This window comes from Henckelia pumila, chromosome 2 (assembly GCF_033568475.1).
Source record: "Henckelia pumila isolate YLH828 chromosome 2, ASM3356847v2, whole genome shotgun sequence".
In the NCBI taxonomy this organism is placed as follows: domain Eukaryota; kingdom Viridiplantae; phylum Streptophyta; class Magnoliopsida; order Lamiales; family Gesneriaceae; genus Henckelia; species Henckelia pumila.
In genome coordinates, this window is record NC_133121.1 from 153,251,614 (window position 1) to 153,323,702 (window position 72,089).

Consider the following 72,089-nt stretch of genomic DNA (forward strand, 5'->3'; position numbering starts at 1 on the left):
CGTTGTACTAAATACAAAGAATACGATGTTTCATGTGCAGCATAAATTATGGACAACCGAGAGACATAATGGAAATGAAATCGCATCGAATGAAATATTTCGGTTTCTGCTCTTAGCTTTCATGGTTGATATTTGACGACGAAGCTCGATCGGCAAAGTACCGAGGATTAGATATATGCATATATATGAATTAAACACACGCAAATTGGATAAGAGAAATACACGTACAAATTAAAAAGATGGAGATACGTAGGATATTTACTCAATCCAATCTTTTAAATCACTCCAATTTCATCAATTTGCTTTGAAAAAATATTCATCATGTTTTATCATAAAAAAAATAGTATGTGTTCTACATGAATAACTCAGTTTTATTTTACTGAAGTAATATAATAAAGGTTATTATGAAACCCATAATTTAGATAGATTCAATGTCTACTAATTTTACACATATGTATGTTTATATTTATGAAAAAAAAAAATAAAGTAATATTACAACAAGACTTATCTAAAAAAAGTAGTAAACATCTGATGATGCATTTAAAATTTCACCGATATATTTATTTTTCGTTTTTATTTAATTTATTGATTGATGTCTGCTCCTGACTTTATATTTCCAATGTCGCTAGATTGTACATATAAAAACTAATTTTAACTAGCACAATCGAATATGTGATGCTTGTGTTTAATATAAACTAGCACTTGATCACGCATAATGAGGGTGCAAAATTAACATTATTTTTATATAAAAGAATTAAATATATTTAAAAATTATTTAAAATATCAGTTCAAAAATAATTACTTGGAATAAATTGTAAAACATCTCCTTAATAATAGGATGTGATGGAAACAGATTTGTTAGCAAAAGATAATATAGTGAAACCATGTTTGATGTTTATAAGTTTCATAAGATGAAAGATATTTTAGGGAACCCAAAATTATACCATGAGTCAATTGTGCTTGTATAGGAATTATGATGCTCATGTATTATTCATTGTAATTTAAATAAATAGTAAGATAATATATATTATCGATCATTGTTGGTTACAATAACACATAACCAATAAAATAAAATTATATTAATTGCTTTGATAGTTTGTGTGTGTGTATTTATATTAGGGAGAACAGAATAAAATTAAAAAAGTTATATATATCATGTTACCAAACAATGTTTTGATAGAAAACTGGGAAAGAAGAAATAGTACTTCAAGATATATATTTAGAAATATAAAAGATGATAAAATTGTTTTTTCATAGTTAAAAGAAAAGGTAAATATCATGATATTATCATATCATGATGTTTATCATATACACATCACGATATATATGTAAACATTTATAAAAGCGAATAAATAATATATATATATATATATATATATATTATATATTTAAGTTTTGATACAGTAAATTTCGATTTAGTTTGCTTTCAATCCTATTTTACATGAGTGACAACGTGGAACAGAAAAATGCTAACGAGACATTGAAAAATATTGATGTGGAATCAGAAATTAATCACTTGTCCAAAGTCACGTTCGTAATTAATTAGACAAAGATAGACAAAAATCAAAAGTTAGTCTATAAAAACCAAACTATGAAAACTTATATAGTAGACCAAAACCTAAATTTGGAGAAGTTAATGATTAAAACAAAAATTCTCTAAGATTAATTTACTTTCATTTTCATAAAGTATGGTAAGTGTTATAAATTAAAATATTTAAATAAAAAAATATTAGATTAGTTGATCTTCAGAAGAAGAATTTTCATCGCTGATGACAAATGAGAAATGTGAATTTACTCAATTGTCTTTTGACGCTCAAAAGACCTCTCACCTTCCTCTATTTACTGAATAGTCACCACTCACCACATGTTTCCCTTCTTGTTCACCACCGCTTTGATCGGTCATATTGGTAATTAGAATTAGTTAATTATTCATTAATATGAATTCATATTGTATTGTATCTCGGTTCCATTGGTTTTTTTTTCCTGTTGGATCGTGGAAGGAGACCCACTGCATCCACCGTATATAAAAGATTGATCTCGAAGGGGCACCCGCTCTTGTCGCTGGTTTTGTTACGAGGTGGTTCTCTTTTGTATGCGTTCTTTGCTTCACTCGTTATTTGTCGTGGGTTTCGTCGTTCTATAATGATGATGTTTTTTTGTTTTTCGTAGGAATACCAAAAGTGATGTGTTTGTTGGCGCTCATGTTGTGTTTACTTCTGGTGTTGCTATTCTTCAATTTTTATTTTATTTTTATTTCCTGATAGTCAATTTTAAATTTCCCGACTAACGAATGCTATTTTTTTGTGTTTTTTTCTTTTAATCATTGTAGAACATGAACATGTTCGGCAGTATCTTGGTTTGGGTTTAGCTCAATGTAAGTTTCGAACTTGCTCTTGTTTGTGATATGATGATTGTATTGTGTTTCTTGTGTACTCTATTTAATTTATTGTGTATCTTGTGACGTGTAAGTTTTGTTCGTTGGCCAATTCGATCCAGGCACAATCTATTAAATAATTGTGTAAAATTCCCAGTTTCGAATTGAAACGAACCAAACTCGAAGGAATTTTTTTTAAAAATATTACATATATATAACCATACATATATGCATCTATACTTAAAAATATATTTTCATAAAATTTAATACATAATAAAAAGCGATTTCATGTCAAAACTTAAATACTCGAACACATTATAAATCCATGCGTAAATATTCAATAACGTAAAATGCGGAAAATAGTTTGATACAATCCCATAATCATTGAAACATAAAAGCGCGAAGGTCACGGGTGTGCTAGCTTGCCACGAATGCTCAGAGGTCCTCGCCGCTAGTCGGAACCACAACATCCTGACTTACATCATACTCACCTGCACACCATTTAGATCTAGTGAGCCTAAAGGCCCAACATGCTCTACCTTTAATAACAAGTACTACTAAATAAAATCACATGCAAGCACATAACGTATATAAAAATAACCTGAGGATTCTAATGCATGCATGATCGTAAAATCATATGCATAAACTGCGTCGTAATCTAAATCATAACATAATACGTAACATAATACATAACATAAGCATTGGCATGTCATAAACATAAAAATTATTTTTCTGTGGGTCATATCAGTGAAGTGTAACCTAATTCGATTGATCAATCTAAATCCATCGTACGTGGTGGCGGCCTGTGGGGTGTACCCCTAACGCCCTATGCCACTTCACCCAACCTTTGGGGATCCATAGGCTCATAATCTTAAGTGAAAGGTCATCGGGCCCGGTATCCCGACCTTCAGTCCCGTGTTTGTCACAAATCACTTCAACTTCCCAAAAATATTTTTTTTACATGTCCGTTATCTCATCATAAAATACATGCATTAATCATGAACTTAAAAATATCATTTTCTTAAAATTTTGCCCGTAAATATATATTTAATTTATTTTTCATAATAAAAATCATACTTATATCAAAATATACATATACATCTATTAAATATATATTTACGGACTATATTGTTTGCCAATGGCTAGTTCGAGTTGTTGCCCTTAACTAAAGCCCATAAACTTAGACTGGCTCATTAACATTTATACTGGCCCAAAAATACTTAGACTAGTTCAATCACACTTAAAATAACCCAGATCAGACTTAGATTGGCCCAATAGTACTTAGCCCGACTTAGAATTTAGCTCAACCAAATAAATTAAACAACTTAGACTCATTAACGAATTTAGCCCAATTAATAAATTAAGCCCCCAATAACTATCTTAAGCCCAATAAGCTTGACTCAATAACTAAATCAATTCATGCAAGCCCAAATAACATTTTAGCTCAAATAAATAACTCAAGCCCAATAAACATCTTAGATCCAATAAATAAAGTAAGTCCAATAAACATCTTAGGCTCAATAACAAAATTGACCCAATGAATAAACTAGACACTTAGACTCTTAAATAAATTACCCGGCCCAAAATAAAATAATCCAGAATCAAACCATAACATATGACCCTAATACACTTTACCCGACCTGGACAACCCACTCGCCCGAGCCCTGCCTGAGCTGCCCGCTAGATAGACCACCCTTACAACCATCCAACTGTTCACCTAGCCGACACTAGTTCAAGACATCTTAAACCAACACCCAAGGGACCTAATCCAACCATCAACCATTGAACAACAACTAAGACCTAGCCATGGCAGAAAAATCATCCACAATACATAAAAACGTGAATAATGCATGAGTTAAAATTTGAGCTATTATATTTACATACAAATGCAACAACACAATTTACTAACCAAAACAGTCAATATACTGATCTAAACGGTGTGAGCAACGAAGGTTATAACATGTCTTTGAATTTAAAACGCACGAAAAACTTATATGGTTGCGGTTGCGCATATCGAGGCTCGAAAATCTCATAATTATCCAATTCTGGAAGCTCAAATTCCTAAACTGCTGATTTCTGCCTCTAATTATTCTCAAATAGTTTTCAATCTGCAAAAAACCACATAACGGTCAAAAGTCAACCCTGGTCGACACTGGTCAAACTTTGACCAAAAATTACCAAAGTTTATTGCGTTCTCACCGCTTCACGGTTTTGAATCTCGAATCAAAACTTGGATATTTGGATCTATCACATCGAACCGATCAAAAATGGTTAACATGTCAAAACTCGCCGAAAAATTGGGGAAGACAGCAGCGTGGCGGCGACGGCAACGGCGATCTGCAAATCAACTCCAAAATTTATGAAATTTGGCAGGGTTGTATAGCTCAACGAAAAGATTCTAACGGACTAGGCCACGGCTGGAATGGACCACCGTGGCGGCCAGAATTCGCAAAAAACAGGCGGCGGTGGCGTGAGCTTCCCGAGCTCCGATCTGCACCATTCGCGATGGAAAAATGTACTAAAAGCTTAGGAATTGTTCTACACATCACCTACTACCATCTAGCATCTCAAAAACCAACCCAATCGAGCAAAAATCCGATCAAAATGCGCGAGGAAGATGAAGAACAAAGGCAGCCACGATTTTGCTTCGATCCGACCTAAACGGACGTCAAAACTCACGATTCTTCATATGGTTGTGACCGCCTCGACGAGAGCTACAAGATGGGAGGGTCAATCGACGGCGAAGGGCGGCGGCCCGCGGCCGGTGACGGGAGAGGCGTGAATAGGGGTTAGGGTTTAGTGTGTGTTTTAGGGGTTTAGTGCGTGAGAGAGAGTTTACCACTTAATATTATAAAAATTGGTCCTAAAATGACCCGGTCTGATCCATTTCAATGCTCTTGTGTTATTTTACTCCAATATGTAATTTAACACATTTTTACAATTATCTGAAATAGCGAACTTTGACCTGGCAACTAGACCAGTTAATTTCCAATAAATAAATTGAGTCAATCTTAGGCTTTGACCAGTCACCCAAACTGATAAATTTCTACAATTAAATTATCTGGCATAGATAATTATTTTAATTTCGATATCTCAATAATTATCTCAAAAATGCCAATATTACCAGATATCCAGAAATAGTCAAACTCATTGACTAATTGACACGTGTATTTTATAAATACACTTTGTAACTCAGTTGACCATAATAATTATTTTATCCACTCAATAATTATTTTAATTGCCAATTAATTCGGTAATAAATTTTGGGATGTTACAACTCTCCCCTCCTTAAATGGAATTTCGTCCTCGAAATTGAAGTACGTACCGATAAGATCTGGATAACACGTCCGCATATCGGCCTTAGCCTCCCAGGTTGCCTCCTCCTACCCAAACGCATCATGCCCTTCATGGGCGCAATCCTCACAAACACATGGTCTCCAACAGAGAACTCGAGTTCTCGTAGTCGTCGATCAGCATAACTCTTCTAACGAGTCTGTGAGGTTCTCAATCTATCTCGAATCCAAACCACGACGTCTGCAGTCTGCTGAACTAACTCGAACCCTAAGAGAATCTTCTTGCCAACAACGTCTCAATGAACGGGAGATCCACACCTTCTCCCGTATAGAGTTTCACATAGAACCATACCTATAAACTTCTGATAACTGATGTTATAAGTTAACTCCACTAAAGGTAGTCTCGACTCCCAAGAGTTCTGAAATTAATCAAACAGGCTCTCAACAAATCCTCGATAATCTGAATAACCCGCACTACTGTCCATTTGTCTGGGGATAAAAATCAGTACTGATCAATAACTTTCCCCAAAGCTACATATAAACTCTTCTGATGATCAAATAAGATCAAGACATATCTATTCGAATCGACTGCGAATCTGCTTAAAAATTCTAACTCAAAATACTACAATCCTTGATTTCAATAGTCTCACGATTCTTACTGGTATTCGCCAAACACTAAATTCTAATGGTGCTATCAATCACTATCAGTTACGAGCCAAAACAATGTCAAGACGACGTTCAGTATAACTCAGCTCAATTAAATCGAAGAGACATGGCTTAGAACAATATCAAAATACAATAATCTGAAAGAAAAATTTGCAAAAAGGAAACAACTCATTTGCAGTCTAATACAAGGGTGAACGAATCAACTCAAGGCTCCATGAACAAGGGATACGAGCCAATCAATCAATATCAAATCAGGTAATCACTGTCAACGGGTAGGAAACCATGCCCATCATTAAGAAAAATCAAAAAAATCAGGGCTGCCAGCGTGGCCTTACTTACAAGAAAATTCGCACACACTTATCGAAAAAGAAACAAAGTCCCAAGGCATAATCTGATGTCAACAAAATAGAATCGAGATCACAATGTAATAGAATAATCATACTCACCCAAAACCATATACATGCCCAGAATTAGAATTCAAGTTTTTCAAGAAATAAGAATTTCCGAAATTTATAATCGAAATATCAATCGATGCCAAATTGACTGAATATTCAATGATCAATGTCATGCGAATCAAGAAATGCATGAACTACAAGAAAGATTTAATATTTTCAGAAAAAATCGATAAGATGGCTCAAGTAACTAACTTTTTTGCTATCCCAAAAGCACTTTTTCAATTCCCCACAAAATCAACTAAGCATCAGTCAACACTGAACTCACCCTCCTATCTGGTGGAATTCGAGCTACATCCTCCGAGAAGACGTCTGAAAAGTCGTGTACAATGTCCACACCCTCAACAAAACTAGTAGGCGGCTCTGCCACCGCAACCACACTAGCAAGAAATCTTTGGCAACCCCTACATAATAACTTCTTCTCACGTACACAAGAGATGACGTGCGGCACGCTGCTGCTCCGGGCTGCATAGGAGATAATTAGATCTTCACTCGTAGAATTCAATGCTACAGTCTTCTTTCAAAAGTAAATCAAAGCTTCACTGACGGTCAACCAGTCCATACCTAAGATGAGATCAAATCCTAACATCGACATCACAACCAGTGCGGCTATAACCTCATGCCCCTGAAACTCCAACTCTAATCCCCTGAGAACCCTGGTGGTATAAAGTACCTCACCAGATGGTATGATAATATCCTACCCAGTACTAGACACCTCGATTATATTTCCTACCTACTAAATGAACGACTGAGAGATACAGGTAATGCATAGCTCCAGAATCTAACAACGCAATGCTAATTTTTACCCCGTGATAAGAGAAGTACCAGGGTCTGCCTTATCAGCCTGCATCACAAACAAGTGTCCAGAGGTCTGCCTCTTCCTGAGACAGTTCTTCGAAAAATTGTCCCGACTCCTTGTCATGGTAGCACTTGCCTGAGTTGACCAAACACCATCCAACATAAGACCTCTAACACTGCCTGCAGAAAGGTACCCTTCAAAAGCTAGGGGCAACTACCCCTATCACTGTTGTCTCTACCGGCCCTGCGGCCTCTACTACTGCTGACGCGGTCCAGGAGAATCTGATCCCTTAGACGATCCAAGATAAAGCTTATTTGCTGAAAAACTGTCCTCTAGATGACTGTTGAAACTGCCTCTTCCTCTGGAAGTCAGCTTGCATCTCCTTCAATCCCTTTTAAAAATGGGCACACTCAATTAACCGCTACCTTGTTCTTCGTCTCGTCTGCCATGGAAACATATGCTTGATGTTGGACCTCAAGTTCCCAGTGAAATGTCGCAGCGTGTCTCCATTGTAGCAACCGTGGGCACGAAGTGACACTCCCGCTCGAACTGCCTCACAAACTCAGCCAAAGTCCTGTCTCCCTATCAAAGACTCATGATGTCACTAATCAGCTGGCCTCACACATCTTTCGTGAAGTACTACTCAAAGAAATCCATCTTGATATTCTTCCACGCCATCCTAGCCAGGTCAATATAAGTCATTGCGCCCTCCCACCAAAGTGCTGTCACATCCTCCAGCATGTAGATTGCGCATCTGACCCGATCGGCATCCTGGATCCCAATGTAGGCAAAGATCGTCTCTGACACTTGAATCCACTACTCTGCTACAAGTAGTTCACTGGTCCACGCAAACTCCTTTGGTCTATGCTTGCAGAGCCTTTCGACGATGTTCTCCTCATGCGTCCTCCTATGCTGCCCAGCCTGATTCTCAAGTAACCTCATGGTACCAGATAACATGTGTAACGACCCACTATATCAAGACGGGTCTTTTCAGCGTGCTTATGTCCTCACTCACACGCACCCTGAGAAACTTTCCAGGGGGTCACCCATCCTATAATTTCCCCAAGTCAAGCACGCTTAACTTTGGAGTTCTTATATGATGAGCTCCCGAAAAGAAGATGCACCTTCTTGATATGAATAGTACATATGAAATATTTTAAGCCCTCCTCAACCATGCAGTCCCATACCTACACAGTCTCAGAATCCCTCTCATTTCGGCACGAGATCGGTTCATTCATGTCTCCCTCCGCTTAGAAGCCTACCAGGATCCGCTCATTGTCCGTGCAACCTCTTGGCACCGGTGATCACTCTCTGCCTCTTTAGGCCCGGGCGTCACATGCCCACCAGTTTCCACTTGGTTCGTCCCCGAACCATACCGTACTAAGAGAGGTCGGCTTTGATACCATTTGTAACGACCCACTATATCAAGACGGGTCTTTTCAGCGTGCTTATGTCCTCACTCACACGCACCCTGAGAAACTTCCCAGGGGGTCACCCATCCTATTATTTCCCCAAGTCAAGCACGCTTAACTTTGGAGTTCTTATATGATGAGCTCCCGAAAAGAAGATGCACCTTCTTGATATGAATAGTACATATGAAATATTTTAAACCCTCCTCAACCATGTAGTCCCATACCTACACAGTCTCAGAATCCCTCTCATTCCGGCACGAGATCGGTTCATTCATGTCTTCCTCCACCTAGAAGCCTACCAGGAGCCGCTCATTGTCCTTGCAATCTCTTGGCACCGGCGATCACTCCCTGCCTCTTCAGCCCCGGGCGTCACAACATGTCCATGTTGGCCCTCTCAAAAGCTGTGAGTGGTAAAGCTGCAAGTGAACGTAGAGGCAAAGGTGGATCCTGATTACTTGCATCGCAAACTACACGACTCGGAGGCATACTGTAATTCCCAACAATCCCTCACGCAACCGTATTAACTAAGAAACAAAAATTCAGTGAAAAATCTAACTCATGGGTCCCATTCTTAGAGCATAATTAAAACCATTTAAAACTCCTGTGCTGACAGTGCGACTTCTGAGCTCCATGTAGCAGGCTAGACAACCCTCCAAGGACCTTGCTCTGATACCAAATAAAACGAACCAAACTCGAAGGAATTTTTTTTTTTAAATATTACATATATATGCCCATACATATATGCATCTATACTTAAAAATAGATTTTCATAAAATTTAATACATAATAAAAAGCGATTTCATGTCAAAACTTAAATACTCGAACACATTATAAATCCATGCGTAAATATTCAATAACGTAAAATGCGGAAAATTGTTTAATACAATCCCATAATCATTGAAACATAAAAGCGCGAAGGTCACGGGTGTGCTAGCTTGCCACGAATGCTCAGAGATCCTCACCACTAGTCAGGACCACAACATCCTGACTAACATCATACTCACCTGCACACCATTAATATCTAGTGATCTTAAAGGCCCAGCATGCTCTACCTTCAATAACGAGTACTACTAAATAAAACCACATGCAAGCACATAACGTATTTAAAAATAACCTGAGGATTCTAATGCATGCATGATCGTAAAATCGTATGCATAAACTGCGTCATAATCTAAATCATAACATAATACGTAACATAATACATAACATAAGCATTGGCATGTCATAAACATAAAAATTATTTTCCTGTGGGTCATATCAGTGAAGTGTAACCTAATTTGATTGATCTAAATCCATTATACGTGGTGACGGCCTGTGGGGTGTACCCTTAACGCCCTATGTCACTTCACCCAACCTTTGGGGATCCATAGGCTCATAATCGTAAGTGGAAAGGTCATCGGGCCCGGTATCCCGACCTCCAGTCCCGTGTTTGTCACAAATCACTTCAACTTCCCAAAAATATTTTCTGTACATACTCGTTATCTCATCATAAAATACATGCATGAATCATGAACTTAGAAATATCATTTTCTTAAAATTTTGCCCGTAAATATATATTTAATTTATTTTTCATAATAAAAATCATACTTATATCAAAATATACATATACATCTATTAAATATATATTTACGGACTATTTTGTTTGTCACTGGCTAGTTCGAGTTGTCGCCCCTTAACTAAAGCCCATAAACTTAGACTGGCTCATTAACATTTATACTGGCCCAAAAATACTTAGACTAAATCAATCACACTTAAAATGATCCAGATCAGACTTAGATTGGCTCAATAGTACTTAGCCCGACTTAGAATTTAGCTCAACCAAATAAATTAAACAACTTAGGCTCATTAACAAATTTAGCTCAATTAATAAATTAATCCCCCAATAACTATCTTAAGCCCAATAAGCTTGACTCAATAACTAAATCAATTCATGCAAGCCCAAATAACATTTTAGCTCAAATAAACAACTCAAGCCCAATAAACATCTTAGACCCAATAAATAAATTAAGTCCAATAAACATGTTAGGCCCAATAACAAAATTGACCCAATGAATAAACTAGACACTTAGACTCTTAAATAAATTACCGGGCCCAAAATAAAATAATCCGGAACCAAACCATAACATATGACCCTAATACACTTTATCCGACCCGAACAACCCACTCGCCTGAGCCCTGCCTAAGCTGCCCGCTAGATAGACCACCCTTACAACCATCCAACTGTTCACCTGGCCGACTGTGGGGACCCGGGTTGCTAATCTCATCTTAGGGCAATAAACGATTAATTAACAATTAATCAAACAATAAAAGAATATTAAAACCAAGAGCTAAAATTTTTTTTTTTTTTTTAAAAAAAATTAGCACCTCGCTCGATCGGGTAAACTTGCCCGATCGAGCGAGCAAGAATATCCTGCTCTCGGTCTGAATCCATTTTGGCCTCGCTCGATCGGTGGAAATCACCCGATCGAGCGAGCCCAAAAGCTCGATACTCTGCATTGGAAAATCACAGGCCGCGCTCGATCCGCAAAAGTCACCCGATCGAGCGGGCTCCAAATTCTGAAAATTCTGCTGCAACTTAATGCTGTCAAACTTGGAATATAAAGACATCTAGTCTTATACAAGCTACAAAATAATATACATGCATTGACAAATAAATCCTAACTCATAAATACATCAATTCATGAATATAAACTAGGATTTACCAAATAGAAACATGTACAAGATTCTTGGTCTTCTAACATTTTATTAACAATACATATCATCTGCTAAAAACCTGAATCACCACATGCTATCTCTCTTCTCAAGCTATCCAAGCCAACTCTAGCTTGATCATGCCCCAACCTAATGCAATGCACACATACAAACAAAGCAATAGCCGGATAACTCCGATGAGAATAAATCTCAGTATAAAAGACATGCATATACATAATGAAAGCATATGAAATCTATATGCTATAAAACTCTAAAATCATAAAACATGTAATAACATGTAAATCATAGAATCATCATCGACGCTTAAACTCTTAACACATAATGATTCATCTAAAGCAATATCACACATTCATATCTAGAATAGTGTATCACCACATGCTAGCATTTATAACTGCATAATCTAAACCATAGAAAACTCTAGGTTAATGCATAAATGCAATGCATGTGCCAAGGAAAAGGCTATCAAATCTGATATCAATAAAGCTTAGTTCTTTGGGATCCCGAGGAATAAAATAATTATCAAACCGCCGACACTCCCAATTGAGGCGGCATCAAGTATTTTAATCCTCTGATTTTGGTGCAATTATAGAGAGTCTTCTGGCTCTGAAAGCGAAGGCTGCAATCCATGCCACTCAACTATAATTCTCCAAACGTCATTTCGCACTCTAGGCTAATCTGCCCTTATGCTTTAAAGGCTGGAGTTCAAGATGAATGCAACATAAGCTGTATGCATTAAAGACTGTAAAACATCTTGAACATATAATCACATAATCAAACAAAGCATCAAAACTCATATAAATCACATAAGAGCACTGAAACAACTAAGTATGTGATTTCAGGATAACTCGAAAACCACCACGTTCTCGAGTTGTTCTACCTGGCAGGAATAATGTCGATTCATACCTTTCATCGCGATTCAAACCTCTTGAATCTGTTGCCAATGCTGATCATCTCAATGCTAGCCAAATCGGTCATCAAAATCTGCTCATTTCAATCAGTGCTACTTGAAGGTATTTTTGATTCAACTTCAAACACTTCAAGTCATTCGAACTCAAACTCGTCGATTCAACTTCAATAATCTTCAATTCAAATCTGAAATAGATTATAACATATTTAAACATCAATTTCCAATCTGAATCGATGTTTCTTTAAAACTTATACAATTCAAATCTTGCTAATACGATCGGAATTCAAACCGATGTCGCAACTATTCGAGTTCGATAAATCTTTTGATTCAAATATCATTATATCATCATTCTCAACATAATCTTATATTCAATTCATCAACAATAAACTTAAATATCAGCTCTAGACATTCATAATGTCTATCAATTCAAAATCTTGAACCGGCGGCGTAACGATACGATTTCGGTCTTTCCAAAAGCATAAACAACAATATCATCGCCACTGTAACATAATAACATCAACAATTCAGCAGCTGAATTTTCGAAATATGCAACCCCTAAAAACTCAGATTTTCGAAAATTCTTTCAATATTCCAAAACATGTCCAAACGACGATCTTTTCTCGATCCGTCTTAGATATGCTATCGTCGTATCTGCTAGAACATGTTTATACAATTAAATCTTAATTCTAACAACAACTTAAAATTCAAACATGGTAGAACTTCATAAAACTTACGTCAAAACGTAGCACTCGAAGCTGTGATCGCAAATATATGCTCAATCAGAAATTCTACCGGGCGGATTGATTTTAATCGGGACTTGAAGTGACAAAAATTGGTTTGGAAAGGTTTTCTGATTTTCTCCCCTGATGATTCACGTTAATTCTGCTGAAACAAAGGTGAAATAAGATATATATTGACCTATTTACAGTTTAGTCCCTGAATTCTTCAATAATTGCAATTTGGTCCTCGGCCAATCTTTTAATTCAATTTCAATCCTAAATAATTTAAGAATAATAGAATTTAATTCTAAACTCTAAACATTCTCAAATTATATATTCTCGGATTAAAATTAAATCATTTCGGACCTTATCGCATTTTAGTCCTTAAATTACTCAATATTTGCAAATGGGTCCTTGCTCGAATTTCATCCTCAAATTAAATCCTTGATATTTATCATCTTGTAATTCACATCTTAAATTCCATAAATATCAATTCAAATATTTTTACTCTTTTAATTTAAGAATTCCGGATATTAAAATCTTAAAATCCAAAAAATCCTCAAATTAAATATTTCTGACCCAAAATTGAAATCTCTGATTTCCATACATTCTTAAATTCATATTTTCTCTCTTATTCGGAATTTAAATCTTAAATCCCTTAATTAAAAACTTAAGATTTTTGGGCCTTACATTTCCTCCCCTCTAAGGAATGATTTCGTCCTCGAAATCATATTCGATCTTACTGCTGATTCTCATAGCTGACTGAAGTAATACAGACTTCAATTCTCTGAGCTTTCAATATCTATTCTGATATCTTCTCTTCTATCGTATCTTAATCTTCTTTCTGATTGCTTCTGCAAAACATATAATTACTGAGTCAACTTATATCTAAGTTGCTTTTTCTCGTAATCTACCTCTGCATCAGTTAGTCTTTCTTGCTTACAATCTTATCGACTTCTGTTGTATCTGAATTGAATGCATATACATATTCTAGCTGATATTCTTCAGCCAATGCATATGGATAACAATTCATCTATCTGACAATTCGAAATTGAGTAGTAATCAATAAGCTAGATCAAATACTCATAGGAATCAATTCTGAAATCTCTTTCTGAACCTAATGATGCTCGGAAAAGAAATTCTTAACTGATCATTCTGTTCAGGCTTCACATTTCTATCTGTTACTCATCTACTAGCTCTGTTAATGCTGCTCTATTCTCATTCTGTTCAAATCAATCTTCACATTCTTTATCGTTTCTTGACTCATATCTAGTCTGATAGCTGATATTTCTGTAAGATTGTTTCAATATAAAGACAATTCTGTGTTTCTGATCAATCAATCATCAAAATACTATCTTTATATCTATCAAATAGCTGTCACAGGAATCATAGTAATCAAGTGGCAAATAATCAATCAATTAGCACCGAATCTAGTACTATCGTTCTGAGAATATCCTCGGAAATCTGGATAATCACATCTGATAATCCATTAATCAGAGGATGGTATAATGAAATCTCATACAACCAAACACTCAGAACATCTGACAATCAATGCCACAATCTAGAAAACAAATCTAAAGTCTCTATCTCGACAATAGATTTCAAGAATTCCTGTAATCTGATCATCTTGCTAAATGCATAACCAGTATCTTTTTATGTTTGTATCATATCTAATACAACATATTCATGAATCTGTCGAAATCTACTACACTCTAAATCGCAAAATCATGACGATTCGAGTAGATTCAAACTAAAGTCGTTCACAAAGTTGATATGTTTTCAACTCTTATGTAACTAATCTGTTACATAAACCACTTGCGTTCTTCTTTTCTGCTTTTTTTACTGGAATTTTAGTATTGGTACTGTCAATTCTGTCGTATCTGTTTTCAGTTCTTCTTCCAATACTAATTTCCAAGTACTGACTACGTGTAAGTCATACATGTTTAGACAACTGAATGGATATTAAATCTGTTGTCATATGCCTCTTTCAGAATCTGATATTCCATATCTAGAATATATGGCATAATCAAATGATTATTCACCGCAAAAATTCATCTGTTCTGCTCTGCTGTCTTATCTCATCTTAATCTAGCGTTCTCAATCAATCTGTTGCTTTTATCTGTCCAAACTAATTCGAGTTTAGCTTGGATCACAACAATTCTGATTGTTTAAGTATCTGCCAAGCATAAACATTCAACAAGTACAGATCTGTACCAATAAATCCAGCAATTAGCTAAAATCCAAAAATCTTGCTAGTATTCTGAATCTGAATTTCTATCAGTTACGGGCCAAATACTTCAAGATACACTGAATAAATACATCAAATAATCAAAATTCTCAAATCTCAGCTCAAAGGAACTTGCTCAAATCAAGATCATCCAAAATTACATATTCTGAATGATAAAATCTGCTATGTGATACCATATCACTTGCATCATAAAAATCAAGAAGAAGGAATCAAATCAGACTCTAGTAAAAAAAAATAAGAGTCCATCAAACTCGATCGAGGTCGAATACAAAAACCTCAGAATCGATAGCAAGAGATTTAAGAATCATGATTTCTATGATGTAATAGCTTCAGCAAAATTGAAGATAAAGCTCAACTGTAACTGATTTTTCTTATTCTCTATTAATATGAGTTCATTTATTAATTCTGAGCTGACAATAGTCAAATATAATCTTTTCGACGTAACTTATTGTCATAAAATTAATCATCATTTTGGTACTACATAACTCTGTTCTACTCAATCTTCTAGCTGTTTCTGGAGTTCTTCAGTTCACGTAATGCTCTTCTATACAAGTTGTCATAATACCATTGTACTAGACACCACTCTATATAGAACTTCATTCATGTCGTAGAAAGGTCGAAATATGGCATTGAACTATTTCTGTACATTCTAACCACTGACATATCTGTCAATTCTAGGTTAATTCTGTACTAGTTCAATATATCGACTAGACTTCTACTGACATTCTTCCACGATCATCGTGATATAAACAGTGCCGACATAATAGAAATTTATTTCTGAAACTCATATCAAATAGATCTCTACTCATTGCTATTGCTGATCTAACTTAATCACTGCACAGAATCAATCAATTCTTATCTGATACTCAGCTATTGCATTAATATCTATAATGCATATTCAATCTTATTTCCTCAAGTCTGCATTTCATCTTCTCTGTCTAATCATTCAAATGCATTTCTTCTACTCAAAGGCAAAAATCTCAGCAAATATATTGAATAAAGGCTCATCAGATACGGATTATAGCATAACAAATCACTAATCTATGACTGTATACTATGCAATCAATATATAAGCGGTTAACTAGAATTAACTCACTTACCTGTAATATTCTTATCTGATAAAACTTGAGCCTTTCAATCTTTTCTGTTGTTGCCACTATCTCTTGCTTCATAGCTATACTGCTATGGAAGTTGTAGTGGAGGTGATGATCATAGTGTTTCCACAATTACAGAGGCATGAATAAAAATTCAACTCTGCCTCGTATTACCGGTTCATGATTTCGTTCTTCTCTTACTGGCTTGAAATCAACTTATGCTTCTTGTCTGCAAAGTATGCGTTTCTATCTTCTTTTCCATATACGGAAAGAAACAATTCTGTTTACTTACCTGCCAAACAATTTTAGTACTTCTTTTGGCAACTTCACCAACTTCTTGCTAAGTCCTGGAGTTGATATAAAATCAGGCAGGTTCTATGTTCATCTGAATATGCTTCTCTTGAACAACTGATCCAGCTCTTCAAATCAAATCCTTTCTAGACATAGCATATTCTGTATCTTTCTAAGTTGATGATTCATAGCTTTGGAGTTGTTCAACTAACATACTTCTCAGTACAATCGGTTCAAAACCTTACCTCAACACGGTTCTGTTCTATCTGAGATTCTGTTCTGTCTGAGATTCTCATGCTATCTGCATAAGCTATCTTATTCGATAACAGAAGCATGAGATTATAAATAACATACAATTTAAGTATAACATACATATAATCTCATGCTTCTGAATAGAACACATGCTTGCAAATTCTCATGCTTTTCATATAAAACATGCTTGTAACGAATTCATTTGATCTGATGAATTCAAGAAATCATGCATACATATCAGCATATAAGCATGTAATTCGCATATCGATAAAGCAAGCAATGTTCAATCAAACAATCATCGTCGCATACAATTCTATAAAGCAAGTAAAGCATAATCATGCAATACTATAAATGCATGCGACTCAATCTACCCCGCTCAACTTCTATCTTAGTCCAAGACTTTATGCTCCAAGACTTTACGCTCTGATACCACCTGTTGTGGGGACCCGGGTTGCTAATCTCATCTTAGGGCAATAAACGATTAATTAACAATTAATCAAACAATAAAAGAATATTCAAACCAAGAGCTAAAATTTTTTTTTTTTTTAAAAAAAAAAACTTAGCACCTCTCTCGATCGGGTAAACTTGCCCGATCGAGCGAGCAAGAATATCCTGCTCTCGGTCTGAATCCATTTTGGCCTCGCTCGTTCGGTGGAAATCACCCGATCGAGCGAGCCCAAAAGCTCGATACTCTGCTTTGGAAAATCACAGGCCGCGCTCGATCCGCAAAAGTCACCCGATCGAGCTGGCTCCAAATTCTGAAAATTCTGCTGCAACTTAATGCTGTCAAACTTGGAATATAAAGACATCTAGTTTTATACAAGCTACAAAATAATATACATGCATTGACAAATAAATCCTAACTCATAAATACATCAATTCATGAATATAAACTAGGATTTACCAAATAGAAACATGTACAAGATTCTTGGTCTTCTAACATGTTATTAACAATACATATCATCTGCTTAAAACCCGAATCACCACATGATATCTCTCTTCTCAAGCTATCCAAGCCAACTCTAGCTTGCTCATGCCCCAACCTGATGCAATGCACACATACAAACAAAGCAACAGCCGGATAACTCCGGTGAGAATAAATCTCAGTATAAAAGACATGCATATACATCATGAAAGCATATGAAATCTATATGCTATAAAACTCTAAAATCATAAAACATGTAATAACATGTAAATCATAGAATCATCATCGACGCTTAAACTCTTAACACATAATGATTCATCTAAAGCAATAGCACACATTCATATCTAGAATAGTGTATCACCACATGCTAGCATTTATAACTGCATAATCTAAACCATAGAAAACTCTAGGTTAATGCATAAATGCAATGCATGTGCCAAGGAAAAGGCTATCAAATCTGATATCAATAAAGCTTAGTTCTTTGGGATCCCGAGGAATAAAATAACTATCAAACCGCCGACACTCCCAATCGAGGCGGCATCAAGTATTTTAATCCTCTAACTTTGGTGAAATTATAGAGAGTCTTCTGGCTCTGAAAGCGAAGGCTGCAATCCATGCCACTCAACTATAATTCTCCAAACGTCATTTCGCACTCTAGGCTAATCTGCCCTTATGCTTTAAAGGCTGGAGTTCAAGATGAATGCAACATAAGTTGTATGCATTAAAGACTGTAAAACATCTTGAACATATAATCACATAATCAAACAAAGCATCAAAACTCATATAAATCACATAAGAGCACTGAAACAACTAAGTATGTGATTTCAGGATAACTCGAAAATCACCACGTTCTCGAGTTGTTCTACCTGGCAGGAATAATGTCGATTCATACCTTTCATCGCGATTCAAACCTCTTGAATCTGTTTCCAATGCTGATCATCTCAATGCTAGCCAAATCGATCATCAAAATTTGCTCATTTCAATCAGTGCTACTTGAAGGTATTTTTGATTCAACTTCAAACACTTCAAGTCATTCGAACTCAAACTCGTCGATTCAACTTCAATAATATTCAATTCAAATCTGAAATAGATTATAACATATTTAAACATCAATTTCCAATCTGAATCGATGTTTCTTTAAAGTTTATACAATTCAAATCTTGCTAATACGATCGGAATTCAAACCGACGTCGCAACTATTCGAGTTCGATAAATCTTTTGATTCAAACATCATTATATCGTCATTCTCAACATAATCTTATATTCAATTCATCCACAATAAACTTAAATATCAGCTCTAGACATTCATAATGTCTATCAATTCAAAATCTTGAACCGGCGGCGTAACGATACGATTTCGGTCTTTTCAAAAGCATAAACAACAATATCATCACCACTGTAACATAATAACATCAACAATTCAGCAGCTGAATTTTCGAAATATGCAACCCCTAAAAACTCAGATTTTCGAAAATTCTTTCAATATTCCAAAACATGTCCAAACGACGATCTTTTCTCGATCCGTCTTAGATATGCTATCGTCGTATATGCTAGAACATGTTTATACAATTAATTCTTAATTCTAACAACAACTTAAAATTCAAACATGGTAGAACTTCATAAAACTTACGTAAAAACGTAGCACTCGAAGCTGTGATCGCAAATATATGCTCAATCAGAAATTCTACCGAGCGGATTGATTTTAATCGGGACTTGAAGGGACAAAAATTGGCTTGGAAAGGTTTTCTGATTTTCTCCCTTGATGATTCACGTGAATTCTGCTGAAACAAAGGTGGAATAAGATATATATTGACCTATTTGCAGTTTAGTCCCTAAATTCTTCAATAATTGCAATTTGGTCCTCGGCCAATCTTTTAATTCAATTTTAATCCTAAATAATTTAAGAATAATAGAATTTAATTCTAAACTCTAAACATTCTCAAATTATATATTTTCGGATTAAAATTAAATCATTTCGGACCTTATCGCATTTTAGTCCTTAAATTACTCAATATTTGCAAATGGGTCCTTGCTCGAATTTCATCCTCAAATTAAATTCTTGATATTTATCATCTTGGAATTCACATCTTAAATTCCATAAATATCAATTCAAATATTTTTACTCTTTTAATTTAAGAATTCCGGATATTAAAATCTTAAAATCCGAAAAATCCTCAAATTAAATATTTCTGACCCGAAATTGAAATCTCTAATTTCCATACATTCTTAAATTCATATTTTCTCTCTTATTCGGAATTTAAATCTTAAATCCCGTAATTAAGAACTTAAGATTTTTGGGCCTTACACCGACACTACTTCAAGACATCTTAAACCAACATCCAAGGGACCTAATCCAACCATCAACCATTGAACAACAACTAAGACCTAGGCATGGCATAAAAATCATCCACATTACATAAAAACGTGAATAATACATGAGTTAAAATTTGAGCTATTATATCCACATACAAATGCAAAAACACAATTTACTAACCAAAATAGTGAATATACTGATCTAAACGGTGTGAGCAAGGAAGGGTATGACATGTCTTTGCATTTAAAACGCACGAAAAACTTATACGGTTGCGGTTGCGCATATCGAGGCTTGAAAATCTCATAATTATCCAATTCTGGAAGCTCAAATTCCTAAACTGCTGATTTCTGCCTCTAATTATTCTCAAATAGCTTTCAATCTGCGAAAAACCACATAACGGTCAAAAGTCAACCCTGGTCAACTCTGGTCAAACTTTGACCAAAAATTACCGAAGTTTATTGCGTTCTCACCGCTTCACGGTTTTGAATCTCGACTCAAAACTTGGATATTTGGATCTATCACATCGAACCGATCAAAAATGGTTAACATGTCAAAACTCGCCGGAAAATTGGGGAAAACGGCGGCGTGGCGACGGCGATCTGCAAATCAACTCTAAAATTCACGAAATTTGGCAGGGTTGTAAAGCTCAACAAGACAATTCTAATGGACCACCGTGGCGGCCGGAATCGGCGAAAAACAGGCGGCGGCGGCGGCGTGAGCTTCCTGAGCTCCGATCTGCACCATTCGCGACGGAAAAAGCTACTAAAAGCTTAGGAAATGTTCTAAACATCACCTACTACCATCTAGCATCTCAAAAACCAACCCAATCGAGCAAAAATCTGATCAAAATGCACGAGGAAGATGAAGAACAAAGGCAGCCACGATTTTGCTTCGATCCGACCCGAACGGACGTCAAAACTCACGATTCTTGGTATGGTTGTGACCGCCTCGACGAGAGCTACAAGATGGGAGGGTCAATCGACGGCGAAGGGCGGCGGCTGGCGGCCGGCGACGGGAGATGCGTGAATGGGGGTTAGGGTTTAGTGTGTGTTTTAGGGGTTTAGTGCGTGAGAGAGAGTTAACCACTTAATATTATAAAAATTGGTCCTAAAATGACCCGGACTGATCCATTTCAATGCTCTTGTGTTATTTTACTCCAATATGTAATTTAACACATTTTTACAATTATCTGAAATAGCGAACTTTGACCTGGCAACTAGACCAGTTAATTCCCAATAAATAAATTGAGTCAATCTTAGGTTTTGACCAGTCACCCAAAGTGATAAATTTCTACAATTAAATTATCTGGCATAGATAATTATTTTAATTTCGACATCTCAATAATTATCTCAAAAATGCCAATATTACCAGATATTCAGAAATAGTCAATCCCATTGACTAATTGGCACGTGTATTTTATAAATACACTCTGTAACTCAGTTGACCACAATAATTGTTTTATCCACTCAATAATTATTTTAATTACCAATTAATTCGGTAATAAATTTTCGGACGTTACACGAATCTTATACATCATACAAGAAAATCATATCTAATTGTTGGAAACTGATATAATGAATATTTTTTAAAAATATTTTGGCAAACAAAAAGATCAAAAAAAATTTATTTATAGTATCATGAGCCATGAGTTTGTTTGCATTTATTTTATTGGTGCTTCTTATTCATCTCTTTCTCTTCTCCATCTCCTTCAATTTGAAAATGTTTTTCTTTTTAAAAAAACACTTTTCCAACTGGTTGTACATACATCTAACATTTTGATTGACTATAAATTTGTGATAATTTGTACGCGGCCTTCGTTCACATTTATTTTATTGTTGTTTGTCATTCATTATCTCTTCTTCTTCTCCATCTCCTCCAACTTTAAAATGATTTTTTTATTGGTTTTACATATGTCTAACATTTTGTTACTATATACATCAAGTATATTTTTATTTGTGCTTGAAAAACTAATGATATCATGGTTAAATTTCAAATACAATAATTTTGATGTGATTATACCTGACTTGAGTGAAATCGAAAATCAACATAAGCATTATATGGCGTATTATTGTTACAACATGGATCCAATGAATATTGTTCATTTGACATAAATTATCTCTTACGTGACTCATATGGTTTAAAAAAATCTCATGTTACAAACGTTAAAATACATATAAGGAAAAATAAATCAGAACAACACTCATTAATATTTCAAAATAACAAAAAAATATTTTTCCCGATGTCAAATAAGCAAATAGTAATTTGATTTATTGATTTCGAGAAAAAAATACCAAAACCAGAAAAAAAAAATTGAGTTACTAGCTAGATGAAAATAGTACAAGTTACAGGACTAAAATCTAAAATAGACCAACTTACAAGTTTCAAAAATCCTAATTTTCCTGATGTGGTCAAAAAACCAACTAATTAAACAAATGAAGAAAGAAATAATAGCTGTGAAAAAAGACAAATATGATAAATGCAATGACCAAGAAGATAATTATAACAAAAAGAGAAAAAAAATTGTAAACGTTCCTGCAACATGATAAGGAACAAAAAGTATATGTATATAAAAACAATGAACTACATATTGAGATATTATATACCAAATTTTTTTTAAAAAAAAACACTATACCAAAGAATGATATTCTATTTGATTTTGACCCAATCAAGGTGAAGGAAAATCAAGAATAAAAAACTTCTTACGAGAAGCATGCGATATAGATATTTGCCTGATATCTAGGTTCCTTATGTTCCTTGATAAATTGAAAAAACTATTTTGGATTATATGAATCTAGATAGATTGATTGTTACTCTATATTATCTAAATTTGCTTCAATATTAAATCAATTTCGGCAATGCTTAATTAACAAACAAGTCAAATTATTTATAAGTCATTATATTACATAACACATTAGTGAAGAATTTGACGTGCAACGCAGTGTTAGTATGTGCACCAACTTCTTTTTTTTTTCTTCCAAAATCGTCTTTTACACTATATAAATTAGTAAATTTGATCTTATTTATATATATTTCCATATTTTTCTCAACTAACCGTTATAGATAGGATAAAATGATAAATAACTTTTAAATTTATTTTTATATTATTTTAAAAATAAAAATAAAATTAATTTTAAAAATTATTGAAAAAAATATTTATATATAACATATAATACTAAATATATTATATTATTTATACACACGCAGCGCGTCTTTGCGGTTATGTTAGTTATAATAATTTATTTTTATAACTTGATTTCAGTTTTATCATCTCCCAAATAGACCTGGCCAAGGGGGGTCAAACTCGGTCTCGACCGGGAACCGACCCTTGGTCAAAGTTTCGGTTAACGGGTCAAGGGATTAATTCGAAAACGTGATCGGACCGGCCACTAGGCAGTTATGTTACGATTTACTGGTGTGAAATCCGTCGACCCGTCAGGTTGTGCGAGTTCGACCCGACGGGTCTACCCTTGTTTTTTTAACTTTTTTAAATATATATTCTTATGTATTAAAGTTAAACAACCTCCATTAAATATTTTGGTATGTAGTGAAACTCTTTCAAAACCAAAACAAACAAAAAAAATCTTTAAATTCCTTGAATTTAAAAGAAAATTATAATATCATATTTAAATTGTAAATCAATCTAAGTAGAGACCATTTTAGAAATCATTTAAATTTATCACACGCTATAATTTTTCCTAAACATTAGCTAACTATATGTAAATATTGATTAAATTACGTACTTAAACTCCTTAACTTTATCCACACAATCTTTTGCAAAAAAAACTTTCAAATAATATCACATGACCAAATCAATTGCATAATTTTCATATTCCAAAATTAAAAATTCATTTTCCCCATTTTCCGAAATGATACTAATATGCATTCTCATTTGAATTCATATGTATTATCAAAACTAAAATCATTGTCAAAAAAGAAAAAAAAAAAACCACACACATAACATACATATGCATTTCTATTTTCGAATTTACCTTCGCATCCAAATATTTGACAGTTGAGCGGCAAAGTCATTGATGATTTTGATGAGCTAAGAATATTGTTTTTGTTATCTGAAATTTTGGTTTATGTTTCAGATTATTAATTTACGTATTTTGATTTTATTTTTTAAAATGTGAGTGAATATAAATATAATGAAATGTACGATTTTTTTATATAATATGTTTAAAGTTGAAATGTAATATGTATTTTATTGAATAAATATAATATATTTTCTATTGAGATAATAAAACATTTGATAGAGTTTTTATAAATTCAATTATGCAAGTCTTCTTTTTTTAAAATTTATTTTTTTATTCTTTAAATATTTATTTGAATTTTTTTTTAAAAAAAACTAAAAAGGTCGGCCCGAATCCGAACTCGAGCTGTCGGTTCCACGACCCGGACCATAACAGGTCACGTGCGGGCTGGTTAAGGTTCGATTTTTGCCAACACAGACCTGACGAATCCGACCGAACCCAAACCTAGCCCAGTTTGTGGCTAGGTCTACTACCAAATCCTAAAAAATAGTTATCAATATAAATTAATTAATTCTTAAAAAATATGAATGCGTTATTTACACTCCAAATTTTGTTAATCATACTCTAACTTACCTTTTCAATTTATTAAGAGACCACGATACCCTTTATTACTACTAACATAATCGCACACATGCGTTGCGTGTGTATAAAATTATATAATATATTTAATATTATATGTTATGTATAAATATTATTTTTTCGATAATATCTAAATTAATTTTTTTATTTATAAAATAATATAAAAATAAATTTAAAATTTATTTATCAATTTATCTTATCTATAATGTTTATTTGAGAAAAATAAGGAAATTTGAAATATCAAAATTTCAACTAAAAAAAAAAACAAATAAAAATAAAAGTGTAATATTTATATCACATAAGGATAATTTCGGCAAATGAAAAGATGATGTCTAAGCGAGAGATTCTTTATATATGTGGAGAGATTATTAATTTTTGTACGTATACACCCAATAAACACTCCATTAAATGTTCTTATATTTCATTCATAAAATTTCATAACATTTTTTTTTATCTCTTTCATTTACTTTTTTTCCCCCCTAATTTACTGTAATTTAAAATATTTTCTACAACATGCTAATTCTTTTATGCTCGTAGAATATGTATAATTATTAAATTCTAACATATTCAATATTTATTTTCCTCTATTACTATTATTAATTTTTGTACATATACACCCAGTAAACACTCCATTAAATGTTCTTGTATTTCATTCATAAAATTTCATAACATTTTTTTTATCTCTTTCATTTACTTTTTTTTCCCCTAATTTACTGTAATTTAAAATATTTTCTACAACATGATAATTCATTTATTCTCGTAGATTATGTATAATTATTAAATTTTAATCTATTCAATTTTTATTTTAGTAAAATATTTTTAAAAATAAAGGAATGTTATTTATATTCTTTTTTTATTTAAATTTTTTTAATTAGTTTTTGTGCCGTAATTTTTCTAATTTTTAATTAACATATAATAATAATTTTAATATTATAAAAATTCCATTCAATTCATGAATAATAAAAATATTTTTAAAAATAAAGGAATGTTATTTATATTCTTTTTTTATTAAATTTTTTTTTAATTAGTTCTTGTGCCATAATTTTTCTAATTTTTAATTAACATATAATTATAATTTTAATATTATAAAAATTCCATTCAATTCATGAATAATAAAAATTTCAAAGAAATTCTAAAATTTATTAAGTGGCAGCTTTTTCAAAAGCATTATAAATGTATGGAATTTCAATTCAAAATTTTTTTCTTTTAAATGAAAAAATTTTGGACTCAATAAAAAATTTAATTAGTTAATGGAAAATACTTTTAAAAATATTATATGTTTTCCATTAAAAAGTTGAGAAGTTATGACACATGAGTTATTAAAAAAAATTAAGAGTTGAATAAATTATGGGACACATTTGACATTATTTTATATTAAAAAACTAAAATAAATAGTGAATATGTTATCATGTAATATAATAATTACACATATTATATGCACATCAAAGTTTTGAAAAACTTGTTAGTAAATTGAGAAAAAGGTAATTGAAATAGAAACGAAAATTTATATTATGGAATTTTAATAGATAAAATGAAAAGTATTTACTACCACTTTTATTGGGTGTATTTATGTCAAAAACAAAATTAGGGTGATAAAAGGATATTATGATCACTAGTGTATTAAAATGGTAAGTTTGGAGTGATTAACAAAATTTGAGTGTAAATAACACTACCCAAAAAATAAACATATACATTATTTTTAAATCTGAAGAAATAAATAATCCAATGTATTTGATATTTCAAAATGTTTATGTAGAAAATAAGAGAGAACATATCAAACATGCATCACATCCCCCAACTTATTCTTAAAAAATACTGAAAACATAAGATACCTCAACTTATTCTTAAAAAAATACTGAAAACATAACATAACGACGACCGTAGATTCTCACGTTATAAAAAATTTGAAAACACAACCAAATTACCTTATAGGACTCCTTTATGATTTTATAAACTTACTGGTCAGGTAATTTATAATGAATTATATGTTAGTAATCTGACAAAAAAAAAATTGATCTAATTTACTTGGCAAGTAGTTGTTTGATTGACCGGATGGCAACCCTTGTGTAAATGGCTATTTATAAATCTCCCGTCATAAAACTAAAAATGGTTCATTACATCCACTGTAACATCAAAAGTTAAAAGTCCACCATTAAAACTCTTCCCCACAATCATAAACTCAAAACAAGCTTCTTATTCTAGCCCCACTATCAATCACACATTCATTCCCAGCGCCATCTCACGCTCTCAACCAAAATGAACCAGTTTCTTAGTTTTCAACCTGGTTCTATTTTGGAACCATGAACCCAATCCCTCAATGGTAGTAGGTTCATTCTTTGAATCAACATAAAAAAAAATCAATTGGAGGTGCTCTAAGCACTTCTAAAGAGTCTGATTTCTGGGCATGTTTTTAAGTCATTCACCAAAATAGACACGAATATTACAGTTAGTTATCACCAAGGACAGTCTACAACCATAAGAAACATGAGCAAACCTTCAACAAAGTTCCAGCTGTATTTACATTAATCTTGCTTCCCAAAAATTTAGTGCAAGATAACATACATTAAAACCCAATCTTAACTTTTATGAATTATCCAAAAAGCATTACATAGAGGGATAAATTCGTCAAGATGAACGAGGAACAACATTACCATATAGATAGGTGTCAATACTCTCTGAAAGTGAGATTTAGACGACCAGGTCTAAAATTAGTTTCCTCCAAAAGAGCTGCAGGAGCAGTGCCAGGATTTATTGTGGTCACTCCATGAAATATATGCCTTGATTCGCCACCAAAAATTAAGACATCCCCTGACTTCAAAACGACCTTCTCTGCCTTATCAATGCTTCTCTCGTCCCCATATAGAAAGTCAGCAGAATCACCAATGGAGAAAGAGACAACGGGTAGTCCTTTGTGTAGACTCTCTTTACTTTCATCTTTATCCTGAATTAGGAAGGGACTCAACAATGTTAATCTTCCATGAACTACATCATTTAATTCATTGGAAATGGCGATAAAGTTAATCATCCATTAACAAACACTTTTTATCTCAGACGGAGAATAATATTCAGTTCCAAATAATTGGGGTTAGCTGGTTTTCTGTTAACACAATTTAGAAACACCGTATAGACTGTTATGCTTGATATGAGCAAACATAAGTAAGAAATGAATTTTACATACCTGATGGAGACCAAGCTTGCCACTCTCTGCATAAAAGTTGACAATGCAAATGTTTGGTGACATTGAGGGAAGAACATCTTTTGCATGCCTTACTTTAGCACATGATTCTAAATAAGTATGGCACTCCTCAATCGCTCCTTCGACCAACTGGTGAAACACATCAGGAATACCGGGAGGTTTCGCTCCATCAATGGGCCTTTCATCACTATACATACTTGTCTCAGGATCCCAATTTTTACCAAGGCACATCATCTTCAAATGTAGCTTGGCTCCATCACTGTAACCAGGTTGGTAGAAACCACCCAAGCCAAGACCAAGATCGTGGCAGGTTTTTATCAATTTCACCTAAATCAATACCAACGATAACATATAGATTACCAAAGATAACAACATACGGGCTGGAAATTTATACAGGACAATCATTAAACGAAAACTTTCATGATTTTTCTTGGACGAAAAACCGCCTTGCTTAGGTTCTGAACAGGCCGCATAGGATACAAGTCAATCTTCCCAACAAGTGAGGGTAAAAAAATGTCACCTGATCCCGTAAGGAGAGGAAACCCCTCAAGAGAACCATGCCAGGCCTCAATATGTCGATGTTGTGTCCTTCAATATGGCTCTTCTTTTCATTCCTCTTTTCTCTATTTTTTTCAAGTAGAGAGCGTTTCAGCTTAACACCGCTGGCACTTCTCCCCGGGCAGATATCAAAACCGGAACTTTTTTGCCGGCAAGTGGAATTCTTTAGCTTACCATCACTTTCAGCACTTGTCCCTCTTTGACCTTCCAGAGGTGATTGCCCGTCCGACAAAATGGGTACCATAATCTGGGAAGGCTCCTTTGTATGATGTGTCCTACAATCAGGAGACTCCCAGCTATTGTACGATAAACTACAATTTTCAATTCCTACCCCTGGATACTGAATCCAGCTATCGCTCGAATCTGATTTTGTTGACACCTCAGACAAGTTCGGGCTCTGAGTTTGAGCTTCTCGCACATTATGAACAACTATTCCATATCCCACATTAGGAGTTACGTTCCCAACACCACGAAGGGCAGAGTTAAGCTTACATGTACTATCTGATACTGAGATTTCGCCAAACTGCTTCGTTACACCACCGACCCCAGTCATTTCCGACCTTCGCAATCCAACATGTGAGGATCCACTTTCATTCCCAAGTGAAGCATTATCAGATTGAACTCCAACCTGAAAATTACGTTAAATTCCCCAATTAATTAACTAAATAAACATGAGAATTCACTATTTCAATTTACACGGAAATGCCCCTCAACCCTCCCAATCGAGGTTGCACGTAAATTGCATTTACGGACAAAATACGGATAAAGAAAGTAGGTGAGAATTGAGAATATTACAGGTCTGTAGTAACCGGCTGAACGTGGAGATTTTCCTCTCTGGCCTCCGCGTCTTCCGCCGCCGCGATTCATCGTAGATCCAAAGCGACACGGAGGAGTCAGGTTTTGTAGAAAGTTAAATCAGCACGAAGCATCAAAGGCCAAAAGGGCGGTGGAAGGAAATGAGAGATTTTTTTATTCAAATACATATATATAAATATATATATATATATATATATTTTATTTACGGTGCCCAACACTATATGCTCACTTCATGCCCACCATATACAAGTCATCTATTGTACATGGTGGCCATATAGTGTTGGACACTATAAAAGAACTTTTTATATATATATATATATATATATATATATATATATAATAAATAATAATAAATATAATACTGTACTTGGAATTTTAAAAGTCATACTTCATTCATTACTCTCGTGGGGTTGGATATCATAATAGGTTTGGCCAATATCAAAATAAAAAGGAACCGCTTCGTTGGATATATGAGATAATTGAATTACGGAAAAAAATTTGGAAGAAGTGGATAATAAATGCTGCGTTTTAAAATGTATACTATTTGGTATGATTGTAATATACAAGATTAGTTTTGTTTGGACAAAAGAGCCTGTTTTTTATTTTAGATTCGCCTAATTTTCGTTATTAACTCAAGTAGTGAGGTTTACAAGATAGGCGTAAATGACAACCATCATTGCTCGTTCGCAAATTCATTCACTTTCTTTTTTTCCCAAGATCACCATTTCGGATCTAACAACCACCCATATCTATTTAGCTTCACAAGTCATATTTGCTCAAATTATATATCCACAACTGATCTTGTGCTCTACACTTATCTTGCTTTCTCTTGGAATTACCATTCTCTATAATTAACAAATTCTAAATCAATATGTTGTTTTTTTTTACTCAAAACTTCCTCAATTTTTTTGTAATTGATAAACGACAAGAACTAAAATATGGTAAATCCATCGTCCTTCAAGGATTGGTGGTGGCTAAGAGCTCGATAGAGTGGTGCGGAGAGGAGAAATGCCATATTCTATTGGAAATAAGTTTTGAGGCCCATTAAGTTTCAAAAATTTAATTGAATTGAAATTGGAATATACATTTTGAGTAGATAATTTTGGAAAATTAATTTTTTTAAAATGAATTTTTGGGTGAATGAAAAATTAATTATTTATTATTGGTGTTTAAGACTCAATTAATGTGTAGTAGGAAAATGAGACTTGTCCCACAGTGAAAGATTTAAACATTCTATTTTTACATATATACTATTGTGTATGTTAACCAATTAATCAAGTCAAATCCAAGGTCAAGGTCAACCGAGCTTTTCTTTTTTTCTTTTTTTTTTGGGTAATATCTTCTAACCAAGAAGGAAAATTCTCATGTTCCCACACAAGAAGCAAAAAGAGCTAAAGCATGAGCAGTTGATTTCGAAGTACAGCTAAAATGACGTAACTCCATTTCTGTTTCATCTATAAGAATTTTGATCTGATAAACCCTAGCTCCTGTATAGTGATAATCCTCCTTGCTCTTCGTGACTCCTTGCACATAGATTAAAGAGTCGAAAACAACCCTGCAACGCCGTAGTCCTCTAGCATGAACGGATTTGAGTCCTTCATGAATCGCAATAAGTTCACCCTCAGCCACTGATGAAGGTGTTGCAATTCGCTGTCCAAATGCTTGTAGAATTCTTCCCGTGAAGTACTTTATAGCTCCTCCAACACCATACTGCTGTAGATTATCGTTTACACATGCTTCTACCTCGAGTTGCAAGGTTCCTGGTGTTGGGGCATTCCAACCTGCTAACCCTGAAGAATTCAAAGCATTGGTCACTAAGTCTAGTTTCATTCTTGATTTTTGAAACTCCTGGAGTAGATTCTCGCAGCAATCCAGATTTTGGCTCAGGGCTTCACTTTTCTTTCCCATAATTGACTTCCATTCGACTCTTCCATATTCCCCAAGTAAGAGTAGATAGTCGTTCGAATGAGGATTTATCCATTTGGAGTTTTAGCCAATCACAACAATCCAAAGTAGCCACATTGTAAGGCCCGAGATTATTTAATTTTAATCCGAGAATATTTAATTTGGAAATATTTAGAGTTTAGAATTAAATTATAATATTCTTAAATTGAAAAGGATTGAAATTGAATTAAATCGCTTTTCCGGGGACTGAATTGCAAATAGTCAAAAGTTCAGGGACTAAAGTGCAAATATGCTTATATTTATCTCCTCTTCACGTGTATCATCAGATGAAAAGAAAAGAAAGGCAGAGAAACACAGCTGAAAGGTTCCAAACGCCATTTTCATTGTTTTCATTCCGCAAAAGCTTCGATAACTCGCGCTCCGGTTGTCAGAAATTCGAAAGAAATATATATCTGCGATCACCGCTCCGAGAGCATCGTTTTGGTACAAGTTTCATTGAGCTTTCTCATACTTTATTTTTATGTCAAAGATGGGTTGATATTATTTTTGATTATATATGAGATTGAGCTAGTACCGGTTACGTATTCGCAGACGGTTAGTACAAAGACTGTTGTTCCGATTTTATATGAATTTCTGAAGCTATATTCGAAATTATCATGTCTGATATGTTGCTGAACGTGCATGTATATTGATGTTTTGTTGAAGATTAAGTTGGTATTGCTAAGTAAAAGGATTGTGATAGTGTTTGGATTGCCGGTTTATAGTCGTTACGCCGTCGATTCGCAAAATGTCAAGACTTTGATATTCTTGATTCAAAGAAGCATAGTTGAGTTGCATCTGATCTTGTTAGCTATTTGATATGTTCTTTCTCAGCTTTCAATCGAAGATTGACGACTCGAGAGTTTCGATTTGACTCGAGAAGAAGTTGAAGCAAGGTTTGCTAGCATTGCATTTGAGATTAAGTTGAGAAATTGAGCAACCTTTTGATATGCTTTATCATTGATGTCATTGCAGACTTGAAGTACTTTCAGACGTGCTATTGAAAGGTATAAATGACAGCTAATCCAGATGGGATAGAACACTCGAAATAGCTATCGTTTCGAGTATTCCCTTGTTAATCACATACTTAATTGTTTATATGTTTTATGTGATTAGATGTTTTACTTGCTTTGCTTGCTTATGTGATTAGTTGTTCAAGATGTTTTATAGCCTTTAATGCATACAGTATATGTTGCATTCATCTTGAACTCCAGCCTAATAAGCACAGAGGGTTCAAAGCCTAGAGTGCATATGACATTTGGCGGATTGTAGTTGAGTGGCATGGATTGCAGCCTTCGCTTTCAGAGCCAGAAGACTCTCTATAATTGCACCAAAGTCAGAGGATTAAAATACTTGATGCCGCCTCGATTGGAAGTGTCGGTGGTTTGATAGTTATTTTATTCCTCGGGATCCCAAAGAACCAAGCCTTTGATAGTAGTTTTGATAGCCTATTCTTCAAACATGCATTGCATGTATGTTATAGCATTAGATGAGATTCTATCTTTATTGCATGTTATGTTGTTTATACTGGGATTTTATTCTCACCGGAGTTATCCGGCTATTGCTTTGTTTTGTATGTGTGCATGGCAATAGGTGGGGCAGGAGCTAGTCAGAAAAGACAAGGATAGCTCAAGATAGAAGCATAGCAAGTGAGGACACGAGTTTTAGTAGCAAGACATGTATTTTGAGTTGTTAAACCATGCGAGAAATAATACAAGAACTTTGTATATTGTGGTTTGGAATACATGGTAGTTTATGTATCTTATGTTTAGAAGCTTGTAAGATATTATGAGATAGCATGTATCTTCTTTGGTAGCATGTATAAATGTTTATGTTTGATTTTTTCATACTTTGACAGCAGAAGTTTGACAGCAGAATTCTCTGCATTTCGAGCTCGCTCGATCGGTTAAAGTTTACCGATCGAGCGAGGCCATTAATTGGCTTGGCAGAGGGAGCGAGTTTTGTTCTCGCTCGATCGGTAGAATGTTACCGATCGAGCGAGGCCTCGAATTTGGAAACAGAGCTTTTGAGTATTTGAGCTCGCTCGATCGGCCAAGTTTTACCGATCAAGCGAGAACCTTCTTTAAAAAAAAAAAAAAATTTTAGCTCTTGTTTCTTTAATTCTTTTAAGTACTTGTTTAATTATTAATTACAATAAATTGCCCTAAGATAAGATTAGCAACCCGAGTCCCCACAACAGGTGGTATCAGAGCCTAAGTTTCTGGATTCAGATAAAAGTTGATGAGCGGGGTAGATTGAGTATGTCTGATTGCTTGATATTGCATAGGATTATATGTGGTATCTGATTATGTGCATTATATGTTAGCATGCTTAATATTGCACTAATTATGTGATTGCATGATTATGTGCTTGCATTTCTCTTGCATGCTATATATGCACGTATATTCCAGCTTATCCTCAGTCAGAACTTGAATTCTCGTGAGAATGCATGAGAATGCTTATCAGAGAAGGATTGAATAAATTGTTGTATATGATTTTGTTTTTGCACTAATCTGTTTGACAATCAGATATGCCTCCCCGTAAAGCACCGACCATTAGACAGCCATTAGTGGTTCCTCCAGCTGAACCAGTACCAGTACCACCGCCAGCTATTGAACCTCAGAATGCACAGGGTAGTACATCTACTGACCCATTGGATCCTACTGCTACTCCAATGGAGACTTTACTGAAACGATTTCAGTCATTCCACCCGCCAACATTGAAAAGAACAGAAAACTCAGTGGATTGCGAGAATTGTCTTGAAGATATTGAACAGCTGTTTGAGTCAATTGATTATACTGATGATCGTCGTATCCGACTGGTAATACATCAACTTCACGAAGTTGCCAAAAGTTGGTGGATTACTACAAAACGGGCATTAGAACAACGAGGTACGATTATCACCTGGACTGTCTTTAAAACTGAGTTCTATCAACGTTTCTTTCCAGTCTCCTACAGGAAGGATAAGGGTGCTGAATTTTCCAATCTAAGTCAAGGCAATTTGAATATCGAAGATTATGTGGCCAAATTTTCAAGTCTTTTGAAGTTTGCTCCACATATAGCAGCAACTGACGAAGCAATGGCAGATCAGTTTATCAATGGCCTTAATCCGGATGTGTTTACATTGGTGAACAGTGGAAGACCTAATACTTTTGCTGATGCTTTGAACAAAGCTAAGGGAGCAGAAGCAGGTATATTACGACAACAAGGAACACCGTTCATTCCCCAGCCATTTCCACAGCCTGTATCAGCATCAGTTCCACAGAATCTGCCACAGTTTCAGCAACCATCTCCCAGATTTGAGGGAGGAAGCAGTGGCAGAAAGGATTCTCGTTTCAGGCCTAAAGGGAAAAAGTTTAAATGGGCAGGTAGTAGTTCTTCCAGTTCTAGTGGACAGAGACAGTTTGGTACAGGTCAGAGAACTGGTGAATCAGGAGTGTTTTGTGGTAAGTGTGGTGGACGACATACTATCGATCAGTGAAAAGGTGTGTTAGGTAATTGCAATATTTGTCGCCAACCTGGTCACTATGCCAAAGTATGTCCCCAACGAGCTATTGGTGAAAGTTCTTCTCGACCAGCACCTCAAGCAGAAATACAATCAGTGCATTCATTCCAACCTCAGCAACAGATTAGAGCAGGAGGAAGCCAGACTGTGACTCAACCTCCTAGACAACAGGCTCGAGTCTTTGCACTTACTGAGGAACAGGCACAGGCGGCACCTGACGATGTCATAGCAGGTAACTTCTTTCTTTATGGTTATCCTGCCTATGTTTTGATAGATACAGGTGCATCTCACATTCATCTCTGAAAAATTTGTTATGATGCATGCTTTATCTTCTGAGCCATTTTCTACTGTTGTTTCTATTTCTTCGCCTTTGGGTGAAGGTATTATATCTGTTCGAATGATTCGAAACTGTGCTTTTCAATATGACGGAAATGTGATTGATATCGACTGTATAGTACTTGGATTATCAGATTTTGATTGTATTGTCGGTATAGACATGTTAACCAAGTACAGGGCGAATGTGGATTGTTTCCAGAAAGTGGTCAGATTTAGACCAGAAATGGCATCAGAATGGAAATTCTACGGTAAGGGTTCTCGAGCCAAGATCCCTTTGATATCTGTGTTATCTATGACCCGTTTATTGCAGAGAGGGGCGGAAGGATTTCTGATTGATGCAATCGATGTGTTGAAATCCAGTCCAGCAGTAACAGATATTCCAGTTGTGAATGAATTTTTGGATGTATTTCCTGATGAAATTCCTTGTTTACCTCCAGTCCGAGAGATAGATTTCAGTATTGATTTAATTCCAGGTACGCAACCAATATCCAAAGCTCCTTACAGAATGGCACCTATGGAATTGAAGGAGTTGAAGGATCAACTGAAAGATTTGTTAGCCAAGGGGTACATTAGACCGAGTGTTTCACCTTGAGGCGCTTCGGTATTATTTGTACGAAAGAAAGATGGTTCCATGCGCTTATGCATTGATTATCGGCAACTGAATAAGGTAACCATCAAGAATAAATATCCACTGCCTAGAATAGATGATTTGTTTGATCAACTACAGGGTTTGAGCATCTATTCTAAGATTGATTTGCGATCCGGATATCATCAGCTGAGAGTACGAGATGAAGATATTCCTAAAACTGCTTTTAGAACAAGGTATGGACATTATGAATTCATCGTCATGCCTTTTGGTTTAACCAATGCTCCTGCAGTATTTATGGGATTGATGAATCGGGTATTTCAGGAATACTTGGATGAATTTGTCATTATTTTTATCGATGATATCTTGATCTATTCCAAGAATGTACATGATCATGCTGAACATCTCAGAATCATTTTACAGACATTGAGAAATGAGAAATTATATGCCAAATTGTCAAAATGTGAATTTTGGTTGCAGAAAGTTGTGTTTCTTGGGCATATTATTTCAGGTGATGGGATTTCAGTAGATCCAAGCAAGGTCGAGGCTGTCCTGAATTGGCCTAGACCTATATCAGTGCCAGAAATACGTAGTTTTATGGGCTTAGCAAGTTATTATAGACGCTTTATTCGAGATTTTTCCAGCATTGCAAACCCTATTACGCAATTGACTCAGAAAAATAAGCCGTATGTCTGGACTGAAGCTTGTGAAACTAGTTTCTTGGAGGTGAAGAAAAGACTTACTAGTGCACCTGTCTTGACGATTCCATCAGGTACGGGTGATTTTGTTGTATATTGTGATGCTTCTCACAAGGGTTTGGGTTGTGTGCTTATGCAGAAAGGTCATGTTATCGCCTATGCTTCACGACAGTTAAAGCCACACGAGACTCGATATCCTATCCATGATTTGGAGCTTGCCGCTATTGTCTTTGCATTGAAAATATGGCGACATTATCTATATGGTGAGAAGTTTGAAATCTTTTCGGATCACAAAAGTTTAAAATATCTGTTTTCGCAATCAGAACTGAATATGAGACAACGTAGATGGCTTGACTTATTGAAAGATTTCGATTGCGAGATTAAATATTATCCAGGAAAATCTAATGCAGCTGCAGACGCCTTAAGTAGAAAGGTATGTTCTTTATCCTTGTCTACGATAGGTGTATCTCAATTTGTGGAAGATTGTTGTATTTTTGGATTAATAATTGAAACAGATATGCGACCTATTCGTGTTTGTTCTATAAAAGCTGAGCCAGAACTGTTAATGAGAATCAAAGAAGCACAGAAAGAGGATCAGACTATTCAGAATTCTATTGCTATGGTCAGATCTGGACATAAATCTGAATATCAGGTCAGTGCTGATGATGTTTTATATGTGAATAACAGACTTGTTGTTCCAGATGTTTCAGACTTGAAACAGCAGATATTGAAAGAGGCTCACAGCAGTCGATTCAGTATTCATCCTGGTGGCAGGAAAATGTATAATGATCTGAAAATGCAGTATTGGTGGAAATAGATGAAGTCAGATGTGACCGAATTTGTATCCAGATGTTTGAATTGCCAACAGGTGAAAGCTGAACGGAAGAAGCCAGGTGGTCTATTGCATAGTTTATCAGTTCCAGAATGGAAATGGGATCACATTTCCATGGATTTCGTTACACAGCTACCACGTTCATCCAGAGGGTATGATGCCATTTGGGTGATTATTGATCATTTGACAAAATCAGCATGTTTTATTCCGTATAGAATGATGTACAGACATGATCAGATGGCAGAGATTTACGTCAGAGAAGTGGTAAGATTACATGGTGTGCCTAAATCTATTGTTTCAGATCGAGACCCTAGATTTACATCACACTTTTGGCATAGCTTGCAACAAGATCTTGGTACTCAATTGTATCTGAGTACAGCATATCATCCTCAAACAGACGGACAGTCAGAGCGGACTATCCAGACACTTGAGGATATGTTACGAGCTATAGTACTAGATTTTGGTACTAGTTGGCAAGATTCATTACCACTTGCAGAATTCTCTTATAATAACAGCTATCAGACTAGCATTGATATGACTCCTTTTGAAGCATTGTACGGAAAGAAATGCAGATCACCATTGTATTGGGATGATATCTCAGACGTACCAGATGTTGGGCCAGATATGATCCGAGAAATGACAGAGAAAGTGAAGCTTATATAGAAACGAATGAAAACAGCTCAAGACAGACAAGCAAAATATGCAAATATCAGACGACGACCTCTATCTTTTGATCAGGGAGACAGAGTTTTCTTGAAGATTTCCTCGTTTAGAGGTACAGTCAGATTTCGCAAGAGAGGAAAGTTATCTCCGCGTTTTATTGGTCCATACGAGATCATCGAGAAGATAGGAGATCTTGCTTATCGACTCGCTCTTCCTCCATCTTTGTTTGGTATTCATGACGTATTTCATGTCTCTATGCTGCGGAAGTATCAGCCTGATCCTTCCTATATTCTCCAGCCTGATGAAGCTGAACTTGACGAGACTCTCAGTTATTTTGAGCAACCTATTCAGATTCTTGATCGCAAAGACAAACAGCTCAGAAACAAGACAATTCAGCTAGTCAAAGTTCAGTGGAGTCGACATGGCATCGAAGAAGCGACTTGGGAGACTGAGTCAGACATGAGACAGAGATTTCCAGAGTTGTTTCTTTGATGTGAGTTCTTATTCTGCTTTATGTTATTTCATTCTCTTATGTGTATACAGATTGTCTATACAGCTTGCTTATGATTTCGAGGACGAACTCATGTCTTAGTGGGGGAGAAATGTAAGGCCCGTGATTATTTAATTTTAATCCAAGAATATTTAATTTGGGAATATTTAGAGTTTAGAATTAAATTCTAATATTCTTAAATTGAAAAGGATTGAAATTGAATTAAATCGCTTTTCCGGGGATTGAATTGCAAATAGTCAAAAGTTCAGGGACTAAACTGCAAATATGCTTATATTTATCTCCTCTTCACGTGTATCATCAGATGAAAAGAAAAGAAAGGCAGAGAAACACAGCTGAAAGGTTCCAAACGCCATTTTCATTGTTTTCATTCCGCAAAAGCTTCGATAACTCGCGCTCCGGTTGTCAGAAATTCGAAAGAAATATATATCTGCGATCACCGCTCCGAGAGCGTCGTTTTGGTACAAGTTTCATTGAGCTTTCTCATACTTTATTTTTATGTCAAAGATGGGTTGATATTATTTTTTATTATATATGAGATTGAGCTAGTACCGGTTACGTATTCGCAGACGGTTCGGACAAAGACTGTTGTTCCGATTTTATATGAATTTTTGAAGCTATATTCGAAATTATCATGTCTGATATGTTGCTGAACGTGCATGTATATTGATGTTTTGTTGAAGATTAAGTTGGTATTGCTAAGTAAAATGATTGTGATAGTGTTTGGATTGCCGGTTTATAGTCGTTACGCCGTCGATTCGCAAAATGTCAAGACTTTGATATTCTTGATTCAAAGAAGCATAGTTGAGTTGCATCTGATCTTGTTAGCTATTTGATATGTTCTTTCTCAGCTTTCAATCGAAGATTGACGACTCGAGAGTTCCGATTTGACTCGAGAAGAAGTTAAAGCAAGGTTTGCTAGCATTGCATTTGAGATTAAGTTGAGAAATTGAGCAACCTTTTGATATGCTTTATCATTGATGTCATTGCAGACTTGAAGTACTTTCAGACGTGCTATTGAAAGGTATAAATGACAGCTAATCCAGATGGGATAGAACACTCGAAATAGCTATCGTTTCGAGTATTCCCTTGTTAATCACATACTTAATTGTTTATATGTTTTATGTGATTAGATGTTTTACTTGCTTTGCTTGCTTATGTGATTAGTTGTTCAAGATGTTTTATAGCCTTTAATGCATACAGTATATGTTGCATTCATCTTGAACTTCAGCCTAATAAACACAGAGGGTTCAAAGCCTAGAGTGCATATGACGTTTGGCGGATTGTAGTTGAGTGGCATGGATTGCAGCCTTCGCTTTCAGAGCCAGAAGACTCTCTATAATTGCACCAAAGTCAGAGGATTAAAATACTTGATGCCGCCTCGATTGGGAGTGTCGATGGTTTGATAGTTATTTTATTCCTCGGAATCCCAAAGAACCATGCCTTTGATAGCAGTTTTGATAGCCTATTCTTCAAACATGCATTGCATGTATGTTATAGCATTAGATGAGATGCTATCTTTATTTCATGTTATGTTGTTTATACTGGGATTTTATTCTCACCGGAGTTATCCGGCTATTGCTTTGTTTTGTATGTGTGCATGGCAATAGGTGGGGCAGGAGTTAGTCAGAAAAGACAAGGATAGCTCAAGATAGAAGCATAGCAAGTGAGGACACGGGTTTTAGTAGCAAGACATGTATTTTGAGTTGTTAAACCATGCGAGAAATAATACAAGAACTTTGTATATTGTGGTTTGGAATACATGGTAGTTTATGTATCTTATGTTTAGAAGCTTGTAAGATATTATGAGATAGCATGTATCTTCTTTGGTAGCATGTATAAATGTTTATGTTTGATTTTTCCATACTTTGACAGCAGAAGTTTGACAGCAGAATTCTCTGCATTTCGAGCTCGCTCGATCAGTTAAAGTTTACCGATCGAGCGAGGCCATTAATTGGCTTGGCAGAGGGAGCGAGTTTTGTTCTCGCTCGATTGGTAGAATGTTACCGATCAAGCGAGGCCTCGAATTTGAAAACAGAGATTTTGAGTATTTGAGCTCGCTCGATCGGCCAAGTTTTACCGATCAAGCGAGACCCTTCTTTAAAAAAAAAAAAAATTTTTTAGCTCTTGTTTCTTTAATTCTTTTAAGTACTTGTTTAATTGTTAATTACAATAAATTGTCCTAAGATAAGATTAGCAACCCGGGTCCCCACACACATCATGCAACCCCGATATGATAGTCCACAAGTTCGTCTGTTTCCACACGTTACACATTGTTGGGAACAATAATAATTCATGTATGGAGCTATCACAGTAAGATCCACAAAGTAGGCAGTTGGGAAAGATTTGGATATGATGATCTCTCAAATTAGCCGAAGTGGGAATAATCTTATGAGATAGGCGCCACCAGAAGATTCTGATTTTTGGAGGAATGTTTAGGTTCCATATGAACTTCCACCAAAATTCAAATGTGTATGCAGATTGGTGAATCGGAGGTAAATGGAGTTCACAGGCAGCTTGATATCCATTTTTAGCTGTGTATCTTCCCTTGCTATCATTTTTCTTGAAACAGATGTCAATCTCATCAGTAGATATCAATGGTATCTCTATGATCTATCCAGCAATGTACGGATCAAAGTGATCCCTGATAAGTGTTCATTCCATTTATCTTTAGCCATAAGTGAGCTCACTCTTCGATCCTCCAAGCCATGTGTAATAGGGCGGGTAGGACCGTGACACCCCAAAACCCATTTGTCTTCCAACACCCTTGTTGTCTCTCCATTGCCTATTCTCCAATACATCCCTTTGTCTAGAAGTTCTCGACCCCAAACCAATGAATGACAGACATAGGAGGGATTATTTCCCAATGGCGCATGCATGATATCCACATGTTTAAAGTATCGGATCTAAGAACCCGAGCTAGCAGAGAGTTGGGATTGCAAACTATTCTGCAATTTTACTTGGCTAGAATTGCTTGATTAAAGGGGACCAGCCGTCGGAAACCCATGCCAACCTTCTGTTTTGGTGAGCATAGATCTTTCCAGCGTTTCCAATGCAAATGTTTCCTTCCATTTTCCATACCCCCATCAAAAGTTGGCACATTCCCTCTCAATTTCATCGCAAAACGATCTTGAAATCCGAAAACATGACATTGGGTAAGTTGGTATAGCTTGAAGTAATGATCTTTGCCGCCCACCGAGAACATCTTTTGCCCCTACGCTATTATTTGCTTCAGCACCCTTTCTTTAATGTAGGAGAATTGCATATTTTTATTATGCATTGAGAATGTCGGGAGTCCCAAATATACTGAGTGACCTTGCACCACCAAGGTATTAAATAATGTTTTGATCGCCTCTATGGATGCCACCGGGGTATTTGGGCTGAAAGAGAGGGCAGACTTCTAAAAGTTGATCAACTGCCCCGATGCTTTCTCATATTTCCTCAAGCAATTTCTAAGATTGGCGCCTTCCTGTACATTTGCTTTGAAGAATATGGGGCTATCATCTGCAAAGAATAAATGTGGAATTGGTGGACAACAGTTGACAATTATTACACCCCTAAATTCATTTCTGGTTTGCATTTTAGTTAACATAGATGATAGACGTTGAGCACATATAATGAAGAGATAAGGAGAGAAGGGGTCACCCTGTCAGATCCCTGTCAGATACCTCTTTGTGGCCTGAGATCTCCAAAAACTTCTTGATTCAGCATAAAACTATATTTCACTGAGGTTACACACATAATGGTTTTTGTGATCCAGCTCGGTGCAAATCCTAATTTGAGCATCATTGCCTCCAGAAACTTCCATTCAACTCTATCATATGCTTTACTCATGTCCAATTTCAAGGCTCATATCCCCATTTTTCTTTTCTGTGGTTTTTCATCCAGTGTACACACTCAAACCCCAATATGACATTGTCACTAATAAGAGAGTTTGGAATAAAAGCACTCTAGAAATCGTCTACACAACTCTATAGCACCGGACGTAGGCGATTTTTGAGCGCCCTAACCACTATTTTGTATTCAATATTTCATAAGCTGATAGATCGGAATTCCTTTATCATCACAGGATTGGTCACCTTTGGTATCAAAGTGACTATAGTAGTATTCCAATCTTCCATGGATTCACAATTGTTAAATATTTGAAGAACTGCATCTATGATTTCCTTGCCAATAATGTTCCAAAATTTTTGGAAGAAAAGTGTTGTCACCCCATTGGGACCTAGAGCTTTGTATGGATGCATGTCAAAAAGCTCTTTCTTCACTTCCTCTACTGATAACAGTTCACATAAAATATTTTTCATACTCTGAGTCACTTTAGGGTCAACATCATTTAATACAATATCGATGTCACTTAAAGTTGGATGGGATGTTGTAAAGATTGTACCAAAGTAGTCAAGGATGACTTCAGCCATCACCGTCGGGGTTGTAGCGAGGTCTCCATGGACTGTCATGAGGCCATGGATTGTGTTTCTAGACTTTCTTTGGGCTGCCTGGGCATGAAAGAATTTTAAATTTATATCACCCCATTTTAACCAATTACTTCTACTTCATTGTTTCCAATATATCTCTTCTTGAGCACTTAACTTCTCCACCAACGCCTTTTTTTCACGAATTTTCAATTCTGAACCTCTCCATCGATTTGTTGTCTTTATTTGATTTAGTGTTTTCTGTTCAGCCTTCATACGTTGAGGTAAAGATCCAAATTTAATCGCAACCCAGGATTTCAAGTACTCCCCATGCACAAACTTGAATTCAAGTATGTATAGGTGCATCCGTAGGAGCTGCATTCCATCCCATTGCGACCATTGATGAACAGTCATCATCCAAAACCCACATATGCTCAAAAGTGTAGAGTTTTTGGCCTGACATAATCTGTACTATGTTTACCCCGCTTATTCCCCTTAGTTCCAATACAATAGGCCTATGATCAGAATGATAAAATTCAAATGATTGTATTCGAGCTGTAGGGTACATCATTCTCCAGTCAAAAGTGCCAGTAAACCTGTCCAGACGCTCCATGACAAAGTTATCCCCTATTCTTCGGTTAGTCCAAGTGAAGAACTCACCCCCACAGTGGAGATCTTGAAGGGAGCATACATCTAAGGTTTCTCGAAACTTATCCATCTGTGATTCTGCTCTTGGATGACCACCAACTTTCTCACTATTAGAACATATTTCGTTGAAATCTCCTCCCACCAACCACGGGAGTCCCCTTAAGCTGTCCATGTCACATATTCGTCGAAGAAGATCCCAAGAATCTCTTCGAACATCTAGCCTCCGGGTTCTCATAGAATCCCATAAAACGCCATTGATTTTTCTCTTCAGTCACCCTACAATCAGTATGCCCCCACAAAAAATGACTTCACCTCCACTCCAATCGTTTTATACACATTAATAGTAATCCGCCACTCTTTCCATTACTTACTACTGAAAAACATCCTTCAAATCCAAAAATTGCTTTCCAAATTCTGATTCTTTGATCCCTTATTTTTTTTTGATATAAAAATAAGGGAGGGTTTCTTCTCGACGATCAATCATCGGAGTTCTAGAAATGCTCGTTGGTTCCCAAGCCATCGATAATTCCAAATGATGCAACTCATGGTGATCGGCGGGGCTGGAACACAGCCTCCACCGTTGTATCAATATGCATTCAAGTTTGGTTTTATGTGGCTTGTTTCTTCCTTGATGGACTCAGCATCTCATCCTCATTGTTATGGCCCCTTCAAACAATCTTCTCTGTCCTTTTCCAATCATGTCACTGCCCCCACTTGCTTCTTTTGCTTGTTTAATCCTAGCCTTTCGTTTCCATTTCATGGGACTATGCCTTTGATCAGTTAAATTTTCCTTTCCCTTGTCTATAAACTGAATATATTCTGAATCCATTTGAGTAATTGCTAGTTCACTTGTATCCTCAGTCAATACTTGGGACTCGTTCAACTGCACCCCCGTTTTGCTAATAACGGCCAACTGTTTATGAGAATAAGTCTTGGCTATTGCAACTTTGTTTCCCCCTTGTTCAATATACAAGTCATCCAAGTTTATTGGGTCTATTAGTACATCTTGTGCATTAGTTGGCTAACTTGTAGCTGCTCCTATTCAGTGGATTTTGGAGCATTCGTTCGTGTGGGGCGTCTATTATTGAATGCATGAGACAAAACACACATCCATGCTCCATAAGTTAGTTTGTTTTTATCAACACTTGTATCTTCACATGCAATGACAGAATGCCCAAGTTTTCCACATGCGTAGCAAAAATTCGGTAGTTTCTTGAAGACATACAGGACCATAATTTCCTTAGTCCCATCTTCCATGCTCACCGTAACCCCCTTTGTAAGTGGTTCATTAGTATTTAAGGTCAGTCTCATCCTTGCAAAATGCCCAAGAAAGTTTCCATCCTCTCCCGGATCAATCTCTTCAATATCGCCAATTTGGGAGCCAATAATTTGCAAGATTTATTTATTCATGAATTCAACCGGGATGTTATGACATTGTACCCAGAAATATACGTTGTTAAATACGTGATTGCATGTCACTTCAAATCTGACCAATTCATTGAAAATTACCAGATCATTAAAAAAATTCCATGGTCCTTCTCGAAGTATCCTTTCCCAATCTATAGAGGATGTGAAATCCAACACAAATATTAGGGACAACCATTTCAATCTCCTCCTTTTGTAGATTACGCATTAATCATGGCATTTGTTGTTTGAACGTGTTACGGTTAATGACCCTTGTGGAGAAAACCTTTGCAACAAGACAGCTCACAACTTTATCTGCACCAATCTTTAGAGTTTCCGCATCGATTGTTACCGCTTGGTTAGTAGACGTATGTGATATTTTCATCTCTTAAATCAATCTCAAAATATCCTCCGAGTCCATGATGGAATTTCAGAGCCTCCACCCAGATCCTTAGGATTTAGATCGGGCGATGATACTTGCACGACGCAAGGGATTGCCTCACACTAGGATTCCATAGTAGCCCTAGGGCGCCGTAAAACCCTAGGAAAGATAATTTTAGGACGAGATTTTTTTATGCTACTTTAAAATGGTGAAGTTGAAAAGCTGAAGTGGTGGGTGATAAATTGTCATTTAGTCCAAGTTAGCGTGGATGTGGCTGGATGCCACTGGTGATGAGCTTTTCTTTATGCTACTCTAAAATAGTGAAGCCAAAAAGTTAAAAGTGACGAGTTATAACGTTTCATGTAGTCCAATTCATCATGATGTGGCGTATGACTGGATGCCATGGGTGATAACGTGTTACGTAGTCTAAGTCAGCGTGTATGTGGCATATGAATAGATGCCACTAGGAGGGTTGTGATGATTCACAATCAAAACTGTTGGATAAAAGATAGATAACCGAATGAATCTGGACCATTGGATCAAGTGGTTGAGATATGGTACATCAAAGGTTATGTGATAATTCAAAAAGGGTACGATCTGTATCGTTGATATAGAGATGTACACACACGATTTAATCCTAAGAAAGGATGTCATCTAGTGATTGTCATGGATCAGACGAGATCAAATTTGACTGATCGTATTGAATCTCATCCAAAGGACACACTAGTTTGCTAAAAGGCCCCTCCAACCTTTTATTTTGTCTATATATAGACCCCTATGTCAGAATAAATTCAGTTTCATATTGTAGTAACCCGAGTACTGTTTTATGAGATTAAAATGTTAAAACAAGATTAAGAGTTATTAATTAGAACTATAACCTCTTGCACAATTTGATCCGATCAGAATTGTAACACCCCAACATTTGAAAGAAAAATAGACTTGACGTTGAACACTAGGAAACCAAGGTACACCTATATTCAACATCATTGTTATAAATAAATTTATAACATATCTATATATATATATAAATATAAATATTGTAGGACCGAGCGTTTGCTGTTTTACCAAAAGCTATAGCTGGTGATAATGGTGCAACTCAAATATTTTAAACCGCACAGCATCTCAAGCATCATGGTTCGATCGCTCTACCAAGCAGGAACAATTATTGCATCCCAACAATCTTCCTCCCAATAATAGCACTCCTTGCAATAAATGAGAATTGAACACATGACCTTGGCTCTGATACTAATTTTAGGACCGAGCGCTTGCCGTTTCACCAAAAGCTACAACTGATGGTTATAGTGCAACTCAAATCTTTTAAACCGCACACCAGCCCAAGCGTCATGCTTCGATCGCTCTACTCATCAGGAACAATTATTTCACCCCAACATACACAAATATATTGGTAATATTCATTTATATATATATATATATATATATATTATAAATAAATTAGGTTGCTTTTTGAGATGGATATATAAGAGAAATTTCAAGGCATGCCATAACACTTGAAATTATTTTACCCCATGTTCTTGCCAATAAATAACCTCATTTAACTCAGTTACTCACATAAAATCACCCAAAAAACAAGAAAATGAAGCTGACTGGAGAGGAAAAAATTCTCAAGAAAGAGAAAATCTTAGGAAAATTATTGAACCCTCTTCAAAAATTCCATATAAATTCTCTGAAATCCTATTCCACACAAAAATTATTTGGTAGAGGAGGTGATATAAGATCGTTAGCAGAAATCATACAGAAAAATCAAAACTGTGAGGATTACAAGAAGTTTCAAGTCCAGAAATAACCTTTCTCAGGTTGCATGTTCATGCATGTATTTCTCCAACTTACTGCATGTTTTAGGTTTAGGTTATAACATGAAAGTTGTTTTTTGTGTTATATAATATCCATGCATGGTTGCCGATTGCTCGGAAAGGCCATCGAATGACAACTTTTTCTGGTAACCAAGTAACATATTCATTGTTTTGAAAAAATGAATTCTGGGCATAATCGATTGTGTTTTTAAAAACTTTTGTATACAAAAATTTGTGGGTATTTTTGAAAACAACCTAGCCTAAAATTATCAATAACGCGTGGTGATCTGAGCCACGTCACACGCTAGTACAACAGCGCACGCCCCACCTAGAATCAGAAAATTTCCGGTGCCGATGCATTCTGCACTTGTTTTAGACTTGAGTTTCAAATTTTAGTATATTTGGATATGTGTAAAAAATTCTTAAGAATTTCTAAGGAAAGCCAAAACCAATTGCTCTTGTTTTCGAAGTTGGTTAGATACAAGCTTGAGGCTTCGGTTTCTCAATCATGCACACTATTTTTGGAATAAAATTAAGCATTGTTCCTTGTAATGTCTATACCAAGGGACTGACTGATGATCAAAAATATTTTCGAAAATTGTATTTTTTTGGTGATCAAGTTCCTTTGATAAGTTCGGAAATATTAAATCTGGGCAAAATTAGTTGTTAATTCCAAAAAAATTTATACAAAAATTGTAGAACTTTATGAGATACACTTATTGTAAAAATTTCAGAATTTTTGGAACTACTTTCAAATTATTATGAATTTTCTTGTAAATTACCAATGAGGTCAACACCCCATTTTGGTACAAATTTTCAACGGGAGTTACTCCAGCATTTAATAAGTTGAATAACGTATAAAACCTCATAAAATGAATATGAAATTGAATTCATTGGATTGATAAAGCTGACATTTAAGTAAGATATCAATGTGAAGTTTTCTTACCAAACTTCTTCAATTATGGCTATTTGATATTTGATCTGGAATTTACCGCAGTCTGTCATAAATTACTTAGTCATTCGTATATACTACATCATATTGTGCATTTTTAATGATCATATTGATATGCATATTGGATTATTTGGTGTACTTGATTCTTGATTAATTATGACTTAAGAATGTAAATACATGACTGAATGGAGCTTGGACATCGGTCACTGTATTGGATTTATGGTCCATTGAAAAACGTGGTTTTGGTCCGTAAAGTGATCCCAATGAAAAATGGGTTCCAAACCTAGGTATAATATTGTAACGCCTATAATTCTTTTACCTAAACTGTATGCATAATTAGGAGATTTAATATTTTTATATGGAATAAAATAAAAATAAAATAAAATAAGGGGTTAAATGACTTTTATTTGCCATGAATATGTGTTTTAAATTTATTTAGGACATTTAACCCGAGTATTTTTAGTGTTATGAATTTTTGAAGAAAATGTTATTTTGCGAGCGCATAGGCTGGACGGTGGTCGATCGAGATAAAAGTTTTATTTAAATTTTTGGCCTAAGAATTTTTAAGAGTCTACAATATTTATTTTAAGATTTATTCTATAGAAAATTTAGGTTTTGCATATATAAATATTTTAAAAGTCCATTTTTCACATAATTGGGTCATTTTTAGAGCTTTTAGGGCACTTTAATCTTTGGGTCTTTATTTATTTCGAAAATTATCACTTTTATTTTCCCAAAAAAAAATTTTTTTGGAGTTGGGCTAGGATTCTATTCTTTTAAGCCCATAAACAAGTGATTATTAGGGCCTATGATCCATTCTTTTTTAAAGACCCGTTAGAAGCCCTAATCCATTCTCTTCTTCCCCTTCCTCTCGACGGTCTCATTTCTGCGAATCTAAACAACTGTCGTAGTTCATTTCACTTGCACACACATCACAAAATCTCAAGGAAAAGTTCAAGATTTTTGAGGAATCTCGACCGCCTCGTCTCCGGCTTTGTTTTCCTACCCTTCGTTTCTCGTTTAAGGCATGTCTTTCCCTTTCCTTGGCTCACCATTTAGATTGATATACCTACTACTTAAGTTTAAAAATCGTATTTGTGCATTATGTTTGTGGATTGAATCTCTCGACTTCGAGTTATATGTATCATGGTTCACGTATCTGTGATTGTTGGATTTCTTGCATTTTTGGGCCTAACTGGTTCGAGTAGCTGCTGGGCAACGATGGGAAGTTAGTGGTTGGGAGGTTAGTTGGGTGTGTAGAAGGTTGGTTGGAAGGCCGGTCATGGCCTGGAGTTGGTTGGGTCTGGGAGCCGATCGGTTATGGATATGGCAGTGAGCAGGTTATTTGTTTGAGCGCAATAACGCAGCACTTCACTTGGGAACCCGTAGTGCTAGAGTGAAGCACAGTATCTCTTCACTTGCGCAACCCCTACTGCAGTTGCTCTAGAAGTAGCGCAACAGCGCTTCACTTGGGAACCAGTAGCGCTAGAGTGAAGCGCAGTAGCTCTTCACTTGCGCAACTCTTACCGCAGTTGTGCTAGAAGTAGCGCAACAGCGCTAGGGGAGGTGCCTAGCGCAGCTGTGCTAGTGGTAGTGCAACTGCGCTAGCTAGGGAAGGTGCAACAGCGCCAACCCACCCCTTTAAAAAAAAAAGAAAAAAAAAAATTCTTTTGTTCTTGCTACTCGGGCAGTTCGGGCGGGTTACTGGTCCGGGTTAAGGGATATAGGGTCATAGGTTATTGGCTTGGGTTTGGGTTACTTGAATTGAATTCGGGACGGGTAAATTAATTTAGAGTCAAGTTGTATAATGGGTCAAAATTTAATATTGGGCCTAAATATGATTTTTGGGCAAAAATAGTAAATTTTAGGCTTGAAGTAATTTTAAATGGGCCTTAAGTATGGGTTGGGTTTAAGTTTTGGTTAATAGGCTAATCTAAGTATTATTGGACCAATTTAAGTCTTATGGAGCTAATGTAAGTATTATTTTGGGTTAGTACAAGTGTAGCGTACCAATCTAAGTATAAGGGCTTAAGGTATGGGACATCAACTCGAACCAGCCGTGTTAAATTAAATTGTTCGTAAATATATATTTAATAGACGTATATGTATATTTTGATATAAATATGATTTCTATGAAAAAATAATTAAATATATATTTACGGGCAGAGATTTGAAGGAAAAATGATATTTTAATTCACGATTCATGCATATATTTTATGTTAAGTCATTGGCATGTGAAGAAAAATATTTTGGGATAATTGATGTGAATTGTGACAAATACGGGACTGAAGGTCGGGAATCTGAGCCCGATGACCTTTCCACTCATGATTATGAGCCTTCAGAACCCCAGAGGTTTGGTGACGAGGCATAGGAGTCGTAGGGAAAGCCTACAGGTTCGGTGACCCTCATTGCCACGTACGTTGGTTATAGATTGATCATTCGAATTAGGTTACACTTAACTGATATGACCCACACAGCAAAAGATTTTATGATTATAACATGCCATAATTTATGCTACGCATTTATGTTATGATTATGTTACGATACAGTATTATGCATATGATTTTACGACCATGCATGCATTAGACTCCTCAGGTTACTTTTATATACGATACGTGCTTGCATGTGGTTTTATTTAGTAGTATTTGTTATTAAAGGTAGATCATGCTGGGCTTCTAGGCTCACTAGATCTAAGTGGTGTGTAGGTGAGTTTGATGCTAGTATCGAGGATGTGGTCCCGACTGATGGCGAGGACCTCAAAGCACCGACGGCGAGCTAGCATACCCGCGACCTCTACAACATTTAAATTCTCGCATTTTTATGAGATCTTACTGAGGATTGTACTAAACTAATTTCCGCACATGTTTCCTACTTTCACTATGATTTGTGTGTGGTTGGATTCCACACTTTGGATTTCCGTATTCTTACGACGTTGTATCTTCATGCATGGATTTCCTTTAAATTATACGAGCGTTTTAAATTGCTAGAGTACAATCAACTTATTATATGTTATACTACTTTAAATAAACCTATTTTTAGTATAGACGCATATATGTATGGGCATATATGTAATACATAAAAAAATCCCTCAAGTTTTTGGTTGTTTCATATATGGTTCACCTAAACAACGTGATTTTGGTTCGATATTGTGAGTTCTTCTTGGCTCGTAAATGATCAATTGTACGAACCTTGCTTGAGTATATAGGGAAAATTGCCACACTGAATGTTGATGAGAGGCACTTCTTTAGCCCACTCTGAAGTCTGAAACAATCACAACATCTTCATGATATTATTCTATGGCCACATTTCATTATAGCTCATCATAACATGTTGATTATACACGATATAGTACTATTTGGATTTGTATATAAATGTAAGCCCATAATTATTACCCTCACTAAGTCCTCAATGACTTAACCTCTGTTTTCTTCTATTTATTATAAATTCCAAATAAATAGGAAGAGGAGCCACACCTGGATGAAAGTTAAGCAAGAGTTTATACGCTAGATTGTTATGTGTTGTGTTAGGATCAGCGAGTGTGTGTAGAGGGGAGGGGGTTGAATACACATTTGCACTTTTTTCGAATTGATGACTGAGTTCATTCGTGGTCACAAATGAACAATTTGTTTATTTCTTGATTGTCAATACTAATTGATCAACAAAAGAGTCGTGCGGAATAAGATCAAATAATAGATAAAACAAAAATAGTAAGGCTCAACTAAAATGGTAAGAACACAAAAATTGTTTATGGATGTTCGGAGATAAAATCTCCTACGTCACCTCATATTCCCTTTGAAAGTTTTACTAGAATATTTGAGTGATGCTGCAGTAGCCCGGTTCCATTTTACAAGATTAATTAGTAAAAATGGTTAAGAATGGATTAGAGGCTTAATTTAGAATTAATTATACAATTTTTGGAAATTTGACCAAGGTGAGTTTGGAACGTCCAAACCAGGATCGGAGGATCCGAACTCCTTCGTAGGCATGACCTAGGATCGGAGGCTACGTCCAGATCGGATCGTCCGAACCCAGTTAGGCCATGAAGGGTTGAGGTGTCAAGGTTGATCAGACACGTAGCAGTTCGGAGCATCCAAAGTAGGGATCGGAGTGTCCGAACTATGCATGCAGTGACGTGTATCGTATGCAAGGTTCGGAGTGTCCGATCTCTCCCCGATCGGAGCATCCGAACTCCGCCTATAAATAGGCCCTCAAAGAAGTCATTTTCTCACACCAATCCAAACTTTTCTCTCTCGGTTTAGGAACTTCCTAGGTGATTTCTAGCCTTCTTAGGCTTGGTCCGGGAGTTGGCAAGGTGCTTCGGGGTTGTTGCGGAGAGGTGCCCAAGTTCTGAGGCAGTCGTCATCAGAGGGCTGATGACGGATGCAGGTATAGTTCTGGCTTGTTATAGTAAATAGAGAGTATGCTATAGCTTAGTTATGACTTTTAGAATAATGTTATAATGCATGAGTACTTTGCATTATAGTACGGACGATAGGCTTGGACATAGAGCTGGTCTAGCTTGCCTTAGTATTTGAGGTACGGAAGTATTATTCGAGATATCCAGATTGAGTATGTATATATTATGTGTTTGCATGGATTATGTGATTGAATTTTTTATATGTCTTTATATATAGCATGTCATGACTGTATGTTTCATACATGAGCATATTGAACATTTACCTTAGAGGTATAGGGCGCTCACCCTACGAGTTTGTGGATGGTTGGATACGTAAGTCTTGTGTCAGGTCACCGTGATGGTTGGACACTTGTACTAGTATCATGTCATCATTATCCACTGGGTATATGAGCCACCTCCTGAGGTGACGGCGCAATGTGCTATATACCATGGGCCTGGTTTATGAGCTAGTTTCTTGACCTGAGTGTCTTGGTACCCAATTCATTTGCATTCATGCGCATATAATAGTGTATACTCATACTCTCGTACTGAGCTTTTCATGATCACGTCCCGTACTTTGTTGTATCTGGACACCCTATTCCATGGGGCAGATCTGCGGTTGGATGAGACGGGTGGTTCCAGGAGGGCTTAGGCAACTGATGGCTAGCAGGGATATTTGACTAAGCTTTTGTTTTCTGGTGTATTTGGGTTAACACACTTGGTTATTTGATATGGTTGTAATCAATATTTAATTGTTGTTTATGTTTTTTCGCTGATTATTTCTGATTATTGATTTTTTTTAAGTTAAATGCATGCTTAAGCTTCTGGTTAGTAGGTGATCATGGTGCGGGTCACTACAGATACAAACACTTGTATAACCCCAATTCAGAAAGGATTTAACACTGCTGTAATGCCCCGAAAAATATTTAATTTGAGAATTTATGGAATTTTTTATTTAAATTCCGTGTTTCATAAATTAAGGGACTGAATTGAAGTTTGAAAGCTTGAACAGGGGCTGAATTGCAATTTGGACTAGACAAATCATTTAAGGAATTAAATGAGATGTTTGATATCTCATTATCATCACCATCATCCGTGAGTTTGCAGAGAGGAGAGAAGAAGAAAAACCCATCACCATTTTCATCGTTCCGAGCTTCGATCCGCCTCATTCGACCGGTAGAATTCGAAGATAATTGCATATTTTCAATCCTTGCGACGATAGATACATTTTACGTAAGTTTCGTGAAATTCTACCAAGTTCTAATTTTTTGTTTTTGCATTGGATTCAAGATTTGATTGTATAAACATGTTCTTGAGTTGATAAAGATGATATATCTAAGAAGGTTTGAGAAAATACCATCGTCTGAGCATGTTTTCCATTTTCGGATGAATTTTCGAAAAACCCACGTTTTTGGGCTTTCGATATCCGAAAATGATGATGATGATTTGATGATGTTTTGAGTTGATATTGTTGAATAAATAGTGTTGACAATTTTGGAAATATCGGTTTTGGGTCGTTATGCCGCCGGTTTGAGTTTTGACGAATATATTGAGCTTTTGAGTTGAAATGAGTTTGAAATGTGATATTGAGAAGTTATGCTATCCATTTCAGATTTGAATTGGAGATTATCGAATTCGAGTTGCAAGAATTCGAATTTTTGAATGTTCAATCAAGGTTTGAGTTGATTATTTGAATGGAAATTGATATGAGCTTTGTATTGTTGTAGCCATTCAAGAGTTGAGCATTTACGGAATTGAGAATTGAGGTATGAGCATATGAGGAATAAATGGGATTGAATCTCTATATGAGTTGATTTTTCGAGTCCCGAGAAAAATCACACACTTTACTTGTTACATGTTATTGCTTGAAGTAATTGATTCACGTGTTTTAAATGACATGAGTTGTTTTGATCCTAGAATTTTGCCTGCATCGACTTAGAAGAATAAGAGAGTGAGAGAGACGCTGATGTGAAGAGGATCCCTATATTAATTCCCAAATAGCACTGCTAGTTCAAGAAGCATTGTTGCGCGTATGCATCGTATCATGAAAGCGTTGTTGCGCATGATGTAGTGCAGTTGAGCTTGGTTCTTTAGGGTAGCGCTATTGCGCTTGGTGATGCACGGGTGCACATAAGGAGAGGCGTGGCCGCGCTGAGCATAGCACTTTATACATAGACTAGCGCGGGCGCACTTGATCAAGAGTGCAGGAGCGCATGTGCTTCGCATATGGTCTCTTCAAAACTTGAAAAGTTCAAAATTTTTGTAAATTAGGCCTAAAAAATTCCCAAGAATGCACCCAAAAATAATTGATTAACAAAAAAAATTGAAGAAAAACAAAAGCAAAAATTAAATAAAAACAAAAACAAAAATTTGGGTTGCCTCCCAAAAAGCACTTGGTTTAGCGTCTTCAGCCAGACTGTCACTGGTCCTAGACAGTTGTCTTTTTGTTGAGGGTCTTCCATTTCTCTTTCACCCTCAAAATATACTCCACAAACTGCTTTTTAAATTTCTCTTTCTTTGGCTTATTTTTCTTCTTTGGTACGCTCGGCTCTTTCTCCTTTGGCGATTCTACCTCTCTAACAGCTTTGTGACGACATTCTAGCTTCTCGAATCGCTCAATCATGAACAATTCCTCCATGGATGAATTATTAGCCTTCTCGAATATGTGAACAATTAATTTTTCACCTTCCACATCCAACGTCAATTCACCATTCTTAATGACATCTGCAGTAGCCAAAAATGGTCTTCCAAAAATGAATGGACCATCATGATCTTCTTCTATGTCCAAGATCACAAAATCAATCGGAAAGATAAATTTATCCACTTTGACTAGTACATCTTCAACAATACCACGTGGATACGTGATACTTCTATAAGCCAAATTCAATGTAATCGTGGTCGATTTCATCTCTCCAAGCTCCAAGGCCCTATAAATAGACAATGACATCAAATTAATATTGGCCCCTAAATTACATAAAGCACAACTAATATGAGAACCACCAATAAAACAAGGTATAGTAAAACTCTCTGGATCTTTCAACTTTTGTGGCATCTTTTTTTGGAGCACGACGTTGCATTCTTTAGTCAAGTTCACAACCTCATTCTCTCGCAGCCTTCTCTTTTTAGACATCACTTCCTTAATGAATTTTGCATAGTTTGGCATTTGATCCAAACCATCAGCAAAAGGGATGTTGATGTATATCTTCTTGAAAATCTCCAAAAATTTTGTGAATTGCTCATCCAAGGCCTTTTTACTGAACCTCTGTGGGTATAGAAGTTGTGGCTTATACATTGGTTTCGGCTCAGGTTCAATCTTTTTCTCCTCAAATTTCTTCTCAATTTTATTCTCTGCAGAATTTTCGACCTTCTGTTCCTCTACTGAAATTTTGATCCCCTCAGATCTTTTTCTCTCAGATTTACTTCCTTCAGCCCCTATTCGTTTCCCACTCCACAACTCTATGACCTTGCATTGCTCTATTGGATTCACCTCTGTATTGCTTGGAAAGTGGCCTCGGTTGTTATCTTTCAATGCAATCGCTAGCTTCCCAATTTGAGTCTCCATAGATTTCATCATAGAATCCATGTTTACCACATGCGTCTCCAAGCTATCAAGACGAGACTCAGTTATCGCCATCATTTTACCAAATTCAGTGACAAAAGTGCTTACTACATCTTCCAACAACGGTTTTCCTTCACCCTTATTCATATTGAACCCCGGAGGAGGATTCAGCACATTTTTATTGTTGGCATATGAAAAATTCTCATGGTTACACAAGCCTGGGTGATAAGTATTAGGAATAGGATTACCTCGATAGCCTCCATAATCTCTTGGATTGATGTACTGAGCTTCTTCAAGTGGGTGAGATTCTTCAATGGCAACTGAAACACCTGCTGAATCCGCTATGCTCACTTTGTGCAATGCAGCCACTTGTGTAGTCAAGGCAGATAGTTGGGCAGAGATAGATGTGAGAGGTTCAACTGCATAAAATACTACAGATTTCTTGACTCTCATACGTTCAGAAGGACACTAGAAGCTGTTGATTGTCATTTGCTCCAGCATGTCAGAAGCCTGAATGGGGTCCTTTGAAAAGATGGTACCTCCTGCAGCAGAGTCCACTGACATTCTTGTAGGCGTATTCACCATTATAGAACAACTCAATTTCTTCCCAATCTGCAAAATTTTGATTAGGACAATGCCTCAACAAATCCTTGTATCTCTCCCATGCTTCATATAACTGCTCTGAATCATGCTGCCTGAAAGTACTAATCTTGATCTTCAGTTGGATGGACTTGACAGGTGGAAAATAATTCACTAAAAATTTGACAGTCATGCCCTCCCAAGTGGTTATGCTTCCCAACGACAGTGATTGCAGCCGACTCCTCGCCTGATCCTTGAAAAAAAATGGGAATAGACGCAGTCTAATGGTATCCTTGGAAACTCCATTCATCTTTACATATCAGTGATATCCAGGAATGTCCTCAGATGTAGATGAGGATCAGCAGTAGCACTCCCATTAAACTGGTTCTGTTGAACCATATTGATCAATTCCGGTTTCAGCTCAAAATTATTGGCATTTATGGTTCCTCGAGCAATTCCTGATTAGTGAGCCTGAACAGTAGGCCGAAAGTGATCTCGAATTGGCAGCAAGGGAGGTGGATTTTCTTCAGCCATATTCCTTAACTATTCTCTTCTTAACCTTCTCAACGCTCGTGCAGTTCGTTCGATCTGCAGATCAAACAGTAAAGAATCAACGCTTTGAGATCTTCTCATACACTTAAATTCAAAAATAGTGAACTCAATCAGTAACTAAAATAAAATAAAGAAAAACTCTAAATTAAAATCTAGACTAATTGATAACAAGACTAGAATAACTTCAAAAATTTACTCTCCGGCAACGGCGCCAAAAACTTGTTGCATAATTTTATGCCCGCAAGTGCACGGTGTCAAGTTTTAATAAAAAGTGAGTAAAGTATTGTTCCCACGAAGAGTAGTAGTGAAAATTATTCAGTATTTGTAATTAAAATAGTCCAAAATTTATTTAGAAAAATTAAATAGAGAATTTTGGTTTGAAAACTTAAATAATTAATAAACTTCAGCAAACCCAACACTCAATTCAGAGAAATATCAATGAGATAATAATGGTATATAGGATTTGATTTCACCTGGTTTTGACAACAACTACTTCTAATTAAATTATTTTAATCAATTCTATTCAATTAATAGCTAAAAACACTTGGTTATTTTATTTCCCTCTCCCGAGCAGCAAATAAAGTGTATCAATTAAGATTCGATTCTAATATCCCTATTAAAAATCTAAGCTTATGTTCTTTCCAAAACTCCATTAAAGTTATACACTCTCCCGAGATATATAAACATTCACAGTGTATTTTTTAATGTCCTATTCAAAATACCCTCTCCCGAGCAATGATTTGAAATAAATATGAAAATTAAATTATTGATCAAGTAATTGAAAAGACAATCAAATCTAAAAAACACAATTAATTTTGGAGAATTCAATTCAATAAAATCAAAAGTCGTACAAGTGTCTACCCCAGACTACATCATCCTTTAAACTAAGAAAATTTAGTTCATATTCAAAATATGATAAACGCAAAACATGTTCAGAAAAGTAGACATCAATTCAATAATAAAAAGTTCAGATAAGAATAACAAATCTGTAGTCCCTCTTCCGTGTATGGTTGATCGATCTTCGTCTTTGTTCTTTTAAGTTCTTCAATCCTTGTGCAGATTTCCTCTTTCGAGTTCCTCTCTTAATTCTCACGATTTTTCTCTCAAAAAAATCTCTGTGTTGTGCGACTGCCCTCCCCCCTCCTTGTTATCTTCAACTTCTCTTTTATATGTAGATGAAAGCCCATCGATCAAGCCCAAAAGAATTTGAAAGTTTCCTTCCCGAGAAATTAAAAACTCTGATCACCGCGATGGCGCGGGCGCACATGAACTATGTCTTTTATTTTCCACAACTTCCTACCTACAACGATATTCCGCATCCATAAAGCGCTGCAGCGCTAAGCACTTCTCATTCAGCACTGCTATGCTTAAACGTAGCGCTATTGCGCTTGTTCTTCTTCCTTTCTTCTGATGTTTCTGCTGTCATTTTTCCCTTTCTTTCAATCTTATTTTCTTCTCTTTCTCACCAACTTAATAATTTCCCTACATGCACACAAACAACAACAAAAACACATAAATTCGCTCGAAACAAAGCCAAGTTCAATTAAAATCATAAACATATTAAGCGCATAAAATGAACTTATCACGACATATTCGTCGAAGACATAATAACACGCGGCAATTGATCTCAAATGGAGTTATCACAATTAATTATGTAAAATCAAAAAATAACTTGGCGGATCCGCTTACAAATGCATTTAATATAGATCAAGTGTATAGCTTGTCAAGGAGAATGATCTTAAATTCTACAAAATAAAGGTATCATGATGGTAACCCAACCTTTTTATTAGAGATCCCAAAATCTTGGTTCAATGAGACAACTAAATTATGAGAACTTGAGTAACCCTCAGGAATTTCTTCCAACCCATTCCTAGGACGAAAAGTGTTGAAGCCTACCTATGTACTGAGGTTAAGTTTCAAACTTTTAATAGTTTCTTGCTCAGAAATGGCGAAGTATGGTAGAATACTCTTATAAAGATACCACCTATGTAAGTGTGAGAATGAGTTGTCTCGAAAAAAAACTTATGAAGCCAAGATGTGTTCCATGGCCAAAATGGACACAACCAGATAAACCAAATAGAAATGAAAGAAAGTTGTTGTGTAGGTACTGTTATCTGGTTTTACACAAACTACCAAGAAGTTCAAGACATCATATTCACTTCCTGACCTAGTAATTCCGATATTATTCTACTAAAGAAGGTTCAAAGTCATAAGTTACTTTTCCTGATGCAATAACTTTCTGTGTAAACTCTCTTTGAAAATCATGTGCATTCATGCATTAATTTCATTCATGTAGGAGATTGTTGGAAATTTTGAAGTTTAATGAATGGAAATTAAGCATAGAGAAGCTCGAAAAAGGGGAGAAAAAGAAAAAAACAAAAGAAAAAAATAATGTAGACACCAAAAAGTGGCGCCTGAAGCATTTTTTCACGAAAAGTTGTCTTCCTTTTCGAGTTTTTCTGATGTCATTTCATCTAAATGACTTCTTTTGGTGGTTCTTGTCAGCTATTTAAACCAAGAAACACACTACATGATGAAATATTTTGTCACTACAGACAAAAACCTTAAATATGAGAATAAAATATCATTTTTATATAGAGATTCTTAGATTTTTCAAAGCATCTTTATGCATTCATATTGCTTCTCCTTCTTCTTTCTACAAAGATAGTTTATAACTTTTTTGGTTTTGAAACTTATGAATTATTGTGCTATTATCACAGGTTAAAGTTGTTGTATTTTGAGATAAGATTGTCGTATTCCGTCAGCACCATGAGTGGGGCAAAATCTTCTTGAGAAATCTTGTTCGACACGAGCCTCAATTTGTTAAAGTCATTTCTGTTTCTTTGTCATATTCAAATTTCCATAACACCTACTCCCACAAGATTTAAAGTTACTATTTTATTTTTTTTATAAAAATATAATTTAATGGTTTTATTTTAATCACATATTTAATTTCAAATGAGAAATATATAGCTAGCTATTAAATTACATTACTGATACTAGAATTTATAGAATGAGATAATTGTTTCTGCCAATTAATGTGATAATTATATTGTATATATATGTTTTTCATGTCATCTAAATTGTATTATTAAATAAATGATTATATGAAAGAGTTTAAAGAATAAAGTAATAAAAATAATAATTCTAAAGTAAATGATTTTAGAATTTTTTTTTGTTATTATTTAATTTGTTTGTTATGAAAGCTATTTAATGAAGAAGATCGTCGATTTTACATGTAATTCACAATAATATAGTGAATTAACTGAAAAATATTTTTTAAATATTGTGGCAAAAATATGTTACCCTATAGAAATTTCCTTGAAAAGCCACCACTCCATTTCTCATATATATATATATATATATTTCTATCTCTTTCTATCTTATTAAAATTCAGGCTATTATAATAATTGTTTGTACGTTGGTATGACCAGTATTACAAAAACTCTCCTCTTAATTCAAAAAAAACAAAAATAAGCCCACTATATTCACATCGTGGGTGAAATGGAAGGAGAGTACAACTATTTAGCAGTTTCATATACTCCTAATTTGCAAAATTAACTATTTGCAACAAATTCCTTCGGATCTTAGGTTTCTCATGCAAATGTGCTATATTTTCTCCTCTGGTTTTTACCATTACGCAACTCCTATTCTTGGAAATTGCAAAAGAAATCTCTAGTTGTTGTATGTTTTTTATCATCTTCACTATTCTCTGGTAAGATTTGCGGTTATATGTGATTTTTAATCAATAGATTTTTGCGGATGGTACCACTTTTTGTTTATATTGTTATCTTTGTGTTGTGTTTTTTGTTGGTTGCAACTTACATTGTTCTTTCTTTGAGCCAATTTTTTTGTGTTACTCTTGACAATTTAATGATTGTGTATATATGGGTTGCAGATTAACTGTTTGTCAAAATGCCTTTCAATTTCTTCTAGAGAGTTGAAACATTGTGATGCATGATTTGAAAAAAAAAATCTGATCTTATCACTGGTAAACTTTTATGGTTGAGGAAAAATTTTAAATGAAATTCTACTTAATGATCATATTAACTCCTGAAAAGTCTCTATTTATTTTTCGTTGTATTATACTAGTTGAGGCTCTTAGAACAATTATTTTTGTATGACAAGAGGACATCAATTTATTTCTTTTCCTGTTCTACCCAAATCATATTTGATATGTTTATTTTAATTTTTTTTATTTTTTTAAGGGAATTTTATTTCCTAAAATATCTTTTAAAGTTTTTAAAGATTTTTAATCAAGTCTTTTCTCTTTCTTGGACTCAAAGTTTCAATATAATTATTTTCTTAATTGATAAGATATGAGATATTATATACTTATGATATTATCTTGTATCTCTCATATCTTAATCTTTTGTTACTTTATCTTTGCAGATTCAATTTTGAATCAAGGAAACGAGATGAAGCTAATTTTGGAGATTAGAGTCCACACCTACATGGAAACAAATCATGAAGGGTTTTATAAAAGGCGTAGCGACTTGCATATAAGATAGAGACACGAACGAGAGAGAGGTGAGTTTGAGAATTTGAGCGTATACTTTGAATATTTCTGAAGCTTGGATTTACAGATTTGTTCGTGCTACTTTACTTGATCAACTTTGAAGGTTTTGAGAGCATAGAAGATTGGGTCATCGTTGTGTTGCTCTCGTGTTTAGTCGTCAAGGATCAACTCCGTTTACTTATTTTCTTGTTCTACTTTACGTAGACTTTTAGGAGTTGTTTTTATTATTTATTTTCTCACATGTTTTGAGAAAATTGATTTTACAATGATTCACTAGTTTTAGGGTTTTGTACAAACTCTTTATTACTTTTTCTAGTGAAAGTTTTGCACTGAGGCACTGCACAAGTGCTTTGTACTTATGCTTAAATATTTGAGTCTGTTTATTTGGCAGTTTGGTTATTTTATTCACGCTTTCATAAATCGGCTGCATGTTATGAAAGATGTTGTCAACATCAAGTAACAACATCTGAATCTGATATTGTGTTCAACCATATATTCCTTACAAGTTGCATCAGAGACAGAATCTTGATACACAAAGAACTGATCCTGGTTGATATTTTTCTTCAGGGAATAATATGGACTCATCTACTACATCCAATTCGTTTTTGAATCCTCCAGTCCTTGATGGAACAAATTATGCCTTGTGAAAAACTATGATGTGCTTTACTATCAAAGCTATGGATGAGCCTGCATGGAAGAGTATACTTACCGGTTGGACTGCACCAAAAACCATTGATAAAGATGGTGATTACATCATAAAACCATAGACATCATGGACCACCGAGGAGGCACGGATTTCTAGTTTTAATGCTAAGGAAATCAACGCTATATTCTCAAGCGTGGATATGAGGATGTTTTGGCTTATTGTTGACTGTGTCACTGCCAAGGATACATGGGATACTCTACAAGAGCATTGTGAAGGGTCTGAGAGTGTCAAAAGAACAAGGATGAGACTACTGAATTCCAAATTCGAGAACCTTAGAATGAACGAAGATGAAACTATTTCAGATTATTATCAGCTTCTTCAAGAGTTAGTCGCTGAAGCATTCACTCTTGGAGAACCAATTGCAAATGAAAGGCTGGTGCATAAGGTTCTTCGTTCATTTTTGGAGAGATTTAATGAAATGATTTGGGCGCTTGAAGAAGTGAATGACACGTCAAAGATGAATTTAACTGAACTTATAAGCATTCTTCAAGTGTTTAAAATGAATTCTACGGCGCAGAATAATGACAAAGGTAAATCAATCTCCTTTCAAGTCTCAAATGACTCATATGAGGACTTTGTTCAATTTTGAAAAGAAGTTCCTCAGTTTGATCTAGAGGATGATACGATCTCACTCATCACAAAAAAGTTTAGTGATTATCTGAAGAAGATGAAGGAGACCAAGAAGTCTGATCAGAAACTTAAGGCTCCAATGTTTTCTAACAAGCCTTTAAGAATTGCTTGGCCAGATCAGTCACCGAGGAAGTTTTTTTCTGATCCTCAAAAGCCTTGACTTATGCTGGAAGGGAAGAAGAAACCTATTTCAAAGAATATAGACACTGTACAGTGTCATGCATGTCAAGGTTTTGGACATTATTTCAATGAGTGTGAAAATAATCTTCGGAAAGGAATGAACACATCCTTGAGTGATGAAGAGTTTGAAAAAGATGAAGAACAGGAAGATGAAGAAAGTCACACAGCTCTTTCAGCTTTATTGGAAAGCAAGAAGATTTTTCAAGTCAATCCCTTAGGTGTTTCCGTATGTGTTTCCACACCTGGCCGCAACATCTCCCAAAGGTCAGTATGTTCGACTTCCTTTACTGCTAATGATAAGTGCAATTCTGATGCAGGTGATGAAACAATGTCTATGGAAGATGTTCGCATGATGTATTAAGAGTTGTATTCTGACTGGATTGAAATGAATAAGATGAATACTATTCTTTCAAAGGAAAATACTGACTTGAAGGCTGTTGTGTCAAGACTTGAAGTTGTGCTGAGTAAGAAGGACATGGAATTGTGTCAGGTAAAGGAAGAACTTGGGAAAGCTAAGGCCACACTGGCCAAGTTCAACTCAAGCACAAACAATCTTGATTCTTTGCTCATGATGGAAATAGATGGTAAGACAGGATTAGGCTTTGAAAACAACAAATTTGAGGTTGGTGAATCTTCAAAAGCTCCTGTTTTTGTCAAAGAAAGTAGATGTACATGAATCTCACCCAAAAAGGACACATCAACCAATCCACCAAAACCAAAGCCACAGCATACTCTTCCTATAAGTCTGAAAGAAAACGTAAGTTTTTCTGTCACTACTATCATAGATTTGGTCATATCAAACCAATCTGTTTTAAGTTGCAGGAAGACTACAGACAGAGGTCTGCATCTAAGGTGGTGTCTAAGATGTTTCCCAACACCTCACACAACATCTTTGAGAACAGATCTATTGTAAAAAAAGATTGGGACCAAAGGCTGATATTCATTGTTATATGATCTATTCTGCTTTTGAGAACTAATGTTTCAGGTCCTTGGTACTTTGATAGCGGAAGCTCATGTCATATGACAGGTTCCAAAAGGTTTCTCACTGATTATGTTGAACAGAAGAGTGGGAAAGTGACTTATGGAGGAGGTTCTAAGGGAAATATTGTTGGAAAAGGCACACTGAATGTCGCTTGTTTACCTAAGCTTCGATACGTGCTCCATGTTGAAGGACTAACTACAAATCTAATAAGCATTAGCCAACTTTTGATGATAACTTGCATGTGCAGTTTGATAAGAAATTATGCAAAGTTTTTTATAGTTCTAATATGTTTTTTATTACAGGCACTAGGTCATATGATAATTGTTATCAACATGGAGAGGAGATGACTTGTAGGCATACAAATGTGGATGAATTTAACCTTTGGCATCAAAAGTTGGGTCATGCAAAGTTCAAGACATTGAAAAATTTAAATAAGCTTGATGTTATTAGAGGTATACCTAATTTAAAATCTGGAATTCCATTTGTGTGTGAAGCATGTCAAAAAGAGAAACATACTAGGGTGTCGCACCAGATGTTTCCAACATCTGAGACAACATGCTGTCTTGAGCTTATACATATGGACTTGATGGGTCCAATGAATGTTGAAAGCTTCGGAGATAAGAAATACTCTTTCGTTTGTGTTGATGATTTTTCAAGATATATGTGGGTAAGTTTTTTGAGAGAAAAATCAGATATATTTGATGTTTTTAAGAAATTGCTCACAAGGATTGTTAATCTACACAACCTGAAGGTAGTCAGAATTCGCATTGATCATGGTAAGGATTTTGAAAACTCTTCCTTTGCAAATTTGTGTGATAAGAAAGCTATTTCTCATTTATTTTCTGCTCCTAAAACTCCACAACAGAATGAAATTGCTGAAGGAAATAATAGAACTTTGCAAGAGGCTCGAGTGATGTTGAGTTCTAAAAATATTTCAAAACGCATTTGGGCAGATGCCTTAAACACAGAGTGTCACATTTTAAATAGAGTATACTTGAGAAATGGTTCTACTATAACATCTTATGAAATTCTCATGGAAATGAGGCCAAACCTTAAGTACTTTTTATGTTTTTGGCTGTGTATGTTATGTTTTGAATGATAGAGATCATCTTGCTAAGTATGATGCAAAAAGTTTTAAATACTTGTTCTTAGGTTATGCTTTGAATAGTCGAGCTTACAGGATGTTTAAGTTAAGAACTAGAACAATTTTTGAGTCTATTAATGTTTTTTCGATGACTTTGCATATCTGAAAAAGAAAACTACCGAAGATGAAGTTGATAATCTGCTTGAAATTTTTGGAAATTCAAATGTTGTCCAAGGTATTACAACACCTATGACAACATCTTCATCAGAATCTCCAGAAACAAAAACTAAACAGTCCAATGATGAAAATGAGGATGAGGACAGTGAGGTAAGAGAATTTGGTAAGAATATACCTACTAAAATTCAGAAGAACCATCCAACCTCACAGGTTATTGGAGATATACATGGAGACATGCAAACCCGAAGAAAGGAGAGGGCGGACTACAGAAAAATGGTTGGACTGATTTGCATGAGCTCTACGTATTCACAGGTAAGATTTTCTTCTTTTGTCTGAAACATAGAACTCAAAAATTTTGTAGAAGCTTTGAAAGATGAATTTTGGGTCAATGTTACGCATGAGGAGCTAGAACAGTTTGTTAGAAATGATTTTTGGTACTTGGTTCCGTGTCCTGATCATGGGAATGTTATAGGAACAAAATATATTTTCAAAAATAAAACTGATGAATCAGGAAACATCATAAGAAACAATGCAAGGTTGGTAGCTCAAGGGTATACACAGGTTGAGGGGTGGATTTTGATGAAATCATTGCTCCTGTAGCCCGCATTTAGTCTGTCCAAATTTTGCTTGCTATTTCATGTTATATCGGGATGAAACTTTTTCAAATGGATGTAAAAAGTGTTTTTTTGAATGGAATCTTGAATAAAGAAGTATATGCGAAACAACCTAAAGGGTTTGAGGGTCCATAACATCTTGATTATGTGTATAAGTTGAAAAGGGCATTGTATGGATTGAAGCAAGCACCACGTGCATGACAAATTGTGTATTTTTTTCAACTGACTAATCAGAATATGTAGATGTTGGAAGTTGTTGCTCACAACTCCTATGGATGAACCAAATGTTGAATGATTATGGAATTAAAAGTGAAACTCCCATAGTGTTCTGTGATAATTCGAGTGCCATTGATATATCCAGAATTACAGTACAACACTATCGAACCAAATACATTAACATAAGACATCACTTTATTCGAGATTTGGATGAGAAAGACATGATCTACATTGAGTTTGTTGGAACTAACAACCAATTAGTCGGTATATTCACAAAAGCTTTGGATTTCAAGAGATTTTTCGATCTAAGGAAGTCTCTCAGCATGTGTGCATTATAAACAAAACACAGATGTTATCTTGAGTGTTGCCAACACCTAACACAATACCTAAACATGCATGTGAATCTTTAGGAATTTTGCATTCATACTGTTTTGTGAATTGTTTGATACTTTGTAACCATCGACCATTCTACACTCAGATTTATATGCAAAATTATTTTTACAGTCTAATAGTTGTTACTTTAATTGGAGCTCTGACTAAATTAATAAGTAGTTGAGGGATGTTTGTGTATTCCATAATCTTGTCTCATGTGAACAGTGATTTCGCAAATTCAGAAGCTCAACTTGATGAAATTCTCAATGACAATTCATTTGATCCTCAAGTCTAATGGAAATTCAGAAGAAAATGAAAAAAGCTACCTAAAGGAGTCCTTTGAAGACCGTTCCTTTAGTTTGCATGCTACCACTTCGGTTGCAATAATTCTCTATGGCTGTTTGTTTATTAAAAACTCTGGAACTCATGAGTGTTGCTGCAAGATGTTGCCAACATCGGCGATAACACTTCACTTGTCAACATATTTTTTTTTTGCATATGATTGCATGTTACTTTTCTATCACACTCTGTTTTAGACATATTTAGTGTTGGATCAGTTCTCTTGTGCCCGAAAGTGCAACGGAAGTTTAAAATTTTATGTAAAAACGGAGCACATGTGTAGCATTCAAAAATATTAAACATCCATAAGATATTTAAAATTTTTACCTATCAATCTCAAAAGATTAATTTATGTCTCCAACCAAGTTGTTAACAACTTAGCTCTTGAAATGGTAGACAATATCTACAAGCTTCCAAGAGCACACCTTTTTCAAAAATGGATCAAGCCTCCAATAACACTCCTTGTTCGAAAACGGACTCCTCTTCAAATTAGGTCCACGACTAGTCAAACTAAATCCACTCTAAATATGCACTAGAATATTTAGAGCATTTTTCATTGAGAATTTCTTTGGCTTTTCTCTCAAGATGAAAGACAAAAATTTGGAAAATAAAAAGGATGAGTGTTCGGCCACTACACTAAAAATTGGAGAGAAATATTTTTTGTCTTTGTACTTAAAAGTTGTGTTATGACAAAAGACAAAGCATACATGGAAAAAATAAAAGCATGCATAGTGTTTAATAATTACTCAACACTATTTTTATTTGGGCTCTACAAGACCCAATAGTATTTAATTAATTCAACACTTGAATTAATTTAATTATTTGGACTCTACAAGGCCCACTAGTGTTTTATTAATTCAATAATTGAATTAATTTAATTAAGTTCATAATAATAATTTTGAAAATCACAATTTTCCAAAATAATTATTTTTTAAGTCAACTTTTAATATTAGAACACATTCACAAATTAAAAGTTACTTTTCCATTTATTCTCCTTTGAAAGTCATACTTCTAATTTATTTCACTTATAAACTCCTTTATAAGTCGTTCAACACATTGAACTAATTTTATTCTCAACGGAATCTATAAAGCTATTACTTGTGTGACCCTCAATGCTTCATTGATACAACTAGCAGTGGTTCACATCTTCATGTGATTCGGGATCAACAAGTCCCTTATATGAGCATACCCTATATAGCTACATTCTTATTTATCAACTCCTTGATAATAAGAACGTCAGAAAAATCAAATCTGATAGTACCCAACCAATCATGTTAAACGTCTAGCAACATCGTTTACATGACTCCCTAGGTATCAAATGATAGTGCCTGCAAGAACAATATGGTTAGCGTACAGTACGGTCCCTTCAACTCATATAGCCCGACCGATTTGACAACCATTGGTTTATCGAGAGTTTTCATTGAATCACTATGTGTCATGCCGTAGTTTCATCGAAGGTGTAACTTAAGAAACCCTTTCTTACTTACCGCCTACTTTGATCAGAGATTTCAAGCTACATATGCATGAGATCACATAGGATATCCATACCCGAAGGTAAGCGGTGAATCCCCGACTACAATGCATCGACTCTTATATGTTTCGACACAACACCCAACATTGCCACTTGATGACCCCATTTGAGTCGGTAAACAAGTCAAAGTGAAGCTCTAGCATATAGAGTCTTCATGTTGTCCCGGGTCATAAGGACTAATGGTGTACAACCATAAACCAGGACTTTTTCACTCGATAAGTGAGAACCACTTGGAATGTCCTTTAGGGAGGGTTGTTCAGTGCACTCTACAAGGAGCACCTATTTTCATGTTTGGACATCACCATGTCCCCTACCAATGAAACGTGGTACTCACATCTCAAATACTAGTCTCAAGCTCGAGCGATCTTTATCTTTCTTTGCGGCGGTTGAATCGACTAGGAACCGTTTAGAATATACAGTATTCCAAATATGAGTTTCATGATAGTCATCACATAACCATCTCATATTCTTTCTAATATTTGTATATTCAAGGTATTTATCTTTGCAACTAGCATGGGTATACATATAAAGTGTGCCAAATTAAATAATGTAAAATATTATTAAAATAAAGATTGTCATACAAAAGTTCTCTCAAGGACCATCGGCCAACATTTGGCTCGACGGGCACCTACTCTAACAATCTCCCACTTGCACTAGAGCCAACTATCGATATGCTTCAAACCCATTGATTCGCAATGCTTTTCGAACAATGGTCCTGGTAAAGGCTTAGTTAGTGGATCAACAACATTATCTGCAGAGGCGAATCTGTCTAACGATGCCTCTCCGCTTTCCACAATCTTCCGGATGATGTGGTATTTTCTCAGTACATTTTTGGATTTCTGATGAGACCTGGAGCAACTCCATTAGGAATAACGTCCAACTGTTGGACGAAATTTCTCATCCAAATACCATCATTTGTTGCATCTGATGCAGCAATGTATTCGGCCTCAAAGGTGGAATCCGCATTGTTGTCTTGCTTGGAACTCTTGAAAGAGTTGATGCCCCGCTAGCCAACTTGTGGCTAAGGGCTTTGAGAGTCTTTTTTTGTAAACAATCTTTATTTAATATAATATACGTTCTTTAAATGGCGTTCACTTTATCTTATTATTATATAATGATATACTATTGTTATTTTGATAAAGACCTTGAATATACTAAAGTAAGATGAGATAGTGAATATAGAGAGATCACTGTCATGAAACACATCTTATGTTCACTGTATATTCTAAACAGTTCCTAGTCAATTGAGCCGTCCACAAATAAGGATAAGGATCGCTTGAGATTGAAACTAGCATTTGCGATGCCGAGTACCACGTTTCATTGGTATGGAACATAGAGATGTTCGAAGCATGCAAATGGATATTCATATGATGAATGATCGAACTACCCTATTCGGACTTTCCAAGTGGTTATCACTTATCGAGTGGATATAGTCCGCGGTTTTGGTTGTACACCATTAGTCCTTATTACTTGAAACATCATTGAGACTCTATATGCTAGTACTGTGCTTTGACTCGTTTACCGACTCTATTAGGGTCATCAGGTGTCGGGATTGGGTACAGTTACGACACATATAGGAGTCGATGCTTTGTTGTCAAGGATTCACCGCACACTTGCGAGTGTCGATATCCTATGCAATCTGAGGAGATATTAGTGTGACGAATCTCTGGCCAGAGTACATGATGTGTTTTAGGTTACTTGGTTTCCTAGTAGCACATGCGATGTCACTATTTGATCTTCAAGATGCATTGCATAGTTATCGAATCTCGAACGACTCTCGATGTACCAATGGTTGTTGATTCGATAGGGATATATGAATGAAGGGACCGTACTGTACGTTAACCAAAATCTACTGGTTCTTGCAGGCACTATCAGTGATACCTAGGGAATCATGGGGCGATGTTGCTAGGCGCTCTTACCATGATTCGATGGGCAAGTCGGAAATGGTTGTTCCGAGTCACAAGGAGTTGTGAGCCCACGGCTAGCTGTATCCCTGAACCATTGAGGTCACACAAGTAATGGATTTCTAATCCCCGTTGAGATAATTAAATTTAAAGAGTTAAATTTAGTGGATAAAGAAGTAGGACTTCTTATTTAAAAGTAGAGGGAGCAAGATTTCCTAAAATGACATATTGATGGACATTTTTGGAAACCACTGAATTCGGATTCAGAAAATTTGTCTTGACTTTAAAAGATGCAAAAATGGTTTCTGTGCACATTGGTGAAATTGGTTTATCAATCTGAGTCACGATGAATTTTATATTAATTTCTGAACATGCGGGCTTTGCTTGTCAGGCTTGAACTTATGACTAATGGGCCCTAAGCTGTTAGCAGCCCACATTATAAATAAGTTATTGCAGTACAAAAATTGAAATAACACAGGCATAATTTTCGAAAACCTAGAGCCTCCTCTCTTAGGGTTTTCGGCCTCCCTTCTCCCCTACTGTGTTCGAAAATTCAGTCTGCAAATTTCTGAATTTGCAGTCTGATTTAACAGATCAAATCTGTTATTTCTCTTCGTAGAAACTTCTGATAGACTTTCTAGTACAGTCTATCAGAGGGATTAAACTTCTGTTCGTGGACCTGATTGAAGAAACGTTCGTTCATCAGTTCCTGGGATATACAATAAGAGCAGTTTAATCTGTTGGTGTTCATAATCTCGCTTCGAGATTTTAAGGTAAAATTTACATTGTTTAAATTTTATGTTATCAATTTTAATCGTAGGAATTTGATATCCATATGGAATCGTTCCATATAAATTAAAACTTCCGCTGCACCGGGTATCACTTTCTTTTTCGATCCGAAGAACGACCGTGTTCCAACAGTGGTATCAGAGCCAGGTTGTTCTCGGATTTTACGATTAAAATTTATTCGATTGTATCGGCCTCGATTTTTCAGAAAAATAAAACAAAAATTTTAAATTAAATTCCAGGGCAATCGGGCAGCGAGTGTCGCTGCCAAGGGCAGCGCACGCTGCTGCCCAGGGCAGCGATTTGATCGCTGCCCACCTCCACGTGGGCAGCCCTATCCCACGTGGAGGCAATCCCGGGAAGTCCGGAAATTTTAAAATTTAATTTTATGATTTTTTGAAATTTTTGAAATTTCAGTTTTTGATCCGATTGAAAATTGTTTTGATTGGTCCACGAGGCATCGGATCAAATTATTTGAGTCCGAAATTTTAAAAAATTGATTTTTGGATAAATTTGAATTTTTGGAAAATTTATAAATTTTATCCATTAAATTAGATTTTACAAAATTAATAATTTTGGTACGATTGATAATAAAATATGATTTTATGTATAAAATTGGATTTTATATGTAAAATATGATTTTA

The 72,089-nt window shown here is 35.5% G+C and overlaps 4 protein-coding genes across 4 annotated transcripts; all 4 read right to left on the minus strand.

The window, feature by feature from the left end:
* Positions 1-27,566: 27,566 nt before the first annotated feature.
* LOC140883454 (DNA N(6)-methyladenine demethylase ALKBH1D-like) lies at positions 27,567-29,764 on the minus strand. The gene is made up of 4 exons (XM_073289922.1): positions 29,621-29,764; positions 28,788-29,453; positions 28,250-28,594; positions 27,567-28,012 (listed from the first exon to the last, which is right to left on the minus strand). Exons 1-4 carry the CDS (start codon positions 29,690-29,692, stop codon positions 27,737-27,739), a joined length of 1,359 nt encoding a protein of 452 aa, XP_073146023.1. The 5' UTR covers positions 29,693-29,764; the 3' UTR covers positions 27,567-27,736.
* A 1,239-nt stretch (positions 29,765-31,003) lies between these two features.
* Positions 31,004-31,549, minus strand: LOC140878725 (uncharacterized). The gene has a single exon (XM_073282339.1). It carries the CDS (start codon positions 31,547-31,549, stop codon positions 31,004-31,006), a length of 546 nt encoding a protein of 181 aa, XP_073138440.1.
* An 11,919-nt stretch (positions 31,550-43,468) lies between these two features.
* Positions 43,469-43,942, minus strand: LOC140878727 (uncharacterized). Its single transcript, XM_073282341.1, has one exon. It carries the CDS (start codon positions 43,940-43,942, stop codon positions 43,469-43,471), a length of 474 nt encoding a protein of 157 aa, XP_073138442.1.
* An 11,201-nt stretch (positions 43,943-55,143) lies between these two features.
* LOC140878728 (uncharacterized) lies at positions 55,144-56,727 on the minus strand. Its single transcript, XM_073282342.1, has 2 exons — positions 55,757-56,727; positions 55,144-55,642 (listed from the first exon to the last, which is right to left on the minus strand). The coding sequence occupies exons 1-2, from the start codon at positions 56,725-56,727 to the stop codon at positions 55,144-55,146; spliced, it is 1,470 nt and encodes a 489-aa protein (XP_073138443.1).
* Positions 56,728-72,089: the final 15,362 nt, after the last annotated feature.

Bases quoted from the DNA above. Each gene is read 5' to 3' on its own strand.
- LOC140878725 (XM_073282339.1), bottom strand. From the start codon at position 31,549: ATGGGAAAGAAAAGTGAAGCCCTGAGCCAAAATCTGGATTGCTGCGAG.
- LOC140883454 (XM_073289922.1), bottom strand. From the start codon at position 29,692: ATGAATCGCGGCGGCGGAAGACGCGGAGGCCAGAGAGGAAAATCTCCA. The intron at 28,595-28,787 runs GTGACATTTTTT...GTATTGATTTAG, and splicing joins TCCTCTCCTTACGGGATCAG to GTGAAATTGATAAAAACCTG. The intron at 28,013-28,249 runs GTATGTAAAATT...TTCCTAATTCAG, and splicing joins GCAAGCTTGGTCTCCATCAG to GATAAAGATGAAAGTAAAGA.
- LOC140878728 (XM_073282342.1), bottom strand. From the start codon at position 56,727: ATGAGAGTCAAGAAATCTGTAGTATTTTATGCAGTTGAACCTCTCACA. The intron at 55,643-55,756 runs GTTGAAAGATCC...GTCTATTTATAG, and splicing joins CAAAAAAAGATGCCACAAAA to GGCCTTGGAGCTTGGAGAGA.
- LOC140878727 (XM_073282341.1), bottom strand. From the start codon at position 43,942: ATGGACAGCTTAAGGGGACTCCCGTGGTTGGTGGGAGGAGATTTCAAC.